The sequence below is a fragment of the Netta rufina genome (assembly GCF_964035555.1).
Source record: "Netta rufina genome assembly, chromosome: 9".
NCBI lineage: Eukaryota > Metazoa > Chordata > Aves > Anseriformes > Anatidae > Netta > Netta rufina.
The window spans coordinates 6,836,066-6,908,154 of record NC_140132.1 but is presented as its reverse complement, the minus strand read 5'-3'; the positions used below and the strand labels follow the sequence as shown (position 1 = coordinate 6,908,154).

The 72,089-nt window shown below is 40.0% G+C and overlaps 1 protein-coding gene across 2 annotated transcripts; it reads left to right on the top strand.

The window, feature by feature from the left end:
• Positions 1-22,270: 22,270 nt before the first annotated feature.
• PXYLP1 (2-phosphoxylose phosphatase 1) lies at positions 22,271-58,443 on the top strand (the record flags this gene model as incomplete). 2 transcript variants are annotated; one of them, XM_084292369.1, is made up of 5 exons in its annotated part: positions 22,271-22,349; positions 43,382-43,543; positions 44,370-44,496; positions 54,789-54,928; positions 57,512-58,443. In XM_084292369.1, the coding sequence occupies 5 exons, from the start codon at positions 22,271-22,273 to the stop codon at positions 58,441-58,443; spliced, it is 1,440 nt and encodes a 479-aa protein (XP_084148495.1). The 2 variants fall into 2 exon arrangements, with proteins under 2 accessions (XP_084148495.1, XP_084148494.1); XM_084292368.1 differs by lacking the exon at positions 22,271-22,349 and adding an exon at positions 37,935-38,028.
• Positions 58,444-72,089: the final 13,646 nt, after the last annotated feature.

Below are 72,089 nucleotides of genomic sequence, written 5' to 3'. Positions count from 1 at the left end.
CTTTCTAGTGGCACTGAGTGAAACGAGATGTCATTCTCATGCTGTGTCTTTTGCTAACGTGTCAATGCTGAAACAACTTGGCTACAAAGAAGATTGCCGAACGTCTGCAAAGTGGAAACAGGTGTTTTGTTTTGGGAGGAGAAATCAGCAATGCATAATGTGTGTGTTTTCTTAATGTACTTACAGTCTATTTATATTGTGCACATTCTTCCATGAGTGTGGTCCCATGAGAACTTCCTCTTTTAAGAAGTTCAGCCCCACATACAAGTTGTGGTTTCTGCTGCTTGCAGAATTTTCTCCATAAAGAAATGTCAAGAAACTTTTTTCTTCAAAATATGACACCATGTTTTCACACTTAGCAAAAGCACAATTGGGATATGATGTGCAATATTGCCGTTTGGTGATATTGAGCACCAAAACTATCTCTGGTAGGTAGCTGACTGTATTGTTGTCAAGACTTGATTAAATGGTCAATGTTACTTTGACATGCCCTGACAACCTCTTGTGACCACATAGGGTCCTACTGAGATAAGATGCAAACCTGCTGGGACAAAATGCTTATATTTTAATCCCATGATTGGTACGTGCACAGCTGCATGGCAGTGGGGAATAGAAAAGGAAGGAAGAGTAATGTAATGGGCCAAAATAACTGTTGAAGTTGTATTTGTTCAGAGGTCCTGATCTGTTTTTGAAAATCCTGCAACTAAGTCATCTGGACTAAATCCACTTAGTCATTTGCTAGTATATATTATGTATATGTTGATACTCCAGGAGGTTAGAGCCATGTGCAAACAGCAGACTTCCATTCACTCTGAAAAATAATAAAAAATGCTTTCGTTATGATGCTATCCAGAGGACAGGAGAATATTGTCAAGTACAGCCAGATAAGGAATCTTCTGCAGTGTCACCACCTAGAAAAGATGTAGAATTTGTAATTATTATTTGAGGTTTAGTCAACCAGTTAAAGACTAGAAGAAAGAATAATGCAATGCATGGTAATATTCCTAGTATGTACTGTAATTTCTGATTGCTTGATTACTGCTGAAACTGATGAGGCTGAGTGTGATGTTTTTATCAGGAAGTTAAGCCTGAGAGTAAGAGATGAAAACATTACATTTAACATGAGCACAATATACTGCCAAACGGCATGTTTGATTCCTGAATCGAGTGACCCCCTGCAGAGATAATTTACATGCTGTAAAGCCATATATGTAGAAATACTGAGGAATAAGATAATAGGCAGTCTCTTAAGAAAACCAAAGCTGCTGTAATGCAATAGAGCAGTTACAGAAATGTGGGTGAGTCACTTTGGCACCGTATCCAGACCAATGGTTACGACATGATTAAAAGATTCCTAAAGATCTGATGAGACAGACTGAGGTAATTTAATGGGTAAGAATGCTGGCATCCCTGGGAGGTTATAGAAATAAAACGTCAAAATATACGTGAGTCATCAAGGCATTCAGAACTGTAAAACCAGGGATAAGTTTGTTCAGGCACGGGGTGGATATGTCATGTGGCGCTTGAAATGATGCAGAAACACGCACAAAGAAACTGAAAAAGATGACATCAGATTTCAGATATGTGGTAGCAAAAAGCAGGCATAAACAACTGTTTTCAAACGGGTTTCTTCCCAGAACTGCCAACAGTTTCTTAAAATACTTAAGAGCAATAGGAATGAGACACAAGGCATCTCAGTCTGTAATTAGCAAACTGAGAATTGTACTTCCTTAAAGAACTGGGTATTGTCAGAAGCGACCTTTTGCTAGATGGAGAGTAAGAACTTTGTAAAGTATTCAGGAATGTAGCTGAGAAATGCAGCCACAGCCATAGTCAAACAATGGAACTGAAGGAAAGATTCAGACTGCTGAAACTCTTGTGTTTGTTCATTTTATTTATTTATTTATTTTTTGAAGTCTAGAGCCTCGAACTACTACAGTGCAGAAGTTGAATTGAAATACCCTATTCAAATATTACTTCAGATAAAATATTCTCTCACAGTTCAAATGTACTGTAGCTTAGAAGTGGCAGAAACCCTCTTTTATGAGCAAAACTGATGTAAACTTGTCTGTGGAGCGGAGGCATGCCTCTCTCTCTTCCCACTCACCTGCACTTCGGTGCTGTCAGGATGTGAGACCAAAACTGAAGTTTTAATACACTCTGCCTCTGGTAGATGTTACTGGCTGAATTCAGTCCTAGCAGATCTCTGAGTGAAGGTACCTTATGAAACATTATGGTAGGGGGCACAAACACAGGACACAAACTGAATTCCTGTTACAATCACATGAATGTGAAAAGCAATAGCATGCCAGCAGTGTCTAGATGGGAAGAATGGGGATAGCTGTAGCACGGAGGATTCTGGTTCCAAGAAGGAATGAAAGCTTTCTTGTTTGTTTGTTTTTTTTTTTTTTTTTTAAAAAAGATTCTATCCCAACAAATTTAATACATGAATGGTAATTTAATGATAGGTCAGAAATGCCCAGGGATGAATGAAGGCAGAGGTGATTAATGGTTTAAAAAAAAAAAAAAAAAAAAAAAGGCAAAACAACAAAACCAAACACAAGCTATAAAGCTCATAATCCTGTAAGACTTAAAGTATTTGGCTTTGAAACTTGTTGCTAGAACAACCAATGTTGGCATGTGAGGGACATTTTTTCTCCATTTCTTTCTTTCTTAGTTTACCTGGTTTCTGTATTAGAAATAAATACTGGATATTTATAAGCTTCATGTCAGGTTTCTTGCTAATCATTATCAAGGGGCACCACTAAACTGTGCCTGCATCGCAGACCTAAAGTGAGTGACACACAGAATGAAAGTTTAGGACAAGTACAATTGCTTGAGTGATTTCTAAGAACAAGCCAACTTCCTGTTTGTGATTTTAATTAGATCAGTGCCATGAATCAGTCATTTCTCATTAAACTTTGTTATTTAATTTGCAGTGTTCTTTGCATCATGCTAGGAAACCTAAAACACAAATCTTGGATGTGAGGTACATCAGAAAAAGTTTCCAATCTGGTATGCTTTAAACACGCAGTTACAGTAAAATGATTCTGAGATGAGTATCACTTACGCTTTCCTTTTAAAATAGCATGAAATTCAGTGTTGCACTTTTAAAATGTCATTTATTTATATACTGCTAAAATTCGAGTGTACTGTGATCACCCTGTCTTAACGTGCTAAAATGTTATCTGCAGAGGTATCTTTCCTAAGGACAGCTAAGATGATGAAGCTATAGGGACAGATTTCAAGCTGAGATGCAGCTATTAGTTTTCTCTTCATCTCTTCTTTTGGATATCCACTGAAAATCAGCACTGTAATACAAAAAGTTTACTGGCGTAGCAATCCTCATGCTTATCTCCTCTTCCGAAGCCCTTGCTAGAAGACTGAAGAGGTATTTTTCAACAGAGTTCTTTGTGAATTCCATCTTGGGAAGAGGCTGGAAACACCTGTAATCGGTGTAAAAAAGCCTGATAATCCTATTTGGGGTGGGTGGGGAAGGGGTGCTTTTTTTAACCTCTCAGCAGACTTCCTTTTAATTTTTGTATGCATTGCTAAATTCTTTATATGCAGTAGATTGTTCGCAATTGTATTTGTATCTGTGGAAAAGGGGTCTGTTTTCCCATGCCTGTTTCTAATCCTTGTCTCTGGTGGTAACATGGACAAAAACAGAAGCTCATGAAATAGAGAATAAGGGGACATGGGCCATAGGCAAACAAAATAGTTGGAATATACTTAATCCTGCAGTATTTTAGGAAAATTAGGATCAGGAGCTTTAAAATTTAAGTAAACCATAAAATTAGTACTGTCCCCTTAGATGATGGGACTGCATTTCACTGTGACCTATCCTCTGTAATTCAGGCTGTCAATTTACCTCTTGGGGTTGAGGTCAGAGAGTGCCACTGCCATGTTTTGACCACACACAGTCGTGGATGTTAGTGAGCTCACAGTTTGTGTCCATACATGCTCACAGCTGCAGTTTGGTTAATGCACCTTTTTTTGTTTGTTTGTTTGTTAGTTAATTCATAGTTAATTCACTCTACTGTAAGGGTGCCTTAAGATATTTGCAAAAGAGCAAATTCTGATGATGCGAAATACTATTTGCACTATTCGAAGATATGGATTTATAATAGTATGTATAGAGAAAGTAGATCCAGTAGACCAGAATACCAGGTGAAGTGATACAGCAGGACTGTGCATAACTCCAAGCCTACTCCAAAGATAGCAGTCGCAGTTGCTCTGTCCTGTGAGTATTCAATTCCTCCTCTACTTTAATCCTCATAAAATCCACGTGTACGACATTTCTGCAGAGAAACTTTCAAGATATTAGCAACTTTGAGTACATATAGTCTTTTATATAATAAATAATATTAAATTAAAACATAATATCTGGCAAAGTTAATTTATTTTGTATATATAGACAACTGTATTTTATTCTTCAAAGCAAAAATGTTCTGTGAAGAAAATGAAATCCTTTTGTCGCAAGGAAAACAGATTGACAGTTTCTAGATTTCAAATCCTTTGTGAATTGCACTTTGTTCTGGGTGGTGGTGGAAATACATGTACAACTGTAGGGGCAAGCATTTGCTGTCATCATAAATCATTGTTTCCATATGGAGATGATTTTTCTGTAAAGCATGTACTCTGCTTTCTGGGTAAAGAAGGCCAAATTTCTTTGTGGTAATATTGGGCATTTTGCAATCCTGCAATGCCCTACAGTGATCTAGTGAATGGTAGTTGGAAATCTTACTGCTCTGCAGCTAGGGTCCCATGATTTCTCTTCTTCTCCTCCGTGAAACAGTTTTGTTCAGATTGTTGGCACTTATTTTATTCAAAAAAAAAAAAAAAAAAAAAAAGCCATGATGATGGATTAGCTCTAAACTGGTGTGATGCTGCTGGCTGGAAAGAACGGCAGCTTCTGTGGATGTGCTGAGCAGCTGCTGGTTAGCAGGCCACTGCCGTGCTGCTGCACGGCTCTTCGTATGGTTTATAAAGGGTGGCAGGAGGGAAAGGCTCGGGTCTTGTGGCCGTCCAGCTGCAGGTCAGTTTCTGCAATGCTGTGCAATCTGTTGGTCAAAACTCCCTGAATTCCTATGTCCTTTCCTAGAAAGCAGGAGGGTGGAGAACCTCTGCGCACAGCCAGCTGCAGTCACACCAGTGGCAGATGTACCAGTCCAGCTGGAAAAAACACGCCCGGTCTCCTTGGTAGGCACGTTGGCCGTAGGTGCACGGTGTCAAAGAGCAAATCTGGCACGGTGCCTGTGTGGACAGGGCCGTGACCACAGGTCGCTGTGACCCAGGAGTGGAGGGCAGGCAGGTGAGCGGTGGGAAGCTGGCGGTGGTACCGGGGGCGCTGGGCAGCGTGTGGCCCTCCTGCTCGTCGTGGCATACAACAAAAACCCACAGCAACGTGGTTCTGCGTGTATGTGTCGGGGGAGCATGAAGGGGCTTGGGGCACTCCCTGCATCTCTACCATGCGTTTCAGAATCTGTGGTAGGGACGGATGAAAAATCGGTGTATTGGAAAGGCGCTCAGCCTGCAGGACTACATGAGCACCCCTCCTGGCGGACAATCCGCGTCGGGGAGGGGGAAAGCCTGATGAGCCGGGAGCTGCCTTTGCTGGCAGTGAGCACCGGGTGAGTTCCGAGGAGCCTTCCCTCGCTCTCCCTCGTCCATCTCCTCACTGCCGGCCACACGGCTCCCCGCCGGCAGCAGCCATTTCGCCGCCTGCCTCGGGCCCGGCCGGGGGCGCCCCTCAGCGCCGGGCCTGGCGGAGCGGGGAGGGCCGGGCCGGGGGAGGGCCGGGGGCAGCCCCGCGGAGGGCGGTGCTCGGCGGAGCCGGGGCGCGGGGCGGGCTGCACAGCCCCAGCCCCAGCCCCAGCCGTGGCGTGGCGGCGGGCAGCGGCCCCGGCCCCGGGACGAGGACGAGGAGGAGGAGGAGGAGGAGGTGGCAGCGCGGGCAGGTCAGGGGGAGGCTGCGGGACGGGGGGCCCGGGCGGCTCCGCTGTGCCGGGGAGTGGAGGGGGGCGAGCAACTTGTGCGGGTTTCTCTCTCTCTCTCTCTCTCTCCTTTTTTTTTTTTTTTCTTTCTTTCTTTCCCACGCTGGTTGTGTTCAGCGTGCTCGGCAGCGAGCCTTGCCCTCGGACGTGCCTTAGCCCCAGCACGGCTGCTCCCGGGGGCAGCCCCCAGCCCCGGGGCACGGGCGGGCTCCGCGTGTTGTGCTCCCACACCGGGGGCTCCTCGGCCCTCCCGCTGAAAAAAAAACGTGTCTGTGAAAGTGTTTAGTCGAAAATGATAGAAAGTAAGTGGCTCAGCAGCGTGTGCTGTAATCCCGTGACCTGAATTGCTGGCCCGGTTGCTCCAGGTGAGGGCTGGGGCAGGGCAGGAGGCTGTGAGCGCTGCCCCGCTCAGACTCGGTTGTGTCTGGCGCTGGGGCCTGCGGTGAGCATCTCATCGCCCTCAGCCCCTACATCTGCTGTGCTGCACGTTCCGCAAATACCCGTCTGTGCTCATGAAGAAACTCCAGAGTAAGAGGATCTGTCCCTGACTAACTGCAAAAGCTGTCACATACAATAAGTTATTGTGCCAGTATTACGATAATAATGGGATATTAAACCAACGCGTTTTGGCAATAAGTCGCTGTAATGCTTATGCCCTGTTTTGACGTCTGTAGACGGAGGATTTGCTCAGGCAGACTTTGTAGTGGGAGGGTGTGAGTGGGATGAAAGCAAAGCTGCTTAATTTTAATCTTCTCAGAAAGGTAACTAAAAGTAGTGCGCGCAGTTAAAGCACATATGTTCCTCTCACTAGTGGCTTTTAATTGTAGTCTTTTAAATATTTTATGTAAACTTAGCAGTGCTGAAACATGAATTTTTATAAGATTCACTATGCACTAAAACAGCTCCCCCTGTTCAGCAGGAGCCTGCTCTCGTGAGGGGCTGACAGCGGTGGCCGTAGGGACCTTTGTGCAGTGGTCTCCAGCCTGCTTAGACTTTTTGCACTTAGTTATGTTTCAGTTTTGTAGTTATGACCTCGCCTTTCAGTAACCACATTCTTATTTCTATCATGCTTTTATTAGCTTAAAAAGTGGGCATCTTGGAATGAGCAAACACACAACCAGTGCTTCAAGGTGTGCAAGATTACTGACTCCCATGAAGTTTGCTTTCTCCAGTGGCTTTGCACTAGGGGCTGTGTTCTTACTACTTCTCCCTCGTGACCTCCTTAGACAAAGGAAACCATGAGCATCCTGTGAGATTTCTAATGTAGGTCTTTGTTCCTTTTCATAACCTCGTATGAGAGCTTTGAAATTAGGTTGACTTCTTTGGGATGCTTTTCTTGCTGAAGTTGCAGATTTTTTTGTTGTTCTTAAAAGGCTTTTTTTTAATTTATAAAAGGCTTGTATCTTAAGTGTATCTGCATTTTATTGCTCAGTAGATGAATGACAGATTCATGTAGTACTAAGAGTGGCTTATATCTGGATTTATGTTCAGGTCTCATTGCATATTCTCTTCCTCTTCCCAAGGTTTTTATTCTAATACAAAAAACACTTGCAGTTAGCATGCAAGAAACCTCCACTGTGAGATGCATGTTGCTGACAAACATGCATCACACAAGTATAGGAATGAAATGCTAAGCCACCTACTAACATGTGCTTCATGATTTAGGTATGATTTGACTTAGGGTTTATGTCAGATGCTACAGAGGAGGTGGTGGTGCTTTGGTTGTTCAAAAGGGTCAGGAGGAGCCTGGAAGCTCAGCTGTGTTGGCAGGGTCTTGACCAGCACAGAGAAGTGCTGCAAGACGGCAGCCTTGAAGGTGAGGAAGGATTTGTTTAAAGAGGATGTCATTGGTTCAGTGGGGTTTGGTTCAAAACTGTTTAGGCAGGAGGTTAGATTGGAACAGTGTTTGAGTGTAGCTGTAGTCTTGACTCGCTGTGAGAAGAGTCAGTAAGCGAGCAGTGCATTGATTCGTGCTTAGAAGGTTGTATTTAGAAATAAGCTAGCTTGAGTTTGAAAATAAAAGCTTAAATTGTGTTGAAAAATGAGAAGGAATGACAAATGCCTGGGAGGAGGCTAGAAAAGTAAATTCCATACAGGATTTCTACTTGCATGATTTTTAGGTTTGTGGTAATTTAACTGGAATTGTACTAAAATAATGTTGTACAAAGATTGTGCTGTAAAACACACTTTGTCTTTTGAAATGATTTTCAGAACGCCTTCTATGATAAATGCAGACTCTAGTATGGTGTAAATTGCACAGAAGTATAAATATAAATGGAAACAGTTGATTGTAAAGCTCCGTATTGGATGATGATGGCTGAAGGTTTATGTCGAACTTTCCAGAAAGATATCAGAAATGTGATACAGACTGTGACATGCTTCATGTTCTGTTAAATTCAGGCTGTGCTTTGATGAAATCTGAATGGAGTCCCCTTAAGCAAGCGTTTGGTTTTGTAAATCATTCAGGGCAGGAAGTTTTTAATTTTTTAACAATAAAATTTCCTACTGAAAGATATATATGGGTTTTATATCTGTACGGGAACATGTGAGCTTTGACCACATAGCTTGCTTTGTGGCATTGGGTGTATTTTAGCATTCAAATTAAATGCACTTGTTTGTCTGGAAGGTACTGGGGGGGTCTCTGGTTACAGCTGGGTGAGATTTTCTCATTGAAGAAACTGAGTGGGAAAGGGTGCTGTTAGAATCACCATTTCTGTATGATTTTTTTTTTTTTTAAATCAGATAACGTCATTTTTAGTGTTCCCAGTCAATGCCTGAGTCATAAAATGTAATGGTTGGTCGTGAAGAGCCAAAAAAAAAAAAAAAAGCATTGTTGTATTGTGCAGTGCTATAATGAAATAGGAGCCTTCGTCAGGAGGGCTACAAAGGTGGGTGATAAATGTGTGATTATCACTGAATGGTGCTGATGGTAGGGAACAGTTTCAGGGCAAGATTGACAGGCTGCTTCGTATTGATTAAAAAGAGAGAAACTGGGCACTGAAAAGCTACAGAATTGGCGTATTTCTTGCACATAACAGATTTTTGGAAGCCGAAATAATTAGGCTTATTTTTTTTCGCTGCTTGATAAAGACTTGCTCAGAAATGCTGTTCAGACATAGTATTCAGTAAGTGTTTTCCAGCTGTTTCATCCGTAGTTCTTATGACACCATCAAACTTTTCATGTGACAAGAAAGAAGTCAGTTTCCCCCAGAAAGCTGTCAAATGATAAATGTCTTCCGTTGAGGGGAAAAAACAAAACACCATAACTTTGACTCCACGTCCCCTATAAGAAATTCCACACTTATGCAGTGGAATAAACTGTACTGTTTTCGTTGGTTGATACTCTGAAGTGATTTTAAAAAAAGATATCCTGTGAATATCATGTGTATTATGTTGTCAAAGGTTACTTTAAAAGGACAAGCAATATTGACACTCTACCTTTCCATATTTTTTTATGCTTTGTTCATCTTCCTCACATTTCTGGCTGTTGTGCTGGCTAGCTAATTGCTCTGGAGGTAGCACAGGCAGGCATTTCTGCCTGTGAAGACTTTGGGTTACCTTCGTGAGAAGCTTCTGATGGGCCAATACATTCTGAAATAAACTTCCTGGAGCTAAGCAACAAAAACGTTTGCAATCAGACTTCCAAATGAAATGCTGGGACGTAACGTTTAACGCCAGCACTGTTTACCTAAGTCTATTTTTATGTTTCCTTTTGAAGGAATAACCAGCCTGCCCACACCGTTGTGCTCAGGTTGTCTCTAACTGTAAGATGACGTGATCTCAGGGTTAATTTGTGCTGCTGCCATGAGGACCGGGGAAAGAACGGGTGTCCTGTCCCACCTTGCAAAGCAGCACGGCAGCGCTCCCAGGATGATGCCTGCGTTGTTCCTCATTCATCTGCTCAGCACCCAGGCGAGTTGGCAGTTACATGGAGTGTTGTGGGGAAGAAGAGGAGCAGGAAATATTGAGTGTCCGCTAATGCATGTCTGATAACCATTCTGGGGTTAGGTTGCAGGAAAATGACTAAATTGCTGAATAAAGTCCTAGTCCTTTTCTGTCAGTATGAGCTGAAACAGACCCAGGTTGAAACCAGGCCCAGTGTAAGATCATCTGGAATGAGAAGAATAAGGAGAGACTTGGGAGCTCGGGTCTTATCCTCAGATCTAACTTGAGCGGCAGGGCAGATATGCAGAGGAAGGTACTTTCCTTCATACAAATATCATCTCAAATATGGGGTAGGATGAATCAGACCTGGTGTGGCAACATAAACTGCTTCCTCCACTTAGGAGCTTCCCAATCTAAATCTCTTATCTGATCTATTTATTCAACCTGACCTCACTGGTTGATTGCAATTAGCATTGAGTGTATCCCCACAATGTTTTCTCTCAAAGTTAGGGCCAGGAAGAGGTTTCTGCAGCAGCTTACAAACCCTGCCAGGGGGAGGTGGGTTCATGTCCAGAGCGTTTGATGGTTCGTATTGGAAATGCACGCAGAGGGCAGCATTACAGTAGGCAAGAGAGTTGCTCAAACAATTAAAGCTGTGAACGATAAAATATTAACTAAAAAAATAAAATAAAATGGATAACAATTAAAGTATGTTAACTGCTTTGCCTCTGTGTGCTTTTTGGAGCTGTAGTGTTATCTGATCAGCCACTGGCTGTGATATGTGTCTGATTACGATCTATGCTCATACAATTATGAGCATATGGTATACCACTTTAAAATTAAAAATCATTAAATTCTGGTGCTATTTTTTAAGACTTATTTAATTGTGTATGTTCTGGAATGGTTTTGCTGCCAATTAGGATTCAGTTCTGGCTTAGAGCCATCAAAATCGTAAGGTTTCTTTCAAGTTCTATAATAATGTTGAAAAAGAGTTGCTCGGTTTCCTTTAAGGAAGCACAAGCACTTCCTTTGTTTTTGTTTTTACTTTCCCTGCAGTTCAGCAAAGCAGAAGTGCGTGACCTATTGCTGGATGGCAAAAGGAATAGGCATGTGGTGATACTGCTGAGGAGGTTGTCTAAGAGTTGGGCTTATGACAGGTTTTCTGAGGTATTAAAATTTTGTTAAGTGGTAGGACAGTGACTTAGTTTCCAAGCAAAAAGAGCTAGTCAAGGCCAGGTCAAAGCATGTATAGAGAAGTTTGCCTGAATGGAAGGATCTCTCCAACTAAGGTTTTAAACAGATCAAAGAAAAACAAAAAGTCAAGGACACCTCATCCTGGAAATATTTCATGCTCTCATATATTTGCTTTTGAAACAAGGAAACCGAATGAGACCTAATGGAAAACCAAAGTGAGGAAACTCAATGGTTCCTGAAAGGAATGTGCAAATGAGAGAAGAGATGTTAAGCTAGCAGGGGAATTGATGTAGTGTTTTAATTACTGATGATTTGGGTGAGCTATCAAGTCTGATTTGTAAAAGGAGGAATGGTTTATGTTCCAAAGTTATTTAAATACTGTTTAATGCTTTTTCATTTGACAGATTTGGTTTTAAACTGGATTATATAGATAGATTTTTAACACAACAGCGAGGCTTCTCTGATTTGAAAGAAAGTAGCCCATGCTATATATCATGTTCAAAATGTAGCTTAAAATCTGCATCCTAAATGCAAAATCTTATCCATCTTCATGTTATTTGGTGCATTCTGAGCAATGTGGGAGATAGGGGTGTTTTTTCCTTTTGAATGAAGTGATCTTTCTCTGCCATCATTTTGGCAATCAAAAATGTGTAGATTCCTGAGAACTAGGGGCCTTGTGTGTTGTTGTTTGTTTGTTGTTTGGTTGGTTTCTATTATTATTAATCATTTGGACAGGTTTGTAGCTGGCACAGCATAAAAATGGATAGTCCTGATAAGTTGAGGGAAAGAGGGTTTGGGAACAGAATGCAAGAGATTTTGGTTCTTTGAAGTGTTTAGAAAAGAAATGCAGATGGCAGCAGCATGTGTTTGTTTTAATGCCATTAATAGAGAACGTTTTTTTCCTTATGGTTTGATGCAAAGAATATGTTCTGAAAATCTTTTATCTATAGCAGAGAATCAGTCTGCTACAAATATGTTTCTTTATAAAGCCTGTCCTCAAAGCAGTGGTCAAAGGAAGACTAGTGTGGCTTGGAGAATGTGATTTTTTTTTATTTTTTATTTTTTTTTTTTTTTTACTGGTGTGCAGTTCCTCTGTGTAGCTGGAAAGAAAACAGTGTGTTTTCTGAATGTCTCTGATTTGCTGTGGAAGGGTATGTCATTAATGAGCTTTCTGTGATGCTTTTTCCTGTTATTTGGTAGGCTTTGTTCTTTATTTTACCTGATAGGAATGTAGCAAATCTGTATTTTGTGTTCATTATTATAACAAGCTAACGTATACGTCCTATTTAGTTCAGTTGCATTTTTTTCTGTTCAAGTGCATAGGTGTTAAAGCCTGAGGGAGTGTGATTTTTTTTTTTTTTTCTCATGTTAGTAGAAATTGATAATACAGCCACTACAACTTAAAAAACAAAAACGCAGCAGTGCAACTTGATTGTAACAAGGGCTGTAATGAGGGCATGTTTGGCTTTAGCCTGGTCTTTGTAAACTGTGAAGCAGAAATAAAAACAGTAGTAATCCTCTCCAGCATGTTTTCGTCCCTGTGTTTTGGTGTCTGCCTTGGTAGAGGACTAGTTTAGAAAGAAGGCCAGCAAGATAACATAGGTATGTTGTGTGGCATCATAGCATTTGCCCCTATTTAAAGCTTGGGTCATACTTAGTGCTCGCAAGCAGTGACATAAGGACTGCCTTAAATAAAAATGTTTTGCTGACCACAAGAGTTTAAGTAATCTCTTGGGATCTGTTTCCTAATTTTGCACGTACTTCTTTTTCTTTTTTTTTTTTTTTTTTTTTTTCAAATAACCAAGAAAAGAGAAATACTGTGCAAGAAGTGTTACATATGCCTTGGGTACAGGGACGTGCTGTATATATGAACCATGGTAGGTGGTCCCTGGAACATACACATACTGACAGGCTTGAGGTTGCCCAAAGCCAACTAGCAAGGGTGAAAAAGTAATCAGTCGGGATCAGTCGGGTGGGACTTGGAAATACCTGGCTGTCCAGGTGTTGTAAAGGGACCAGACTGGAGGGAGCAGACCTGGGTTGCAGTGGTGCGTGACACAACGAGGGCCTCTGGAAGACAGCCCCGACGGGAAGAACTGCACGGCACCAAGTAAAAGCCAAGGGGCTCCTCTGCACGCCTGATGAAATATGTGATCAGCATGACAGCTGGGGAGGGGCAGGCAGCGATCACTGGAGAAGTCAGTGCTTGGTCATCGTCCACGTGTGTGCATATCTGCTGAAGGAGCTCCCAGGGGTGCCGTGTCCCCCCTACCTGCCTGCTCCCCTTCGTGCGGAGCTCCACAGCGAAATCCTGCTGGCTCTCGGCGCCCTGGAGGGAGGTGGGAGGGCTGAGCATCAGGGACTAACACGAGTAACTAAAAGCACTCATGGAAAATGGGAAAATAAATGAGCTGGCAAGCATGAATTTTGATGGTGACCATTGCTTCATCCTGTGATGTATGCGGATGTCTAAATCTGGCACAAAGTAAGGAGACATAAAGGAGCCTACAGACAGAAACACTTACAGAATGTGTAATGCACTCTACGAGCAATCCTGTTTTTCTCATTTGTTTACTGCCAGAGCTAATTTAGACTCTAATAAGTTCCTCCAGGCATGTGCACATCATCTCTGTGTCACGGCTGATGGGAGCAAGCGATGTTCTTTACAGAGAGAGTAGCAAAGCTGGTAGGAGGAAAAGCCCCTGCTGTCAGTATGCTGCTAGGGCCAGGGCACGAAGGCAGCAAGCTGTCTCTGTGTTGGGTTGTTACAAGGGGAAGTGGTCTGGAAAGAGGGGAAAGGAGACTAACATATATATACATATGTATATTTTGTGGGAAGAACATGTTGAGATGACATCTCAGTTGCAGCTCTTCAGAACTTCTTTGATATGTTTACTGAGCATTTTAGGAATAGCAGAGAGATCGGAGAAGGAAAAGGTAGTATTGTTGCACTCTGCTTCCCTTCGTCTTTATGTTAGCTCATGTGTTTACTTGCTTTCTCTTAGTAATAGTGCTAGTGATTGCGCAGAAGTAATTGCAGTGCTGATATTCTTTAATGACCGCATGTCAGAAATGATTGTGTTAGGTCTTACAAAACACTTTCAGTGTTCAAGTGTTTTAAGGTGCAATTTTGAAGCATTGCTGAATAGAAGGGATGTATTTACAAGTCATGCAGATCACATTTCTTCAAAAATGCCTTGTTTGGATTGTCAAAGGCATTTACTTTTAGCAGTGATCCCTTGTAGGATGGGTAGTGGTCAGAGTACAGGGGAGGTAAATGAATACATCTAAACTGTTCTGTGGAAGTGTGAAAAAGATAAAAGAATCAAATACTTAATCATCTTTTCGTGCTCTTTAACAGTTCCCACACATTTTTCAGTTTAACTTTGTTCAAGAAAACGTGGGCATGATTTCATCAGAAAGCTGATAGAAGTCTAAGCCTCCAGAAACAAGGAGATCCCTGTCTGCAAAATAAGTCAACTTCCAGTGCTGGGAAACCCATAAAAGATAGTTGTTCTAAGAGAACATTACGTTAGCTGCAACATTCACGTGCTAAACAGAACTTGAATGTAGAAGTCTCTGCATGGCTGTGTTTATATTCAGTTTTAAAATTTTCATCAACTTGGAGGTTCAAGTTTAAATAAAACAAATGGATTCTAAAGGACTTGGACCATCAGAAATTAAATGCAAAGTTAAACTGTACGGAAAACTTGTTCTGCTTGCACCTGTAGGGAACTCACGCTGGTGATTTGAGTAGGACAGAACTGAAAGGCTGGAAACCACCCTTTCGAGGATGTACTCTGGTTGTAACCCAAAAACTGCATTCCCAGAATTTGTGGCAGAAAACTGTATGACAGTCCTGCTCCAGTCTGAAAGTTTTGAGACAGGTTTGGAGATGCTATATAAAATGTTCATTGTTACCTGCTTGTGTACCTTGGGGTTTAAAAGCTAAGATTTGAGAGTCCAGTGGACCTTTTGTTTTGAGAGCAGGATATAATCTACAAGGTATAATCAAATTGCAGTACGAGCAGTAGTCCCTTCATCACTTTGAATGCAAAGCAGCTCTTCTCGATTATAAAATCGAGTGGCATACAGGGTGTCTTTGAAGTCTGTGACTTTTTTTTTTTTTTTTTTTTTGACATAAACAGCTTTTGGGAATATGCTTTTCTGTCTAACAAACTACCCTTTATGCTGGCATTGTACCAATGATGAGTTAATTATGTTTATGTGGTTCCGTGGCTTCATAAAAATATTAAGATACTTCTTGATAAATGCTTCTGTGGGAACCAGAACTGCTGAAACCTGCCTGCCTACAGCTTGATGTCTCCTGTTGCTCCATCACTAGTTGGGATATTGTGACACCATGTCTGGTGAACTTTCTGAAACTTGCAACAAAAATTAGTTTTATGTCTCTTTCGCTTCTTAGCCAGTCCTGTTACAGCATCTTTTTTTCTCCCCTAATCCAGCCTTTTTTTTTTTTTTTTTTTTTTTTTTTTAATATAACCTTGAGTATTCTATTGAAAAACAAAACAAAACCTTGGTTCAACCTGAATGTTTGGTTCTCAAAGTTACTGGCTAAGTGGTGGTTATTTTGAAGGGGAAGAATGTGCAGTGTAGGAAATCAGCCAAAAAAAAATATATATGTTTTTTCTTTAAAGAAAGAAATCTGTTCTATTTTCTTCCCACTTTTTCATCCTGCATCCCACTCCCCAGCCCCCTGTTTCTTTCTTCCAGCCCCAACTGGAAGGAATGGAGAATCCAGCCATATATATATATGGTGAATATATATGAATACGGCCATATATATGGTGAATAACCACATATATATATATGGTGAATGGTATATATGTGGTGAATAACTTTGTTCTCAGCCCCAGCTCTGCCAACGGGTTTACCCTGAAACAGAAAACCCTGAGGGAGAAGGTTTTGAGGAGTGGCTTTGGGGTGACTTTAGACAGACAAAAGATCACGTTCATGTAGGAGCATATGGAGCAGTCTCTTCATCTTAAAATGTTGCTTCATTAGCCTACAGGTTCTTTTTGATGTGAGACAGCCTGGGGTTTCCTGGGATATTTCTTTATGGTGATGATGGATTGTCTCTTAGTTACTTATTGTTCCATCCTTCCTTCTCTCCTTCCCCACTTTTTTAATGCTTAAAACACAGTAGCCAAATTATTTTTTTCTAAACAAATTTGTGCACGAAGATGACTGTATCTCTCATTAACCAGTTAAAGCGATTTCTTCCCCTCAGAAAAGCATCATTCTTCTGCCTTTCCCTCACCCCTCAAGCTTTCCCTCTAACTCGTTAATAGCAGTTGAACTACTGGGAGAGATGCCCTCAAAGCAGTATTTTCAGCCTCATCAAACATAGTTATTGTGGCAGTCCCAGCTTCCTTCAGTCTTTCAACCTTTGGAGCTGAGCAGTGGAAGTAGTTTATCACACATAGGATTTTGGAGATTTGAAATCTCGATTCCTTGGGCTGACCTACCACCTGCTTCTTGTTTTCAGATGCTTGCTCCTGCTCTGTTAGTTCTAAATCTCTTCCAGCTGAGCTTTTAGATGCTTGAAGTGATGGAGTTTTTCAGTGGACCACCTATATCTCGGCTCTACAGCAAAGGGAAGGCTTTGAAACTGACGCAGATTTACTTACACAGTGAAAATAATGAGTTCTATATAGGGGGACAAAACTTATTAGAGTAAGAGCTCTGTTTGATCCTTTCGCTTTAATGAAGTGAGAGCTTGTGTTGGCTGCTCTGACAGACTGGGCAGTGCCGCTGTGCCTTTTTCAATAGCTTTCAAGAGTCTCACGACCAGATGTGTCAGCAGGAGAATTTTAGAACTGAATAGTTAAGGAAGAGATTTGGAATAGGAGAAAAGAGAACTTTAGATGTAGATATTTTAATTTTCTAAATACCAGAAAATGTTAAACTTGAGTAACTGAAACAGTAGCTAAAATGTTAAGCAGTTCAAAAATAAAATTTTGAAAACATTTCATAGGTAACAATTACTCTGCACATATTAAAATGTGTATTGAACACAGCCACTCCTTTCTGTTTTGGAGTAGTACATGTTGTGTTTTTTTTTTTTTTTTATCCCGTCTTTCCTTCTCTTTTATTTTCTATTAGGGCTCAGCAGGCTGCTGACCTGTTTGTACTCTCTGGCAAGTTCTGTGTTTTCTGTGGTTGCTTCCTTCCAGTTTAAGTCATGAGGTGGGCTAACATGAGTAACGTTACCAAGCAGGTTTTAGTTAATTTTATTAATGATAAATGATGCAACCAATTTCTCATAAATGCTTTTAAAAATTTGAATACCTGCTTTGTTGTTGTTGTTTTTCCTGGTAGGAAATGAAGGATTATGATTAACAATATTGTAGGTGCTAGCTTTGTTCCTTCATGATGCTGTGCAAAATGCAATGTCAGTGGTGCAGGAATAGTAAGTCCAGTTTAAATTGCTGAAGTTACAGTCAACTGCAGGGATTTTGTGAGGGTTTCCTCAACGTGACCATTACAAGCACGAAAAGCTAAGCAGGCTGTGCTGACCTCAGCATTGGTTCTGCTGAGTGTCCTGTTCCTTCTCTCCTCTATTGCTTTTCCTAGATATTTGTAGCAGTGGTGGATTTGGTCATAACCACAAGATACCAGCCACTATTTTTCATTTCTCCAGGACAAAATGAAAAACCAAAAGCAACAGAAAATAGTCCTCTGAATCACCAAAGAAAAGGTTTGGCTTGTGCCACTTGCTTACTCAGATATTTTTTGCAGCTTCTTATTTAAGAGCATGAAGTTCTTCAGCTGTCTGAATGAACCAGAAATCCAATGTTCAGGCAATTAGTAGATGACAAATATACTGCCTGGTAGTCAGCTGCCAAATGACTGGGGAATAATTGATGGAACATCACTCATTAATGTGAAAATAAAGGCAGCAGTCTTCATTATAATTGTGTCTGGAGCTGTCACCTTCATTTTGGATTCCTTCAAAACAGGGCTTGTGTTGGAAAATAAACTGCAGATGTAGAAGACAGATAAAAGATGCATTAAAAAACAATTACAATATAAAAAACTCTCAAGTTGATTGTAGTCTTCTGCAGTATAGAGGCATCATACTATTAAGTGGGTCCCTGTGTTCTTCCATGAGTTTTTCTGAAGCTATCTATGAATGTTACTCCAAATCAACTTTATGTCTGTAGGCTTTCTGCTTTCCCTGGTAGGCTGTGTAAGTGTGCAACAAAATACACTTGTATCTGTCTTCAGTGTATAGTTAGGTTCAGACTTAGTGACTCCAGAAAAGGAAGACAGCATTATTTCTCTTTGCTGTTTCATTGCGACCACTTTTGTTTGCTTGTATTTCAGTGGTGTGTCATTTTGATGTGCCATATCACATAAATAAAGTGATTCTATTGGGGTAGGCTTTGAAGAGTGCTATTGATTATTTATGGAGACACGCTATTTTAATCAAATCAATTTTTTAAGCTGTCATGGTGATTCAGTGTAATAATGTGCTTGCACTTCATGCCATGTAGTAGGTTTGCGTTCTAGATGGATACAGATAATTTAGAGGACATAATAGTATCAGTACATTGGTATGGGAGTTCAGGAGCAGTGGTTTAATGTCACATCAGACTTCACATGAGCTTTGAAAGCATTGATCTTATAAGTGTTTTCAGAGCTTGACCGAAAATAATCAAAAGAGAGAGCTTGGCTAATTAACCCTGAAAAAAAAAAATGTCTCTCTGCTTTGCAGCCAAGGCGGTGCCGGGGTGGGAGGTTGCATGTGGAGCACCACGGGGCAGCGCCCTGCTGGTACCAAGCTAAGTGGGATGGCAGCTGCTGGACTGGGGAGCTGCGGGTTAGTCGAGGCCTGGCCTTTAATTGAAACGCTGTTTTTGTCCCTGTTTGAGTGTGCAGCAGCTAGAGCCTTACATTAGAACAGGTTTGGCGTAGTCTTGTGAAAGTAGGTAAGGGTTGAGGGTGCTCTAAACGCTGTGAGTCATCCTGGCGTGCTGTGGTAAGCTGAGACTTTTGGAATAAGTTGAAAAGCAAAGAAAGTCCTGCAGGTAGGTAGGTTTACTGCAAAAGGGGCCTCAGAAGTAGCAATTATCTGCCTTTAGTTATAGGGTGTTTTCTGAACAACTACTCTTCAGAATATCTAGGCTGCTTATGTATGTCATGCTTACAATTAGCGTTGTCTAAATAAGCTCTGGCTTCTGTAGGGCTTCTTTATCCAGACCTGCATTCTCTCTTGAGCAGAAGATCCTCGCCAGAGGTGAATATCAATCAGTGCTTTCCTGGCATGTTGCAGAAGCCACTGCCCGGGTTGTCCTCCAGGTGCAGAGCTCTGCCAGTTGCAGCAGCGTGGTGCAGCCACCCCTGAAAGCAGCAGCTGCTTGCTTAGCTCTGCCAAAAGAGCCACGACCCATAGCTGGGAGCAGGAACGTGGAGCTGTCAGATGCTGATAAAACTGACCTTTGAGTACCAAGAGCTCACAAGGGGACATGGCGAGACCAGGGCACGACCTGCACTCTGGCCTGTGTGCAGAGTAAATAGATCAATGTTTTCCAAATGTCATGTTCGCAGCAGACGCTCTGCAACACACAAGCCTCTGGTTATGTGCTAGTATGTTCTGTGAAGACCCAAAATGTGGTCTGCTGTGTGGCTTCTTTTGTGATCAGTCTGCGTAGGAAAAGAGGTTTTTTGGGGAGGTAAGATTGGTTCTTTTTTTTCTCCCCTTCAGGCTTTATTTATTTATTTTTTTAATCTTATCTTCCCTCTTATGATATGCTTCCAAATGCTCCCATCGCTGGGTGCAATGCCTGCTGTGCTGTCTTCACTCTTAGCATTTGCTGTCCTGTTTTACCTGGGAGCTCCTCGGGTGCCAGCACTGAGGAGCAGAGGCTTCAGGTCTCAGCCTTCTGTACGCTCACCTTATTCCTGGCAGTTTGATGTTACCAAGTGACAGCTGATGGCAAGTTGTATTGACAGGCTCTTATTTAACAGTCACTCAACAGCAACTGTTCCTTCTCCTAATGAATTGTAACACAGCATCTTCTAACTTAGCAGGCCAAATATATTTAAAAGGAAAATCTTTCTACCTTGTTAATAATGTCTTAACTATTGCATTATTACACAATTATAATAATAATTATATTATTGCAATATAATGAAAAATACTGCATTTTAATGCAGTTCTTAATTGCATTAAAACTAAATGTTTTGAAACTTCTGATCTTGTGACTAGATTGAAAACTAATTAAACACTTAAACTGTTTTGGCAATTAGAGGTGTTACCCCTTTTCCTCCTGATTTGTGATCTTCCCCTTTTATGGAAGTTCTGTTTGTGCAGCGGCTGTGTTCCTGTGCGTGGACTGTGCACAAGAGCCCTTGTTCATGAGAGCTTTTTAATGTTTTACCTTCTCCTCCTGTCTAAGTCTAATTTTGCCTTTTCCCGTGGTTCCCCTTCTGTTCTCCCATCTGTTTGTTTTAACTGCTTCATTCTCTCCTAGTGTTTTGTATTCACCAAGCCCCTTATACCTTCCACCCTTCACAGCTTTGTTTAGTTTCAGTGGCTTAGTGCAGTTTAGATTCAGCATACCTTTCACTGAGATGTTCCCCGATGAGCTATGATTTAGTGAAACTGACACTGCAAAAGTCATTCCTTCTGTCTCTTTTTTGACTTTTTTTTTTTTCTTTTATTACGGCTTGTACATGCCAACTATGGCGCTCTTGGCATTTTGGAAAAATACTGTAATAGATCTGGTTTCTTACTTCTCATCTCAGAACCTCCAGTTCTTTCAGTTTTTCCAGTTTGCAAAAGCTGTGAAGATAGTTCTCCAAGTAAAATGAGACAGGGACCTCAATCCAGTAAAATGTACATGTCTGTAACATTTCACCACTAGTGCCACTTCTTTCATTTCTGAAAGATCACTGCTTACACTCTGGGTCCTATTGCTTAATACTAAGGTAATAATAATTGCTTAATACTAAGGTATTGCTTTGGCTCAATGCATAGATCAATAATTCTTCTTAGGACTAACCACAATAGATAAAACAAGAAATTCAGTCACTCAGGAGACATTTTCAAATACTAATGAGAAAAATCTTTGGAGTAAAGTAAAAAGTTATTTTCTGTCAACTGATTTGGATGTGCTGTCATAAACAACTCAATTCAAAGGACCACAGAATCTCAGATTTCATGAACATGCTGTCAGTATTAGGAAAAGGCATCTTTCACACATAAGAGCATCTCACATCCCTTTTTTTTTTCCTTCCCTTAAGACAAAGAGGAAGAGGAGAACCCCAGCACCCCCCTCTTCCTTATATGGGACCATTTTCCAATAGAAAATATGTGCATGTCAAAATAGAGCACCTCAGCAAATTCTGTGCGCTTTACATATTTGGATATTTTCAGGAGAGGGTGTTTTATTTTGTTTGTTTGTTTTAACATTTGCAACAAGTTAGTTGAGTTTTGAAGTGTGCCTAAATATCTATTGATATGAAATATATTATTCTGATCTTCATCAAAACAGCTATTTAAAAATATTCCAGAATTACTGAAGGTGTTATTCCTAAATTGATATACTTTTCTATTCTCTGTGTAGTGCTACTCGCAGTTTTTTCTTAGTTTTTATTCTATTAAATAAGAATTGTGAACTTTGTAAAAGGGCTGCCAGTTAGAGAACCTATTTTTTAACCTTTATTTAAAAGGGAGAAGGGATGTAACTTTTTAATGTTATGGTTTTTTTTTGTATCTTTTGTTTTCCCTTGCAATAATTTAACAAAACTTCTCTTGACAGCCCTTAGGTAGAAATGTTCTTGTTGTGAATTGCTCTCTTTAGGGGTAAGAGGCTTCTGTTAATTGTTGCCAATGTTCTGATATGAGCATTAACCCTGTGTTAGCAAGAGAAAAGAATCTGATGGGAAAAGACAGAGTTTTATTTACTTGGAAGTTTTGCATTGTGGAAATGTAATTTCATAACTGGGTCAAGACAACTTCTTGATGCTGTTGTTCGCAGTTTGAATTGGCTTGTGTTTGCCTTTAAGAAGTAACTTGATGCCGTCAAAAGGATATTTGAATTTGCTTTGATTTAGCTGATACTCCTACATCTGAAGTATATTTGCCAATGTTTTGTTGTTTGTTGTTTGCAGAAATTGTTGACACGTGAAGATGAAACCATGAAGAGAAAGCAGAACGAATAATAATGCTTTTCCGAAACCGTTTTCTGTTCTTGCTGGCTTTGGCAGCCTTACTTGCCTTTTTGAGCCTCAGTCTACAGTTCTGTAAGTGTGTCCTCCTTGTCTTGTCTGCATCTCTCTGTGGATGTGTTTTAAAAAGTAGCCATGCTTACATGTCACTCAAGCATTTTTTTGTGTATTTAAATACTTGTTTTCAAAAATAGGAAGGCAAATGTAAGAATTAAAACAGTTTTGTGTGCCATGTAGGGATCCATACAACCTAGAATCTTTTCAAATAAGGCTATTTCAGAAATTCTTAGTTCTGTAGTGCAATTAAGTAATTGAAAGTGTCTTAGTCCTTCCATGAAATAAAACCAAACACATTTGGGTAAAACTTGCTGCAATTTATATTTTATATTGCATCAGCCTAGACAGGATTGAGAAAACTGCTGTGAAAGAGGTTGGAACTTCTCCTTATTTGTGCCCTTGCATTGGGAAACTTTTAACGGTTGAATTGGCTTATCCATAGGTTTATTTAAGAAAAGATAAATCATGGTCTCTGCTTCACATGAATTAATCATAGATCAATCCAGAGGGTGGTCATTTGCTGATAAGAGGGCTGGGGCACCTCTCCTATGGAGAGGCTGAGGGAGTTGGGCTTGTTTGGCCTGGAGGAGAGAAGGCTCCGGGGAGATCTTACAGCGGCCTTCCCATACCTAAAGGGGGCTGAAGAGAAAAAAGAGAGCTGGGGAGGGAGTGCGGTGATAATACAAGGGGGAATCACCTTAAACTAAAAGAGGGTAGCTTTAGATTAGATGCTGGGAGGAAATTCTTTCCTCAGAGGGTGGTGAGGCCCTGGCCCTGGCCCAGGCTGCCCCATCCCTGGCAGTGCCAAGGCCAGGCTGGATGGGGCTGGGGGCAGCCTCGGCTGGGGGGAGGGCCCTGCCCAGGGCAGGGGTTTGGAACGAGATTATCTTTAATGTCCTTTCTAATCCAGACCATTTAATGGCTTAATTATCTGATTTTAATGTAAGAATATTTTAAAGCTCTGTGAGCCTTCTACCGATCTATATATAGATGTATATATTTTTTTCAGTTTGCATAGAGTGAGTAATTTCCTGGCTTGTGGCTAAAAAAAAGAGATTACTTATGATTTAGTTTCTTCTGTGTATATTGAACAGTTTCTTTTTCTTTCTTCCTATTTAAATACTAAAAAAGGAACAAAACAACAACAACAAAGAAAACTTTGATTTTGTTACTATCTTTTTTTTTTTGTCTTTAAACTCGTTTGCATGTAATACAGAAACCTGTGGCTCCAAATGGCTTTTTCAGCCTCCTGTGAGTACATGCCTTTGGGTCTGAGTGTAGCTTGTTTTGCTGCAATCAGTTTAGGCTCTTTATAGCTAAAGCCTGATATTGTATGCTTGATAAGAATTATGTGTAGAGCTAAGGTCTTGGAGGAACTTCAACTGAAATATGAAACTGACTTTTTCACCAAAATGAGCTTTTTTTAGAGAAGTAGGTATACAGGAGAGTAAATTACTTTTTATCGAAAGAGCAAGTTAATTTTCCAATTAATTAGGAGATAACATTTGTGCAAGAGGGATTCCAGGAGCTAAAGAAGTTGGAGGAGTGTTTTAAAAAGCACTTAAGCTACAGCAAGCAGGCATTGCAAAGCTTAGGGCCAATACCAAAATGCATATAGAAATTTTTACAGAATGAGAGCTGCAGTGCAGGCCAGCAGGGACCAGGTAGTTTAAGTAGCCTAATATTTTAACTCCTGCCAACTTCAGCTTGTAGAGATGTTAATTTAAGCTTGTCACAAAGGCCATCTCCAAAGCCAAGGCAAAATTCTCTTCTATCACAACCACCAACAAAATTGTTCAGATTCTGTGAGTTCGTCATGATCTGCTTTCAAATAAATTATAGCTGTAAATTTTATACTCCTCTAATTTATTATTCCTAAATAATATATAAATATAAATAAATATGAATAAATTATTCCTAAATAGTATTAAACTGAAGAGATACTTGATTCTGAATTAGAGCTTTTGATGAAACAGAAATGCAAATATTTAAGGAAATACTTGTAATACATTGTCAGTGCAAGCATGGTTTCAGTTCTGCCTCACAGCAGAAGTCAGTATGACTGATACCAGTATGTAAAACTGATGCTTTGATAAAAGTGACCCAAGTACTAGAACATAACCCACATGCTGACTCAACAAAGCAGTAATCACTACCTGAGAAATTTCAGAACGTTGTTAAGAAAACTTACTGCTGCTTTAAATTCAAACTACTTGTTGTGTCACTACATACTTAGTAGATCTGTATTTACTATTTTTCTTCTTCTTAGCTATTGTGAGGTCCTTCCTGTTGAACATCTTCCCTTGCACTGAATCTTTTACCCTAAGATAACGCAAATTGCAGAAGTTTGTTGATTCTCACTGTTACGCAGTGTGGTAGTAATGTAGTCTTGTTTCATGTAGAAAGTTATTTTCTGAAAGCAATGTGCTTATTTTCTTTTTCATCAGACTGTAGAATTGAGTTTCCAAATTCTGATCCCCTCCAAGCTTCCTGATGCAAATTTTCGTGATGTTGCTTCGTAATTTGAGTCAGATCATGGAATGAAAATGAATCAGCATAGAATGGCTATGATATGTGTGTATAATGTGTAGATATGTATATGTAATATACATTTCATTTTCATTATGTGTATATAATTTTCATATGCATATAATATGAAAATGAGAGTTCATACATTTAGACTTTGGAAAATGCCCCACCCATGGATGATGGGTGCTGTCTCTTGAAGCATTTGGTATGGGAACGAATGTTCTAGGCTGTTGTGAGCTTGTGATTCTCTGTTAGCAAGCAGCACACAGGTTTGACGAAGAGGGCTGGTTGTCTTAAAACATGCTACTGCTTTCCTAAGAAGAGAGTGTTGAAAGTGTTTCTTCTTCCACATCCTAACTTTGTTTAGAAAAGTGAAACAGTAACATAAATGCATGATTGCATAAGTGGGACATATCTTCCTTAATTTTTTTTTTTAACCTTCTGCTGTAGGGCAGAGCCTAGCTCCTGTATAAACATGATACCTTTTCCTTCTTGTCCATACCTAGAACTGAAGCAATTTGAAGCCAGCCCTGTGATTTGTGTCTGATTCTGCACTGAAGCAAGCAGGGAATGCCCAGGTTCAGAGGGTTTTCCGTAGGTTCCCACTCAGTGTCACACACAGAGCACGTGGGGATGTCTGACAAGATTACTATCTGCTTGAGCTGAAAGGGTTCAGGCATTGCTTGCGGCACTTGGCAGCCCAGTACTTCAGGTCAGGCGAAAATTGATGCTGGTTTACTTTAATAGACTGTGTTGCAGAAGGTCTGGAGCTGCTTCATAAGCAGCGATTTCTGCAGCCACGATGAAGTGGAGATGATGGGTGTCATACGTGTCAAGAGTCTTAATGCAAGTCCATCCGTCCTTGTAAGAGCAAGTCCCAAGGCAGTTGTTTCAGGGCTAATGGTTGTCACATCTGAAGTTTATACAGAAGGAAGACAAACAGCAGGGAAAACAACTGATACTGGACATCAGAGCCTTCAATACTGGTAGGCTGGGGCAGACCCAGGTCACTTTGCTTCCTGTTTTCATGTTTGTTTCTAGACCATTTCTTTTGTACAGTGGTTTCTGAGTTCTGGTCTAAACTAATCTTCTTTCCTGTGGTTTTCCCATGGCTGGTGCTCTATGCAGTTAGAGCATGCTGTCTACTGGTGCTTAACTTACAGGGTAGACCATTGAGAAAGCTTCCTCCAAATCTGTTTTGAGAGTAGCCAACGGTTCTGAGTGCTGTTGGTGTTTTGCCCCTGTAATAGTTGCAGTGGATTGACACGAACCAGTTGTCAGTGCCCCCTATTACCAGAGCAGAAGCTGTCCTCTGCTTTGTGTCTGGGATACGGTGGTACCAGTGGTGTGGAAGGCAGCTCTGTGGAGCAGGCAGCTCACGTTTGTCAAACGTGTGCTGGGTTGGCTTGTTGGATCGAATGCCATTCCATCGGGTGCTGGAATATTGCTCTCCTAATGTCCTGGTGGCACAGCTAAAAACTTACTGGTTTTGCATTGTCAGAAAAACTGCAGAATGGAGAAATGACCTGTCCTAGATAGTGGACTGTCCTTTTTGTCTCTCTAAATTGTGGTTGTAATTATGTTGACCAACACTGGGTATTTTATTTCCATACAGAGTGAATGCAAGTTGTGATACTTTGTGCTTCTTTTTCCACTAGAGGAGAAGGTTGCAGTGATTTAGGTCTTCATTCCTACTTTGTGCTTGGTAAAACGACAAGAGCAGTGCAAAGAGACTGCAAATGCAGTGGCTGGAGGGGTTCCTACAGTACCGAAACAGGATGGCAGCTCAGCTAGATTCGGGTTTGAGGTCAGGGTTGTGTCAGTCAGGCTGTGGTCATGCAGCCTCACAGGGGGGGGAAAGGCATCCATTAGGACCCTGTCAACATCAATTATGTTGGTTAGAGCTCAGATCAGCACAGGAACAGGACATTATCTTTCTTTTTTCACCCCTTAAGATTAGTGTAGTACATAAGGACCCAATTACAGGGCATGCACAAACCTTACAGTAAATTAAAACATCTGAGACTGACTGCAGCAGCCTGAAGGTGGATCTCTACAGAATTTTTCAATGAGTTATGTATATTTGAAATTACTTTGAATAAACCAAACTAAAAGGAAATTTATAAGTGAGCTGTTACGATACAGTATGTGATCTCTATAAAGTTGACTTGACAATTACTATGGATTTTTATTTTTTAGTCAAATGCTTGTAAATATATTTTTTAATAAAGCAAATGTATTTAAAGAAAAAATTCAATACAAAAGGATTAAAACTACACTGGGAAAGCATCTCTTTCTACTAGCTCTTCACCCTTGTGGTGGCCGTAAATTATAAACTTTCCTTTGAGCCTGCTGCAGGCGCTTGCGAAGTTGTTAAGGCTCAGGCAGAGCCTGCATATGTGGATCCTCTACTTGACGCTTGTTTCCCTCAGTACCATGATACTTTGGCCAGTCTCAGGCCTGTCTTTCTATAGAAAAAAAATTCAGTGTTTGCCACTGCTTTCTAAAATGTCAGCTGCTAACCTGGTTAGCTCTTACATACAGCGTGGGGAGCCTCGTTTATTTAAGGGCTCAATCTGCCTTGATGGTCTCGAGTGTTGGTGTTTTCTGCCCATCTGGATGTGACTTTTATTTTTTTCCAATAAATTTTATTTCATTGTACTTCCTGTTGCCTGGTTTTGCACTGGAGATTTTGATTGTATATATGAGTTATATGAAACAGAAGACAGGATTCTCCACCACAAAAGGTAGTGAGGTTTTTTTATTGGCCTGGGTGCTACGGGCATCTCGTATTTTCTGAGGACCGGTGAAGAGCACCATATGCAATCCCATCAGGCGGTTGCCTGTAGGAGATCGCTGTGCTGCTGCACAGCCCATTTTGGAAGCCTGTTCACTTTAATAATCCCAACCCTTCTGGTGTGACTGCTGCTGTGTGCATGCCTGCTTTGTGGCCAGATACATCTGTGCAAGAGTCAGGTGGAAGCAGCTGGAGCTTAGCTCAGCATCCCTGCTCGCTCCAGCTCCTGCTGCAGGGAAGCTGTGATGTGGTGGGTGCTCAGCAGGTCTGAGAAAGGGGGACCCAGCAGGGACTTGAGGATGGGAATAGATTTGGAAACCGAGGGGCGTAGTGCCCCTATCGAGCCTTTCCACTGGCAGAGCAGGGTGTGCTTCCTCAGCTCAGGAAGCTGGAGTTGTGTTGCACTTTGAACATGTTATGTACTTAGAATAGGTCCAGTGTAAGAAGAGTGTCACATTCTTCTTATTTATTACAATGAACCATATCTAACAAATTGCAACATAGGAAGTCTTGAAGCAGACAACTTGTTTTTTGTCATGTGCTGCCAGCATACTGAATTAAAAGGAGACCAGTATCTCCCTTCCTGAATTTTGCCTTCAAGCTCAGAAGCATGACAGACTTTCCACTAATAAGACTGGTGTCTTTTTTAAAGTACTAATTTATATTTAAGATTTAAGGGAAAAACAACGTACAAATGATACGTCCAAGGCTGTGTACGTTTTAGTAGTGGAAGAAGAAATCTACTCATAAGCATGTTTGGTTTTGTTTTTTTTTTTTGTTAAAGATAGGTTTTTATGTTGTAACTGGAGATTTAAATGAAGTGTAGCTGCTTTTTTGGTGATACTTAAAAAGCTCTGTAATGTGTTGTTTGGGAATCAGGGTGCATGTTTGCATTTTGCAGTAGATCTCACTTGGAGGGGGATGAGACACAATGAATACATCAGAACGATACTGTGGGACAGTCTTGATTTTTCTCCCACAAAAACAGAAAAATCATTTTAAAACACCTGCTTTAAGTATAGGTGAGGTTAAGTTGCTTCAGATGGGATTTGACCAGTAGAAGTTACTTGGCAGGCTATGGAACTTCATAAATCTTAATTAAATGTGTGTTTTGGCTCCATCCATGACAGTTAGTTGAGCCGTATGTACACAGATTAATAGGAGCCATTAAAGTGTTTGGTTGAAGGCTCCTGTATATAAAGCCCAAACTTCACAAGAACTAACTGCAAGTCAATAGTTAGGCTTCTGCAAAACCTTACTATGGTAATGGGTTAAATCCTACAGGGAAGGAAATAAGACTGGAAAATAATAAAACCATCTAGCATCTTTTTACTCAAAATCCAACTTGAATCATGGTTCCAATATCTGCAAGAAAGTTTAGAAGCGTTGAAATTTCTTAAATATTTTAATAATTAGTAAACATTGCATTTTTTTAAATTTTACTATGAAATTAAGGAAGTTTAAGGACAGTCCCAAAAGTATGTTCCTGTGCTCAATTATTTGAATTTCACATGAATGGTAAAACAGCGAAGGAAAATGAACTTTAATAATAGGAGGGGAATAGGTTTATTCTTAAGTGAACTGGGCTCCTTTTTTTTTTTTTTTTTTTTTTTTTAAATCGGTGTTGTGCCAGTGTAAATGCTGCAAGCTCTGTTGCCACTGAAGTCTTAGACCAAATGCTGAAGCAGCCCTCTGCACAGCTCCTGCCCGTGCACACTTCTATGTGGAGGTGTAGTAGGCTTTGGGGAAAGCAGGGAGAGGATGACTGCACAGTGTTTTCTTCTGGTGACTTGCAGTTTTCTTTGCCATACCTCTTTAGGTATGTAATTGATTTACAGGTCTGTGAGCTTGTATGCATTGTGTTAGTCTGTTCTGAGTTCGGTGGGGGTTTGGGGAATCACTGCATGGGGCTGTAGTGGCATCACTGCAGTTGCAGACAATCTGAGATGGAGTACACAGAATAAGTAGCTCAGATTTTCTGTGGTGCTGTCAGAAGTGCTGGCTGTTTTTTATTTTTATATGTATGGAGTGCATTTCTTGTTCTTATGCTTTTTTTTTTTTTTTTTTAGCTTTCATCCAGTTTGTACAGGCCAGCAGTTTGTAACTGACTTCTATATTTTTTCCAACGAGGGTACTTGTATTTTAATTCTTATCAGTTTGATGAAGACTAATTTGAACTAAGATGTGGGACAGCAAAGAAATCAGAACTTTTTTCCTTTACAGGCTGCTCACTCATAACCAGGCCTTAGGGCTGTCTGTCTGCTGTCGTTCCCAGTGGCAGGCTGCTTTAGCCCACCGGGTAACTTTTGAGCTGTTTGTAGCTGAACTTCACTGGGCAATGCCCTGAGCAGCCAGATTTGATTTAGCCCTACTTTGAGTGAACCAGGTGACCTGCAGAGGTCCATTAAAACCTAAAATATTAGTAGCAGTAGATCAGATAGATTTTTTGATTATTTTTTTTTTGCATGAATACCTTGTTTCTTTGTTGTTTATAATTTCAGGAACGTTACCCTGATCAACTGAAGGAAACACTCACTTGGCAGCCAGTGCAGTTCTCTGCTCTTCATTCTTTTATGGTCTTTGATCCTGAGTTGTGGGGCCTTACTGATAAATAGTGTGGGATAGTTTTGTTTCTGTTTGTAGCTGTTAAATTCTTTACACTTGGTTTGGTGTTTCAGGTTTACTTCAAGTAGGTGAAGTCTGCCTTATATAAGCCCTTACTTCTCATAAGAGTACGGCCCCCTCCATGCAGAGTTTGGATTCTAGCTCTGCCTCGGTGTTTTCAAGATTTCGGATTTCAGTGTGGTGGCAGCTGCATGGATGCAACCCCCATGCCGCTGCCTGCTCCAGGCTGCCTGGGAGATGCGCTTTGTGCAGCTTTGGTCTTTTCTTGCCTGTGGGCAAGCTGGGGACCACAGAGACTGCTGGCACCTGGTTGTGCCATTCTTTTTCCATCCCTGGTGAGCCTTTCTGTTCTGCTGGCTAGGCAACGGAAAGTGGTTCTCATCCCTGAAGGCTTTTTCTTTTCCAGGTACAGTTTGTCAGCTGTTTGTTCCCTTGCTGTATGCTGTCTTCCTTTGTACATTTGTTTTTATCGCGTTTTACAAAGATGATGTGATCAAAGCAAAACCTGAGTGTCTTAAGCTATGACATTACACTTAAGGTAATGACAGCCTTGTCACGCTGCTTTGTTTTAGTACAAGCCCTCTGTTAATTTCTGCTGACCACTCCAATGTGAGATCAGTTTCCTGAGAGTTCACAATCAAATCATTTGCAGTGGCATTAGCCCTCTTACTTGCTTTTATCAGAGCTTTTATTAAAATGCTATCTATTAATTGTGGGCAGATTCCTCATACAGTAACTGCTCGCTGCCCTTTGTTTGAGATACACTTAACGGTCTTCAGTTGTTAATGTTCTTCAGATGGTTGTTCATGTTTGTCTTTAGTCCTCCTAATTTTCCTCTTGCAATTTGTCTGCTGGTGGTTTTGGCCTTTCATCTCTGTTTTTGCCGGGCTTTCATTTTTGAATGACAGAGTGGCTTTTTTGATCCAAGGTGTCTCATCATTTGACCATGAAGACTTTTGAGAAGCATGTAATTTCTGTTCCCAAAGTTACTTCCCTTGTAAGGTTTTGAAGCTCACTGGGAGAAGAGCAGTGCTTACACATACTAAATAGCATTGTGGTTTGCTTGCTAATGAGGTGGGGGGTTTACAAGGCTGAGGCTTTTGTGGACTTGCTGCAGGGAAATACGAAATCTTGGAAAATAGAAGTGATCTCCGTTTATGATTTTTGGGAGATGGTTGGATTAAAAGAGCTGGAAGCCCTAGGTCCATGGTGTAATTTGGGTTTACCAACTGTGCACATTAATACTGGATGAAGACAAGAAATATGATTCACCAGCTTCCTCCAACCTGGTTTACAGCTACAGACATCGATAATTCTGTTCCAGAGGGAGCTGTTCCGAGTTCCTAAGACTGATGACTGCGTCTTTCATTAAAAGGTTCCCCAGCACAAAAATCTATCAGGCACTACTGCGTTAAATCTGCTGTGGTGGGGTTTCCTGCTAGCCGGGCTGTGGCAGCTCTCTGGACAAACAAGTGAGCTGGCTTGGCGTGGATCTGCAGTGGCATATGGTGTTGAGATCACTTCCTTGAGCAGGTCGCCTCGTGGACAGAAAACAGTTGGGATTAGATGTGAAACAGAAAGGTGCTAATTTAATGCGGTAGTTAAAATATTGATTTGAATTTGTAAGGCTCTGTGTCTTTGAAGGACACCAATGAAGGGAAGCACCAGATGTCTGTGGATTGTGTTTGACTGATGACATTAACATATTAAACAGTTTGCATCCTGAGCCTTTGCAAAGGCTGTGGCTGAACCGCAGGCTTTCTGTTTTATCTTGACTTTCGGGTGGTAGTCCTTTGGGAGAAAGGGAGATTACTGTAACTGCCGCAGGTGTGAAGAAATGGAGATGCCGCTGAGAACCGCAGCAAGCAGCTCTGTTGGGAGGTGACAAAATGCTTGGCCTGGGGAGCTGATGGACAGAACTTGCTGCAGCCACAACAGCTGCTGATGTGCTGTCTGAAACTGAGGGAGCGATGCTTGTAAGGGCGTAGTGGGCAGGCAAAGCCGTGCTTTTGAGCCCTTTTATTTCTGTTGGTTTGTTTTGCCTACATATTTTTGCTTTTCTCTTTCAGTATCTAGATGTTCTAGTGTATGCTTTAATAAAAGAATAAAAGTTGACTCAAGAAGTCATTCTGAGTTTATGGAAGGCATTTAAGGAGGGTGCTAAGGAAAAGAGGCAGCCACCTGCTCTTGAAGCTCTAAATTACTCTGTGCTCCTATTGCTTGGTCTTCAAAGGGAGGGGAAAAGCACTTTATCTAGGATGATAAGCAATACTGCACACTTCCAGTTCTTATCCATTTGAAGAATGTGAGCTTAGTAGCCAGAGTTAGCAAATTCCTTAGAGAATAAGCCAGAGGGTATGCATGTTTCAACAGCAGAGAGACCCTGCCAAAATTGTAGACCATTAGCAATGTACTGCAGGTAGAGCAGGAGCAGCTGCTGAACTGACATGAACTCTTCTGTACGGGCCACATTTCGTGTAATTTTCAGCTGCTGTAGATGAAAAGAATGCTGAAGACAGAGGATTTGCAGTCCATGTTCTTGAGAAAATACATATTTTCTTCTGTTGTGCTGAATACTTTGTGTAGTTGGCCTCTGTGCACAGTTCTCATGCAGAATCTGCCAAGCATTTTTTTTTCCTTCAGTCATTATGTAATCAGTGCTGCACAGCTTCCTGCTCCAGTTTTTGTCAGATCCATTAAATATACAGGAGAAAAAGAAACGAGTGTCTTTAACTTGAAATAAAGGTCACCACCCACAGGCGAATTACGGCAGTAGCGTTCAGCGTTTTGTGTCCTGGAGCTACCTTTTCATGTTGACCTTTATTTTGAGACAATAGTATGGAAATGGGAACAGCTGATAACAATCTGAATACAGCTGATAGAAGCTGTTTTGAAAATCTGTTCCAGGATAATTCAACTCGATTAGTTAATTTACCAGTTGCTGGGTTCTGTAGACAGAAGCAGGACAGAGCTTTAACATCTTATTGGTGTGCTCATGAATCTTTTCAGATAAGTAATAATGGCTGCATCTGCTGTATTTATAAAGCCATGCTTTCAGCATAAAACCTCTCTAGCCTTTGTTTACTTAACCGGTAGTCTTCAGGACACGGATTTCATCAAGTGATCTCAGCCTGGTGAGACACGGCAGCTATGCAGATGTGTTGGTAGGAATGACTTCATTTTAGCATCGTGTTTATGCAATGCTTCTCATGTGTGTCCTGAGCAAGCCCCTCAGGCTTGCTGGGGATGAACAGAACAGTTTAATCATAAGCAGCGGTCGGGCTTTTTTTATCTTGTCACTAAATAACCTGGAGTGTGAGCAGTATCTGACTTGAGTGAAACATTTAAAGGGCAGGAAATCTGTCTAGATGTCTAGCAGGAACCTCCTCCCACTCTCCTTCAATTGGACTGGGAAGCCAAGCAGTGAGGTAATTAGTGAGAAGTTTGCAAGGAGAAGCTTCATTATGCATATATATATATACACACACATACAAGAAAAGAGGGCAAGTAATTGATGGAAATATAAATCTCTTCCATGTTATAAAACCTCAGTGTTTCAGCATAGTAGGAAAATAAAATATACAGGGTAGGTTTTCACTTTGGTAGGAGCAGTGGAAAATGACTGTCGTCTCTGGAATTTGAAAAGGCTGGAGCTTGCAGTCAGCAGGGCTGCGTTACTGCTGTCAAGCTGAAAATCCTGGATGCTGTTTAAGCAATGCCATATGCCCTCCTGAATTGTCAATTGAGAAACAAATTGGGGTGGGGGGAACTGAAACTGTAAAGCTCTTTTCAGAACCCCATCTGGACTGAATAAAAACGCAAGCGCCCATTGTGAAATTTAATGTCTGATTGAATTTGGCCTCAAAAACATAACACTAGTAGGTCTGCCATGTTTTGTTTTGGTGCAAGATTGATTTTCTTAGCGTATTTATTTTCTTTGTGCAAGTCAGATAGGGACCCTGTGTGAAAAATCAGCAAAACATGCAGCTAATGTGGGTAGAAATAAGAAATGTCTCATCAACAATACTGGAGCGAGTTGTTTCAGGCTGGTAAAGCTGCCACGTATGCTGGTTGTGTGTAGCTGTTTTGTTTTGATCGTGAATATGTGGACAAGGCACTCCAGCCTTTTCCACCGAGTCTAAAGAGGAATAAGGCCCAGAGTCAGTGTCTGCCTGATGATGGGCAGAAGGCTGATTTTTGGCAATTCTCCTGAGACGAGGAAAAGCTTTAAGGAAGTTCCTAACCTGTGATCCAGAAAATAGGCTGATAAATAGGTTTTGACCCATTCCTGGAAAGAAACAGGTAATTCGGACTATTTCTGAGCAAGCCTGTGAAAAGCAGCTAAGAAAACAGCCGATTTACAGTAGTTATAAATTGTCCATGTGGAGATTTGCACCTCCAGTGGAAAACTTGAGGGATCTGAAAACCAAGGAGGCTGAAAACTCTTCTGGAATTAGACTGAAAAATAAGCTCTCAGTTCCATTGCATGCAGCAAAATTACGTAAACAGTGATTAGCAAAGATACAAGTTGTAGCCACAATCATATTAGTGCTGTTATAGGGGAAAGAGACGAGGCTCTGTTGTGAAAGCTGGTACTGGGGCATGTGTGTAGATTGCCATTGCGTTCAGCTGAAATTTAGCTTACCTTACGTTTGAGCTTATGCATGGTGGGAGATTTTGGTGAAGTTTTTAGTGTTTTTTGTTTGTTTGTTTGTTTTGTTTTTTCTCCTGTAGCCCAGCAGCCCTGCTAAGTGTCCATTTCCTCTGAGTAAGCGTCTGATATGCAGGATGCTTCTGAAAAGTGATCTTTCCTCTGCTTTAAAAACAAAAGCAGCTTTTTTATTTACTTGGGTAATTAAAAGTGGTTTAGGTCTCTAAGGAGAAAATTACCTAGACAAGTTACTGAAAAAAATAATAATAATCAAAGCTGAAGGAACCATGAAATACAAAGGAAAAAAACACCTTTAGGTAGCATTTTGTTAGATTTAATGTTTCCAATGGATATGTTCCTCTCAGCCTTCAACAGGTGGTATTCTGCAAGTTAAATGGGATGTCTGAGAAAGTGGAGGAGGGAAACCAAGAAGTGTTGGTGGTGTCTGGCCATGGCTGAGCTCTGCAGGTGAGGAAAGAGCAGGGAGCGAGCGGCTGCCTCTGGCTCTGTGGTGTCTGGGCCTGCAAGAGCAAAGGAAAAGGGACATCCACCTTGTCTTTATTAAATCATAAGTAATAATTTGGGAAGAAAAAGGGAAACTTCTGTGTAGTCACTTGGAAACAGAAGATGCAGTTTGAGGAACATGAGGAAATTCCAACGCAGCAATGGAAAACAGGATTTTAAAAAGCAGTGCATTTCCAATATTCATTCAGGTAATGCAGATATTTACAAGAACCAGTGCATCAAAATTTTGGGGGGCAAGGGGGACAGAGTTTGTGAGGTTAATAATTATATATAAGAAATGAGAATATTTTTCTCTTTCACGAGTCTGCTGTAGCATCCCTCATTGCCTTCAAAACCAAAAATTGATGCTTCCCTGTAGAAGGGGTATGTGTGTTTACCTGATTTGGATCAATAGAACTATTTTAGTAGGTCAAAATATGGTGTAGTGAAGGCTATTGCAGAAATCTGTGTTTCTGCAGAACGAAATGCATGTGTTCAAGGTTGCCATAGCAAAGATTTTTTCAGCACTTTTGATTAGGCACTGACTTGAAAAGAATGTTTATTCAATGATACCTCAGTAGCTACTACTTGGTTGCTGCACTTCTAAATACTTTTCCTGAATATTTTTGACATAGTCTTTCTTTGAACATGAAATGTAGGTTGCTGGCAATAAGGTTGTGCTGTAAATCAACAGACTGCATGAAAATCGCCTAAATTACCGTGATCTCCCTTACAGAAGGAGGAAGAGCAGCAGCAATCCAGAAACTGAATGTATGTCAAGTAGGTGTATGTGTCTGAGCACATCTCAGTCCAAAATTAACTCTCCACTAGTGCTGAATGTTTGCAAATTCTTGGAAACTTGGAAGAAAAGATCTGTTGTCTGTGTTGGCTGTTTGCTCCCATTTGACTGTTCTGTGGATACCGCGAGGTTAGAAATTCCTGCCTGCATCTGTGGTAAGGTTGAGGGGTTTGTACATCTACTTCCAGACCTTTTTGTTTTCATGGCCTTTTTCAGTGTATTAGAAGGGAAGCGCTTATCTCTGCTGCCCAGATACTCTTGCAAGCTGAAAGCTGTGCCTGTGTGACATTGAAAAATATCCTATTGCTAGGTGGAATTATTGGGGATAAATTACACTCCAGGTAACCTCCTTTAGCTTGTCAGGAATTTGTCACAGAAGAGCTTTTTGTTGTTGCTGCTCTAGGATGAATTTAGATTTCTCCCCACTTCCCCTGCTGTTCTTCTTCCTGCTCCCCACCTCCCCCATAGCTCCCTTCCCTCTTTTTGCTTTGGAGGGGTGCGCAGAGACATTAGCAGCACTGTGGGAAGGAAGCCTTGAAGCTCGGAGCCCATGCGATGATAGAAAGGGCAGCGCTTTCATAGGGGGCTTTCTGCAGAGAAAACATCTGTGCTTCGGGGGCCCTTGGCTCTGAGCAGGCAGAAGGCAGCAGAAATGGAGAAAATGAGAGGCTAACTGCTGGAGGAAGCGGAGATGTGGGAAGTAAAAAGGTTCAGATGGGGATGGTTAATGGGCAGATACTGAGGACTGGCTCTTCTTCAGAGGAGGACCGATAATACATGCTATTTTCTGCTTCTAGGCTGTGTGTTCACAGGCTTAACAAGCCTTTTTAGAGATATTTATGCTTCTTTTTCTTAATAGTACTTGATAGTATGACCGCTGTGTGGCTAAGAAGCCTTTTTAGTTTGTGTGATTGGCCATTCCAATGCAGCACGGCGGTGTTTGTGCCCTGTGGATCAAGGCGCTGACTGTTAACGCAGATCTTACAACAGAGAGGTACAAAACCTGTATTGACTGTGCCAAGGGATGAAATGAGACGGGTGGGTGGTGTGTCACGCAGGTGTGTTTGAACTTCATTGATGTTCAGACGTGCTTGTAGCCAAAACCTCTGCAAGTGGCCCTGGGGATGTGCTCCTCAGGCATGAGGGCAGGTGGCAGGACCCAGCCCCAGGGGGCAGCTCAGGCAGGAGTCCGCTGCGTGCCTTGGGTCGTGCACCGCGAGCTCTTCAGCCCATCAGCATCTAAGCCATTTTGCCAGATCATTTTTGTCTCTGTACACATCTTCACCTTCTTTTCTCCCCATCTCACTTGTTTGGGAGCATTCCTACCTTTTCTGGTTGTTCTTTACTGCAGCTGAAAGAAACGTCTCCATCCATCACCAGAATCCCAGGAGCTGGAGCGTGTTCGTTCTCCTCTCTGCTGGGCCTTGCTGGTGCCCTGGTAGGAGCGGAACGGGGAGGGGAGGGGAAGGTAGAAGAGGAATAAATAACGTTTTGTATTCTCTGTCATGCACATTTGCTTTTCCTTACCCGTTAGCATAAGGTTACCTACAGTGGGTAGTTTTTGCATTTCTGCCGCGTGGCTTCATTTTCATGTGACTGTTTTAAATAGTATGTTTGCATGGACCTGAAAGAGCCTTCTGTCTTAAAACAGATGAAAACTCCAGGTCCCTGTTTAGTCAGGGAAAACTTGAGGCTAAGATGGCTGCTTGTGGTGCTGTTTCTCAGACGGCTTGGAGTTATAAAGGAAAACAGAAGTGGAGAATGATTTTATTCCCTATCTTTCTGATATTAGGTAAATGTTAAAGTGATTTTTTTTTCTTTTTCGTGGATGAATTTGTTCTGGATAAACAGTGGTGATACCTTTTGTGCCTTTTAAACTGAAACTAGGACTGCAGGAGGGAGAGAAGCTGGTACTGGAGTGATTTAGCGTTTGATTTGGTGTTTCTTCTACGTGAATTGTGCTTTGGTTTGTGTGTTTTTCTGCTGTACTAAATTCTATCAAATTCATGTCAGCTTTGTATCCCTAGTTCACATCAGACTGGCTCCCTGCGTGGTCCGCTGAATACAATAGTTGATTTGATAAACTTGACATTCTTCCACAGGGGACTAGCTGCTACGCAGGGGCTGTTCTGCTCATTGTACTGAAATTACCTTTGAATGATTCTCTTAGTTGTTTAGCAACAACTTTTCCAATATTTGCATTTTTTGATGTATATTCTGGCATTCAGAAATTGGGTGTCTGGAAATAGACAAATTAGCTGCTTACTTTTAAAAATAGGTCATACTTAATGTACATTGAAAATAAAACCATATGTTGTAATTTTTTGACGCTGCTGTTTTTGTTCATGAATACATTTCTTAGTCAAACAGTTAACTTTGTTTAAAATTTTATTTTCATTTTCAGGCTCTGTAGGGTAACTGATTTTAAAAATAAATTACTGGACATTTTCTGTTTAATTAAACTGTGCATTCTTAATAAATTAGGAGAGAGGAAAATGAAGACCGACTTATTTAAAGACTGGTTGCTCCATTGGCTTCATATCAAAGTTTAGATTTTATTTCCTCTTAATTTTAACTTTAAGAAAGAAAACTGTAATTGAACTTGGAGATGTACAGATTCCTGAAGGAGAGGTTCTGCAGCAGTATGGAGCTATTCGGCTGGGTGAGCAGTGCCCGTCTGTCTCTCACAGGGCTCCATTTGCAGTTTGTTCTGTCAAGCCTTACTTGTGTCTGGTACCAGTCAATGTGTTTAATTTATTTCATGTTTTAAACAATTTTAACTTGGTACGCCAATCAGAGTTACATTGAGGTCTTTTTTATTGTTTCTGCAAGCCTTTTGGCTTTTTCTCCTAGATACAGCTTTTTCAGATGTAATGTTCTGAAGTAGTTTTTTTGTAGGTTCTTTAGTTTTTTAACTTTAACTTTAGTTTTTTCTAAAAAGGTTATTGGGTAGTAAAATACATTTTCTTGTTGTCGAACAACCTCTATAAAAATATGTACGTGTTCTTTATAGCTTCAGTGTTGGCAAAGCTTCCAGATAGCTGATTTGATATGTTTCAGATGTATTTCATTAACTGCCCTGGGTGTGGGAAATGCACATAGATCAAAATCATGTGTTTAATCTCTGTTTTACATTGTTGCATTCCTGTTATAGTAAAACATGAGTTTTGAAAGGCAGAGCAGTGTAAAGATCTTGTTCAAAAGCTCCCTTAATCAAAGATTTAAGTATGATTATAGATACATCAGCAGACTTCTGTTTTGAGCAAGTGCACGTTGAGCTAACAGAACAAGTCATATAAACTAGTGCTAAGTAATAAAAAGTCGTGTAAAGCTACGTAATTGAATACTGATCTTATAATGATTTACAGCTGAAAGAACAGAGCTTGGAAAAAAAAATGAATTTCAGCTTCATAGGAGTGGCATTTTTTTTCCTGCCCTGAGCTGCGTCAGTGCAGTGTTACCTGGAGGTGTGTAATGTGTTGGTTAGGCAGGGACCAGGGCCCCCACCCCACTGGGGAGACGGAGGTGGGACTGACAGGGCAGAGGAGCTGTCAGTAAGGAGATACTGGGATACAGGGGAGATCATCTGGTCTTCGAGGAGCTTTACATAGCTGCTCCATGTGGTGTAAGGGCTACCAGAACAAGAGCACAAACCGAACTTCCAGTGCAGTAGGGAGCTGGAGGCAGGTGTGCAAAGAAGAATTTGGCAGCTAGGAGATAAACGAAGACAGCAAGGGAGCACAAAGCCCAAGGACCTGAAATGAAAAGGGAGGGAGAAAGGAGAAGACATCATAAATATGAAAGATGCGAACAGTGTCCAGGGAATAGTGAAAGGTGAGAAAACAAGATGCATCTGAGACGTTAGCTGCCAGGATAGCAGCAATACCTCTGTCATTATCTGGAACAAGCAGAAGTACAAACTGGGGCTCTGTTACTTCGGGCCCTCCTTCCAAAGCACTGAAACTACAGGATTGTTAGAGCTTGTGAGGAGCTAATTTAACAAGGTGAAATGAGGAACAATCTTGCCAGGTGGGCTCTTTGGGGTCACCATGTCGAAACTGAGCCAACAGAAAGCAGCTTTCCGACCAGAATTCATCTCCTTGATCTTTTTTCGTCCCTTCTGAAATAATAGTCATTTTTATATGGATACATTTGGTGGAGATTTCCAGTGGACTGCTTAGACTGGTGCCCAGATTTTGAGATATTTTTTGTGTTTAACATTGTTAAATTTAACAGCTAAATAGAAGACCCAGGTATTTGCAGGTAGTTTGGATGATTTCTTCCATTATATGTTATTCCATGTCTCTTGAAAGTAAATACAACATGCAATGGAAGTGGTTGTTTAGGTGTCTGGAGCTTTTTGGTCATTGATAATTTTCTTTGAGAAACCTGTAAATAATTTGAATCATTTAAGTCAAGCATGTTCAGAAAGGAAGACCACATGGTTGTGCCACAGGTAGGTTCAGAGTTAGAAACTCCTTTGTCCTGGACCCTGTGTCAGGTACTTGGAAGTGGACCGAGTGGTGGTACTTGGGGTTGCAAATCTTGTGTCCCTTCTTCCTCCCTGGTATAATCCAAGCTTATTCTCTAAGAAATAAGGGCAATCTTTACCACATATTATGAAGTAATAAATGCAGTTAGTAGCAGCATTTAGAAATTTAGGGGTAGGTACCTTTTTTTTTTTTTTTTTTTTTTCCTAATTACACAACTATTGTTACTCCTAATCTCTAAGACTGTTTCCAGTCCACAAGCTAGTGTTAATGTTGCATCACAAATGTCTGGTTTGACTTCAGAGTGTCCTTTTAGGATGTTTTGTCAGTGGTTTTGTGAACTAAAAATGTGTCGTGATATTCATGTAGGTGCTATTTTGAATGTGCAATTTTAACGTTTTGTTTATTTTCTGTTAGATTCAGTGCTTGTTCTTAAATTTGTCTGGCAGAGTTAAAGTATTTCTTTGACTAGGTTGATTAGAAATAAGACTTGCTATCTGTGAATAAAATATTCTGTGGCATCAATCCTAGGCAGTTGATCCTAATGAGAAAATATGTACGTCTGTGCTGTAGTTAATAGTTTCAATGCAAAAATGTGGTCTGCTCTGGTACTTGTATTTGTCTTTGATCAAAAATTAAGTTCATTATTTTGCTTTTAAATCTCCAAACTGAATTTTAGCCCTTGAGTTCCAAGCTGTTGCTTTTGGGTATGTTGTTTTCTGTCTTCTAAAACAATCTTGGGTCAAAGCTGAGCTATATTAAGCCCATGGGCGCTAAAGCCAGCTCTGTGTTTTTGTGACATTAAGTGAGGAGTAGCAATGTTGTGGGTTGCTATTGAGAAAATTGTTAATACAAAGCTGGAAGTTCTTGCTTATAACCTTTTCTGGCTAGGAAAGTTGACCAATACAACATAACTGCTGTAATTCCCCATTTATACTCTTTAGGCAATGTATTGTAATGCTGTCTATTTGCAGAGGCCAGCAGCTGTTGTAGCGCATTCTTAGGGTTGGGATTTATAAATTTGCTGCAAGCACCCTTCAAGCCATAGTCATCGACCTCTAATGGCTATTGCCAAGGTTCTGTGTTGCTACTAGAGTTTCTTTCAGCGGTGGTTTGCAATGACTTGCAATAATTTACACCCGTCTTAAGTTCTCTGTGGGAGAACTTAAAAAAAAAAATAAAAAAAAAAAAAATGAATCTGATAAATAAATGAATGTTGGAATGACAGCTGAGCCCTACAGCTCAATGTCCAAAGTCAAAACTGCAGCTTAATATTCTTGCCAAGCACAGTCCTGTAGGCAATTATATGCAAAATGTGGAGCAGCTGAAGGAAAAGTTTGAAGTCACTGTGCTTGTGGGTATTAGCCATGTCAACAACACTAGCAAGGGTATGGAAAAATGCTTGAATTCTGGTTTTGGCAGGCAAAGAGTAATCACATTAAACTAGCATATTGTAGTGTAAGAATGAAGAGTCTGTGTTATATTAACAGCTACGTGCTCTTAAATGTGTATGTATTTCACTTCAGTTTACTGCTGTCTTTGGCTTGCTTTGTGCACACAACTCCACCGTAGAACAAATTCACCTCTAGAATAAGGACTGGGAGTCAAGATGCAACTGAGAAACTGAGCCAGAAGAATTAGTGAAATTCTGCTTTGAAATCTGTTCTCTCATCTTTTCTTTCTTTCCTTTATTTAATTTTCCTCTCTCCAAAGAAGATGAATAGTGGTAAAAAACAATAAAAAAAATTCCCTCCTCATTCTCACCTATAAATCTATCCTTGTTCAAATAGCAGAAAATGGTGGTAGTAAGAGGGGGGGGGGGGAAAGGTGTGTTGGGGGGGAGGGCAGGGGCATGCTCATTATCACAAGTATAATTTTGAAAGGCTTGTAAATTAACTAATGCTTTCACATCAGAACAAGCTAAAGAAGCTTTGTCAATAGAACTCCAAATTTATGTTCAGATGCTATAGAAGCATGCTTCTACATGTCTGTATGGTAGCAGTGATATTGCTGTTAATTTCCCTGCTTTGTCTGAGCATTAACTGCGTTTCTTTCTAATGAAATTTGTTATGGTAGTTTCAGTTGCATTTTAATAAATACATTTCTTTAGATAAGTCAGGCTACTTAAGACTGGGAAGGGTAGCCAAATGAGGGGGAGGAATTGGTAGAGAAAATGGTAGGCAATCTAGTCCCTTTGATCTCATAGTCATAGAATTTCCATTACTTTGTTTTCCAGGTGGTTTGCAATATCATCATCATAACTGTGCTGTGTCTTTTGCTTGATGTCCTTCAAATCAGTTTTTAAGTGAAAATTATGGGCCTGTTATGGTACTTTTCTTTCTGTCATTCTCCTAGTGCTTAGTGAGAGACTGACTGAAAAAGCATCTTCATGAGTGCAAAAGGTGGAGTTTTTCTGCAGCCAGATAGATTTCTGTGGTCTTAACCAAGATCGAAGTTGCTAAAGAGTTCTCTGGGGTTGCCTTCTTGATTATGTAAAAACATGAAAAATTCAAAACAAAAAATCTATATTTTAGAGTGGAATCCTTTCATGGAAACCATAGGCATTGTGAATAATTACTTTGTTTTGTTTGTTTGTTTAAAGGCATAGTTCTATATGTCCTTAAGGGTAAATTGTGCATGTTTTGTGTCTTTCAGTACACTTAATCCCGGTCAACCCCATCAAGGAAGATGGGTTGAATCCTAAGAGCCGAAAAAGAATAATGCCTGACTTGTTAACTGAACCTCCTGCAATAGATCCTGTTTACGAAGCTCGTGTTTACTGCAATATTCCTACCATTGCTGAACGCAGCATGGAAGGTAAGCTTTCTGCGTGCAAATGATAATTGAGTGGAAATGATGACTTTGTGCATCATCAGTTCTTCAGTGCTTGAAGCAAGGTACAGCCAATGCCAGCTGGTCAAAGAGTTATGCTAGCACATTCAAAATGCACTGTGCTTTTTTTAATATCCCCTTTGATAATTTGATTTTTGGAAGTGTTTTCTGTTTCCAGTCAATGGTCAACTGGAATTCTAAAATTGGAAAATTGGAAGGGGTGGGAGTGATAGAGGTATTTAATGTTTGAACTAATAATGTTTATTACATGTGAGCTGCACTGCAAATTTTATTATTATTGTCTGAAAAACAATTAACTTAAAATTCAAAAAAAAAAAAAAAAAAAAAAGACAAAACCAACCAAAAATCCCAAACAAAAAGAATGTATTCATGTTGGAACTCCAAACCATTAGACATAGTCACCTTGAAGGCACATTTGTGTTCTTTATGGTGGTTGCAGCACGAGTTCCCTCATGTGCATAGCCCACTAACATAAAATCACAAACTAATATATCAAAAAGCTCCAAATTAAGTGTGCTGCAAAATGCATCATTACAATTAAGGGTCTGGAAAGAAGCATCATAGAAGTGGAGTAGCCTAACTATGTTGGCTGAGACCAGTGCTTGAATAATTTCTTGTATGGCTTTGGGACTTTGGGTGTAGTATGGAGAATGTGCTGAGTACCTAAGTCTTGTATAATTTTTCCTGTGACAAGAACTCATCATCCCTTCTGGGGTTTTTCGTTCATTTTAACACTAATTATACCTATGTTTTTTCTTATATATATATATATATTTTTTTTGTGCTTCAGGTCATGCACCTCATTATTTTAAACTAGTGTCAGTTCAAGTGTTGATTCGACATGGAGATAGGTATCCACTATATGCCATTCCCAAGACAAAAAGACCAGATATTGACTGTACATTGCAGCCTAGCAGGTAAAATTTCTGGCTTATACCATTACTTAATGCATGGTTTGCTTGATAATTATTTTGTTCATCTCCAAGAAACAATTTCTGCAGCTTAAAGCATGGTGTGGCTTCTGATGTTTGTGTATTGTGGTGGATGAAAGTTGGCACGGGGAGGGAAGTTGTGTGACTGGTGTACGGTACTTCCTCTGAAACAGGAACTGTTAATTATTACCAGGTCTGATCAGAATAAATTCCATAAATTTCTATTAAAAAGCCAAAGCTACTTAATTATTTAGGCTACCATTCTTCTTAGATAAGCTTCTAGACACTTCCAAAATGTTATTGCATTGTTTGAAAATATCTCTTCCATTTCAGCTATACGTCTCCTTTTGTGTGAACACAAAAATGTCTGGGTCACTACCACAGGAAAATTGATATTTGTGTTTTCTGATAAGTAAAAGAAAAAGTAATATAAACATAGGTTTTCGGAGTTTCCTCTTAAATTAATGATTTGTCTCAAACTTCCCCTAGGGAAGTGTGAAACAAAAATTTAATGATAAAAATGCAAGTTAAACAAAGTAAACTGCTTGCTATTTGAAAACTGCAGGTGTACTGTAGCTAACATTCTCACACTGTCACACATCTGATACTTGTTTGTCATTAAAATGTCACTTACCTTTCTGTTTCAGTGTATCATGCTTCTGTCCAACATCATATCTTTGTAGTTTGCTGATGCTTGTCTTGATACCTGAATCAGTTTGAGCTTCTTCTAGAAGAACCTCTCTCTCTTGTTTAGAGCTTTTCATTGGTAAAGATGTAGAGCAGAGCAGTAGAAAGCAACAGGACCAAGATTGGCAGCTTGAGTCATCCTAGGTTGCTTGATTACCTGTGTTTTTCTCTTTTTAAGTAGGATATGTGGTATTTTCATTACTTTTGTCCCAATAGAGGACTATCCAGTGAACCTACTGAATGTTTACAGTTGAAGGAAAAACATCAAGAAAAACTATCAGACATTAATAAAATCTCTTGGCAACTTTATACTGCTGCTCACTCAACAGCATCAGGTGTGCAGCTTTCCATGACTGGGAGTTGCATCCAATTTGTGTACCTGCATGCACTACTAAGGGAGAGAGCATAGTGGGCCTCCTGATCTACTGCTATACAAAGCAGTGCTGATATTACCATAAATACCTTTTTTCCCAGAAAAGCATGGAATCTCTTTCTTTAAAGAGAGATGATGTTCTTGCTTTTCTTTTGTAGAATTATTCAGAAGTAGCTTTGCTCTGTCAAGCTGAAAATGTAATGGCATGCTGAAAGTGCTTTTCTGAGTATTAGATATATCAAGTACGTACTTCTTGTCTTGATAAATTAATGGGCCATTTTCCTTAGAATTTCAGTAGCCTCCTATCATCGAGAGCGCTTGTGATTTTATCTTTAAAAAGGTAAAGATAAAAGAAATTGCCTTTGTGAATAAAGATCCTGAAATTTGCAAGGTTGCAGTGCTGTCTTCAGTTGTTGTCAGTGTTCTAATGTTATCCTGGCACATGTAATTGAGAAATAGCTGTATTGCTGACCAAGCTACTGTTGTGGCTGGGGGGTGACCCTACAAAAGCTTGAAAGCTGAGCAGTTTTAACCCGTGTGTGTGCACATACAGAGATGCAAAGTTTCAGTAGCACCTGAGCTGTAATACTCTTCTCCATTTTGTTAGTGAAATTAAGCCTCTATTGAAGAGCTGTGCTTTTAAATAAAAAAATCTTACATGTTTTATGTTTGTTCTTAGTCTTATACAATATTCCATGAATATACACTTCTGTATATAATATATACAAATAAATACTTCTTAAGACTAAAATGGCATGGAAAAGTAGACAGAAGAAATCTGCTTTTTATAGCAAACATGGCACTGGAATTGAGAAGATAAAAATAGCTTCTAATTTTGTTATTTTTAGTGTATATACGTACTCATATTATCTACTGTTTAAAGCAAGTATCAAAGTCTTTAGAAAAGATAGTACTTTTCCAGTGCCTGTCATGAACACAAATATAAAGGACTTTTTTTTCCTGTTATTGAAAAAGTTTTGCATGTATAAAGACCCAAGTCACTTGTAATGTAGTTCAGTTTTTTTTAAAGACCTTTCACCTACTTTTATGTTGACTCTTCTTCTTTATTCATACTTCAACTTCCACCAAATATTTGTTCTGTCAAGAATTGGCATTCTCAAACATCCTCCAAGAGAAGTTTGAATTGATCTGAGAGGTGCCCAACCCCAGCAGTGCTCTGCACCCGCTGCAAGCTCGCTGCCTGCCTGAGATGCAGCACGCCACACCAAGTTTGCAGACAGACATCTGAGCCATAGAGTCGTGTGCCCAACTAATTTATTTAACAAGATGGAAAATGAACAATTTGTTAATAGCTGTGGTAACATTTTTAATGATCCTCCTCTGAGGGGTGAGATTATTTTCAGAATAAAGCACAAAGTTAAGTGGTATGATCCAGGTTCCTTTTGGAGTTCTTAAAGGCTCTGATCCTCTGATCTTACTCGGTATCTGTCATGTTAGAATGTGTGTGAGAAATCTTTATTGCAGAGGTGTGACAACATTGGATGAGTTGCGGTGTTTCTCAGTATTACAGTGCCACATGAGACCTCGGTTTTGTTTTTGTTGGAAAAGCTTTTATAGGTATTTCTGCAGTTTCAGGCAACAACAGCGTGAAAGCCATGCAATCAGGACAACTATCCACAAAAGGGCAAGGCAGTAGTGTAGCTTCTGCCACTGCCAACAAGAGTGGCCAAGTAATGCAGTTAAGAGGGCACAGCCTCAGGATGTGCGGAGGCCAGCAGTATAGATGACCCTGGCTGTTACTAATTTATGAAGCATGAGAAGATCAATGTACAAATCATATATCCACTACCATGTGCCACCAGTAAAAATGAGTAGAGAACAAAAAGACTTTGTCTCCTTGAGAACAAAGTTTATGAATCTCCTGGCTGACTTTGAAAGGACAGCAGAAAGATTAAAGGAGTTGGCTCTGTACCATTGTTTCCTGATGGGTTAAAGCTGACCTTTCTGAATAAAGATACAGTTGTTAAGGCTTCTATCATTATTTTGATGGAATATTTATTATTTTAACATCAGGAAACTATTTGCTGTGTTTGGCTGTTAGGCTTATATTCCTTTATGATGTAAATTTGGTGCTTGATTGTAAATGTATTTATATTGAGAGTGCTACAAGCTATAGAATTGCTACCTTTGAACTGGAGGTTTCTTTATGCTCTATAATTACGTTGAGATGTCTGATTAAAAGTCTGGCTTGTTTAAGCTTTCTGTATGTTAGTTTCAGATAACAGACTGAATATGAGCAGCATACTTCTTTATTCAACTTGGCATTCAGCTGATGGAATTCATTAATTAAGCAGATTATGCTACAGCCCCATGGACTTTTGATGGATATGCAGAATAGCCTTGAGGTCACACTTGGGTTTTGCGAATTATGGATTGTGACATACAAGTGTGGAATGAATATAAGCAAATGGATTAAATGCTTTGGAGATTCCTTCCACCTAAAACTTCAATTAATATTATTTCCATTGTTCTCGATGTAAATTTCCAAGGGGAACTGAATAATACATGTATTCCCCCCACCCTCCAAGAAAAGTATTAGAATGATGTTAGTGAAAATCTGTTTACTGTGGTGTTTGATTTTGAGGGAATAAATTAACCTCCCACTTCCCTTCCCTTTGTACCTTACGTGTTGAGTGTTAGAAATAACAGGTACACTATGTGTCTTCTCTCAGGTTTTTATCTGAGATAGAGGAGAAATGTTTTCTTGAAAATGCTAAAACGATTTCAGAAGACTGCTATAACTTAATAGTATGCTGGGTTAATTGTCATGTTCTTCGAGTTTTAGTAACAAATATTTGAATTTCAGGTTCAATATGAGCATGTCTTGAAACTTGCAAGAAATGAAAGAGGAAAGCATGAGAGAGGCGAGTAGCATATTGTGAGCTAAAGCAGGTGCGGATTTTACGTGGATTGAGGTTAAAGCATGAACCAGACCACAGTCAGGGGAATAAAGATCTCAGGGCCTCTTCTGACTTCTCTAAAGACTCGGAAGAGGAGTGAAGTAGACCAGATCACTGGAAAGTTTGGTATAAAGATGTACAAGCTGCACGACTTCTACAAATAAACAACCCTCCCCCCCCCCCCCCCCCCCCCCCCAAATACTAATGCTGTCTTTAGGATCTCTTCTGCAGACTACTGTAATCCGTTGTTAGTTTTAGTGGCTCTTTTCATTCACTTACATTCTAAAAGAGAAACAGTATAGTCCTCTGACTAAGAATTATTTCGGCTACTTGACCTTCACAGAAGGCACAGAAAACTTCACAGAAAGCTTTTGTTTGGAGTTACAAAAATATTTTTTTTGCCTTTTAAGTGGAAGAGCAAATGGATTTGCTTTTGGTGCAGTTAGCAGATGCAATCCGGCGTGACACAACTACGGGGAGGTGATGTTCATTTGTCGGAAGCTTGGTGTGTCCCTGGCATCCCTTTACTTGCCCAGTGACAGACATGCTGAGGTTTCTGCAGCTCTTTGTCAGAAGATTGGGCCTCTTAGCTCTTGCAAATTCTATGTTTGCTTTAAAAAAAAGTGACATTTGCATAGATAAATGAGATTTTCTTATGGGGAAAAAAAATCTATCTCTAGTGTAATCATGTCCACGACCACAAGTTCTTTGCTGAGGCATGTAGATCTCCTGCACAGTTGCAGAGCGCAATGCTGTCAGAGGACAGCACTGTGCAGTAACAGAGGTAAGAGGAATAAAAAGATTACCTCTCCTCAATTTTGATAAGCATCCGTAATCTGCTAACTGGTCATTTTTTGTTGGATTAACTATTCCATTTTAGCTTTTAAATAAATGACTGTTTAGCAATTGGTCTCAATAATTAGTCTTCTATTGCAATCTCTTTTTTAATCATAACCTTGACAAATGTATTTTGTCTATCTGTAGCACCTGATATGGTGGTGAGGTTATATTATTTGTGCCACTCTTCTATTTTTGTGCAATTATTAAAAAATAAACTGTAGTTGCATGTAGTCTTTTCTAGATAATATCTTTCCACATCTGTTTCTTAAAGACCGTACTTCATCTTAATTAGATTAACCTTGCAATTTTCATAGATCTGTAGCCTCAAATTTGTAGGTGGTTCAAAGGAGTATTAAGCTTAATGAGTCAGAGGACAGATTGAATGCTGTGGTTTGTTGAACATCATGTTTGAAACAAGGCTTAAACTGTACTTCATTATACACAATAGAAATAAGGCTGTGGTTTAGTGCTCCAATAGCTTTGGTAGGAAAGAATGTGAAAGGATTACAATGGATGAAAAACTTTCACAAATAGACAATATAAATCATTGGTAATATATTTTTGAGTGGTCCAGGGACAAATAGCCCTGAGAAGCACAGACTGTTTTCTTCTTGCTCAGTGAACTAACTCCAGTCTGGCATAGGTGATGGAAAATCAGACGTTTGTCTTCATGCTGATTTTTTAAAAATATTTTTAAGTTGTATTTATTTACTTATTAAACAAAGATACCTTTGCTTGGAGAAATGGTTCTACCAAAAAAGGCTTCCATGCACTCAAACAGTCCGAGCACCGCTTTATCTTTTCACTTACACAGGCTCCAGTGTAGCAATGAGGAGATGATGTCATATTTTAATATTAAAGCTTCTTAAGTCCTTTATGAAATAAGATACTTAAATGTTGAATAAGGGTTTAAATATTGGTCCACATTAATGCTAGTGTGTGAAAACTGCACTGTTGAATCTGGGATCTACTCTCCAGTGTTTACTTGAAGGAAAAAAAAAAAAACGAGGTGAATTTAATATTCAAGCAAAAAATAACATCCTCAGTTTTGTTACAGATAAACATTTTATTATGCAATAATGAAGTAAAAGGCAATTTAACATTTGTGAAAAATAGGAAATAAAAATTCAAAACCAGGAAAATGTATGGCTATTACTAGTGATGTTAAATAATAAGCCATTCCCTGTTCTGACAAAATTTGAAATACTTACTGTATTCATACATCCCCAAGTGCAGAAATCTACTGTCATAGTGTCCAGCAAATTACAGTAGGTGTCTTTTTAATCCACTTTTATTTTCTTATAACTTACATGGGAATACAATTTTAAGGATATTTCAGTCTTTTCAACTATACAACTGAGTAATTTTCTTTGCTTGCAGCTCAGACGGTCCCAGCAGTCTGAGCTGTGTTGCCTAGATACTCTGTCTCCTGCGGCATCGGTAAATTGGCCAGTGCAACAGCAGGATTCGTATTCTGGATAAAGGGGAAATTTTGGGGTGGGGATGGGGAGTCATTTGTTAGTTAGTAAGTGGTGTAGCAACAACAACAAAAAATTATTTTTCTTAACAGCAAGAATTGTTTGTTCAGCTTTATGCGGTTAATCAGGAGAATTGCTGGTGTATTCAGAATTGTGTTGCAGATGTGACAATGACATCAGGAACAGAAGTGTACTACAGCCTGAGATGTCTGTCCCATTCAGGCAGAATGGCTCGTACTTCTGTTGTCTGATTTTTTTTTTTTCCCTTAAATATATTTAACAAGTAGTAAGCTTTCATTTTGTGTACAGAAATGTGCCTAACGGTCAATTTTTTAATTTGTTTCTGCTAGCATGTGTTTAACTTGTGCTCACTTTAAATAAATAAATAAAAGCTATGAAGTTAAGCAACTTGCATCTACATACATATATGAAAAGCTATATTAATACATTGGAATGTAAATTTTATCAAGTTCTGGATACTAGTTGGACTTGCCTGACACTTTTTAGAGTGATCTTTTTGCAGTGCACTGATAAATGATTTTCTTCCCTCTTTTTGTTCTTCCTTCCCACAAGTGAGTGCTGATTTTCATCGGTCTAGGTCTGGTTCCAGTGAAATGCAGTTTTTTGTAACTTAAGCAGCAAATGAAGCAGAATGATGGATAGTGCAGCTTTTGTTGTGTTTTGTGTTGTTTTTTTGTTTTGTTTTCTCATGCACGTATTTGCAGAACTTGCTAATTAGGTAAAGCAATAAGGAAAATTGGTTGACATTTTGCTCATGTTTAGAGCTATACGAAGTGCAAAGTTTAACAAATCTAAACTTTTCTGTTGTTCAGCCACAGATGTGCTGTATCTGTATAAGCTTAAAAAGCCTTTTGTTAATGGATTTATTTAATAATCTCAACTTAATTCTTTAATTTTTCACTGCTGGGCTGTGAAAATAGCAAAATGCCCAAGAAGTTGTTTTTAAAATTCACATCTGGAAACTGGATTAAGCTTTGTAATGTGTGCTTTGTACAATAGGAAGCCTCAACTGATGCAGAAGGCAACAAATCCTTTTACATGGCTCTGCTTCTCAAGTATTAATCTTCTTTTGGGTTATTAAAATCATACTATACAGAAGCAGCTGTGAATTTAAAATATAATTTGACTGGTTTTCCTTTTAATTTGAAGTTAAAAAAAAAAAAAAAAATTAAAGAAATCCCAAACTTTTGAATGTTTTCCTCTCATTTTGTTCGTTTAACCCTTGTCTTACTGGCAGTTGTACCAAAATTTAGAATAACATTTTCTTTTCAAGAAGGTTGTAAGTTTGATAGTTGTCCTTTTTTGTTGTTGTTGTTTTCTTCTCTCTCATGAAGGTAAATTAAATACTGGCAAGTTCAAGTTTTATAAAATGGTAAGATGACATAGTTTCAAAGGCCTACCTTTCTGCTGAATGAAGGACTGTTTTGTATGAGATGTCCTGTATATACTTGCTGTGGGCATAGCTATGTAGTAGGTCCTTTCTCATTTAAGAGATTCTTTGTTGGCTCTTCTATGTAAGCATGGAATCAAAATTTGTCAGGACCAAGATATTCAGACACTTACTTACACTTTAGTAGTTGTGTTGCTCCCTCTTGTGGTTTCTGTAGTTCAGGAAGTTTCTTTAGATCTGAGTCTTTTGTATCAAAACAACATATTTCTATCAAATTGTGAATGTGAGAAATAAATATACAGCCCCGACAGCTGTAAAAGTTCTTTGACAAAATTTATTTTTTTTCCAAATTACTTGGAAATTAAAAAAAATAATACTTTTTCCAATTTTCTTGTGAGCAACATCAAAAAACAAACAAACAGATCAATGTTCAGGATAAAAGTCCAATTAAAATTGCAACCATCTGGGACAAAAATGGATTGCTGTACTGTTTCTGATTTAGTTCTACACGAGAGTAAGGAGGTGGCTGTGTACCTCTGCCTGTGTGTGGATAACACAGAACATTTCTTCACAGAGGAGAGGTGAAAAAGGAATAATAGTGTTTAACTGGGGTGGGGAAAGATAGTCTTGAAGTACAATGCTATGTGTATTGTTGTCTGGGGACTTAAGTCATGCATTTTCAATTATTTGTAAAATCTAAGTGTTGACTTTTAACAAATGAAACACTGCTTAGGTGAAGTTCTGTTGTGACAGTGGGGTCAGATTTTTTATTATGATTATTTTCAGTTTAAATCCCTCTTGATTGCATTGTTTGGAGCATTTTTTGCATATGCCATTTTAAGCACCAACAAACTGGAGTCGATCTTGTATTTGAAGGCTGCAAAACAGTTCAGGAGGTCTTAAACATGCTTTCAATGGCTTGGATTCTATTTCAGTGAGTTAACCTGGACTTTTTGCTTGTATCCTCTTTTCCAATTGTATCGTTTCCTTGCATTGTGGGGGCATTTACAGTCAGTTGTTGTTATTACTTTTGCATTAAAATCAATAAACTCAAATACAGGGGTGAAAATCCAGCATTCTCAGGGCAAGGCTATGGAGCTCTGCAATAGCCTTTTCTTCCCAGTCTCTATCAAGCTGTGTTGGGCAAGCCAGCTTTCCGCAATGATTATCTGTGCGTGTGCAAAAAGGGGCAAAGTGGTCACATTGCTGCATTGGTCCTGCCAAGGACCGTGCCAATGACATGCCATGCTGTCTGGGGCACTGGCCAGGTACAGAGGTTTCTTGGTACTCTGTGTTCCCAGGTTCTTTAGGTCATTGCTGAAGTGTCAAATTAGCAAAGGCTCAAACTACTGTTTTGTGGTGTTGTTGTTTTGTTCTTTTAGGGTGTGAAGGAAGCATTTTAAAGAGGCAAATATATGTATATATATATGTATGTATGTATATTTTTCTCATAACATTCTTTTTAGCAAATCCTGTGTTTGAGGAACAATGCAGGAATGAAGTTGTGTTATGTGCTACGGCTGTGCAGAGGGGTGGTTCTGCCTAAGCTGTGCTTTTTTGCTCAGAGGCAGCATTGGCAGTAGGGGAGATGGAATGGATGTTTATGGAGTGCTTGCACAGGCACTTGCAGCGTACTGGATTTGAAAAATTTTGTTGCCATTAATGAGATGGTATTCACGTCTGTAGTCAGAAGTCTGAGTTACATTTGCAGAATGCGGTTTGATCATATGGGCAACTTTAATTACTGCTTTTGAAGTAGTATGTATTCAACAAGGTTGAATAAAATGGACAATTTGGTGTTGCTGTTTCATCAGATTCATCTCTTTATCTCTAATTTTCTATCATGTTTTATCAACCGTGGAGGCTGTGTGAATTAGCTATGTTAAGTAGTCCATAAATATTTTTTTCTTAACCTAGGACCTAGTTTGATTTAATCTTATCCACTTAAGGTGTCCAGCAGTGCTGGACTCTTTCTTCTTGGATAGTAGTACAACCCCCAAAATAGGGGGCTCTATTTTCAGTTGGTGCCACTGGACACTACTTTGCAGGTTTCGTGTGATTGAGGAGGCTACAAGCTTTTCGATTTGAAGCCTGAAGTCTGAGATTGTAGTCAGCATTGTATGTCACAAAACTTGAGAATTCCCACAAGATCGCCTACTTACAGTACTGGTCAGTTGAACCCCTTTAGATTGTTAGTGCTTTTGGCTGTGTCGTTAAAGAAACTGGATGTTTGTTCTTTTTTGCCCCCAAGGATTTAAATTTTTAAAAATCACAAAAGTGTTACTTCTTTCAAAAAAAAATAAAAAAAAAAAATAAAGAAATCATTTTCTGAAAGGTATCATAATTTTAACATGCCAAGACATGTGTCTCCCCATAACTCTTTGGTATTAAGTGGTTAGATTTCTTCTGCATGCTTGCAAAAGTCTTGAGTAAGAGCAGATGTTGTCTCAGTGGGAAATAACATCTCACCATGAAATTTCTGAGCTGACATTCTTAGAATATTTCACTCTCTGAGCTGTTTTTCCATATGCTTTTGGAAGTTTTCACATTTTGGTTTACCTCTTTAGGAAACCCTCTCATCCTCAGCTGGAAGCTTTCATCAAACACATGTCCAAAGGGTCTGCAGCCCAAATGGATGGTACCCTCAGCAGCCTGCCTCGTTACCCTAGCCATTCCTTCTGCGAGATGGGAGAGCTTACGCAGACGGGTAAGTTTCCACATCACCTTTACATTTCACTCTGCTCTGTAAATACAGTCCACTTGAAACCATCTCTCTTATTTTTCTTCATATTGAAATAAATGCTTTTCTGTGGGAAGCCCCTCATGTTGGTCATAGCCTAGGTTTTGCTGGGGTATGAATAAAGTATTAAACTCTACCAGAAAAGTAGTGGCAGTTCTAGAAACTGAACATTATCGTGTAGCCTGCCTGCGTTCTGTTACAGATTGATCACCCTTGACATCTTTTCTAACTTTATTTTTAACAAGTTACAGCAACTTTCATTGATGTTGCCCTCCACCACAAAATTGCTTTGTCACCCGTGTGAAAAATGACATTGCTCCATCCCTCCTGAGGAAGACCTGGTAATTTCCTGCTGATGAGTTAGCGAGTCAGAAGGGCACTGGAACACTTGGTTGCCAGTTTTCATTTGTGATGTGACTGTGTCCACTGCAAGAGATTCAGATGTAGCAGACAAATTTGATGGTTGTATTAGGGAAGGAGAGTAACTATTTCTAACATCTGGTGCTTTTTGCTTTTTTTGCTTTTGCTTTTTTTTTTTCTCCTTAGCTTTATACAAAGTTTCACGAGCATTAAGGAGGCTGAGCTGATATTTGTTGGGCTGCTGGTTTCTGGCCTCTTTATGTATATTTTTACCACAGGAAAATGGAGTTTTTCACTTATATCTGTCATTCCTGATGAACTTAGTTATTGGGAGAAAGGGTAGAAATGCCAGCACTTGAAGCTTTGAGACTTCCTCAGTACTGCTGAGAGAGAGGCTGCTGACCTCTGCTAGTGAATGTGTGCTTCATGCAGTCTGTCCACACCAAGAGAGCAGGGAGATGGGAGGTAACTGGAAGTGCTGCAGTCAGGGAGAGGAGCACATAGAAGGAAGCATGTGAAGAGCTTGGGTTTTTGTGGTGCTGGGCTGTTGGGATTAATGACAGGGACAAGGGGGCTGGGACTGGAGAGGCAGACTGGGAACAGGGCTGTGGTAAAAGGGGCATTTGGGAAGGATCTGGGACTGCTGTCAGCAGATGATGGAAAATATGAGGGGAACAAAAGGTAAGCATGAGAGAGGTATAGAAATAACTCCTTAAGAAACAGATTTGCAGAGGTTACGCAGCTCAGAATTGTTCATATTTTCTACCCAGAATAACCAGCTGAACTGATGATAGAAGTCAAAGTCAGTGTATTTGGTTGCTGCTCTTCTTCTTCTTAATGTATTCACTAGTGCTTCAGAAATAACAAGTGCTTGCCCATAAGCATGAAGAAATATAACTCTTGCACAACTGGACAGAAATGTGATTGTGAAAAGGGTTAATCATATGTTGATTTTTCTCTTCTGTTATGTATGTGAAACTTTGCATTAATGGTACTTTTATCCTGCATCTTTTCAATTTTAACATTGGTCTGTTCCGTTTGATCCCACACCTTGCTGTTAGTCTTTCCCACACCTTAACTGTTAGTCTTTTTTTCCTAAGTACCAGTGGCTGAAGGAGCATATTGCAATGGATCTGAGTAGTCAACAGGTCTAGAGACCAGACAGAATGAAATCAGTGTCGAAGATTTTGGGGGTTACTACCATTTCCCTCTTGCTAGTTGTCTTTCAGAGATTCCCCTATATTTTTGAGTCCAAAAAATGCCTGTCAAATCCTCATGTTCTCTTGCCCCTCTAGAGGAAATACCTGTTAGGCATCAGTGTTAAGTCTTGCAAAGTGACCTCAGGAGGCGTCTTGTGAGATTGCTAAATAACTCCCACTGACATAGCAGGTTGCATGTAAAACGGGGTTCATCACTCTGCACAGCTGGACTGAGGTAGCATTTGGGACTCCTATTGCCTGGAGAAATTTATACAAATGGTCTGGTGTGTAATGGGTTCAGATATATTTGTTGGCTGCTGTGAGAGAATAATCCAAGCAAGGTGTATTCTGGAGTAAGGGTTTTGGTGTAGGAGAAGGATATATGCCCTCCTCCATTCCAGCTGGGGAAAGCCACAGCATTAATAAAGAACTCCCAAGCAATTTGCGTACTTCCTGAAGGAAGATGAGGAAGCCTGATGCCATTGCCACACCTCACTGTACAGTTTTATGAGTTTGTATGCTGGCTTACATTCTGTGTATTCATTTCCTGCCTGCTGGTACTTCCATTGCCTCCTATAAATGCGCAGGGAGCCCAGCATTCACGGCCTGTCTGGAAAGCTGACTCAGGTGCAGTCTGGATCTACTGTCATAACTGTCCTATTTTTATAGTCATGGTACATCCATTTAGTCCTGTGTTTCTAGTCCAAAGAACAAATATTAAACTGCTAAAGATTTAAGCTAATTTTATGGAACTAGCTTTTTCTATCTGCATGTCAGATTAGCTCCTAGAGTCCAAGAGATACTGAAAGAATAGCATGTATCTAATTTCCTGTGGTTTTCATAGTAGTCGAGCACGGGTGAAGTCCAGTTCATAACTTTTTAACTAACCATGCATTTAACAGTAGGACAATAACTGTATTTTTATTTCCTCTAAAACTCAGAAGAATCTAATCATGTGTTTTAACTAATAAAAATGAAAATTCTCTTTCAGGCGTTGTACAGCACTTGCGAAATGGACAGCTATTGCGAGAAATTTATATAAACAAACATAAACTGCTTCTGAGCGACTGGACAGCAAAACAGCTCTACTTGGAGACAACGGGAAAGAGTCGAACCCTGCAGAGTGCGCTGGCGCTGCTCTACAGTTTTTTGCCAGATTTTGACTGGAAGAAAATTTACATGAGGCATCAGTGGAGCACCATTTTTTGTTCTGGAAGCTGCGACTGTCCTATGCGAAACCACTACCTAGAAGAGGAACAGCGCAGGCAGTACAGTTTACGGGTGAAGAACAATGATTTGGAGAAGATATATGTGGATATGGCCAAGATAGTTGGCATTCCCACAAGGCAGCTGAGAGCTTCTAACCCAATAGATTCTCTCTTGTGCTATTTTTGCCACAATGTCAGTTTTCCCTGTACCAAAACTGGCTGCATTGGTATGGAACACTTCAAAGTAATCAAAAGACATCAGTTGGAGGATGAGAGAGAACGACAGGAAAAGAAACTTTATTTCCTGTATGCACTATTGGCCACTCATCCTCTTCTCAACCAGACTGTTAATCGGCTGCAGCGTATTGCAGAAGGCAAGAAAGAAGAAGTATTTGTTCTTTACTCTGCACATGATGTCACGTTGTCACCTGTTCTTAGTGCCTTGGGCATTACAGAGGCCAGATTTCCACGATTCGCTGCCAGATTAGTTTTTGAGCTGTGGCAGGATGGGAAGAGACCCAAAGAACACTTTATCCGCATCCTGTACAATGGTGCTGATGTCACATTCCAGACCTCATTTTGCAAGGATTATTATAAACGTTCCAGCAAGCCAATGTGCCCACTAGAAAAATTTGTTAGCTTTGTCAAGAGGGATATGTTTTTAGTTTTTAACAGCACTAGTTATTATGATGCGTGTCGTAGAAGACCACTGTAGGCAAGGAAAGTGAAAATATTTAACTTCTGTTTAAGTGAAAGTCTGTATTTTGGTTGAGGCACAGTTTGGTCTTGTTGTTTCTTGTACCTGTAAGTACAAAAGGATGTTGCTTGAAACCTTCTTCAAATAGTTTTATTTTCATTCAAACTGTAGGTGGTCTCCAGTAGAAGAACAAATATTGAGGGAGTGCTATGTCTGTGTATGCTCACATATGCTGTGTTAACTGTCATGAACCGATAAACCACATGAGTTACTGTAGCCTTGGACTTTCTCTGATAGACTGACAGAGCACAGACTGATTTTCTCTATATTCCAGAGCAATACTTGGATACCGTGAGTTTAAAAACAAGAAAAATCTTTTTTTTTTTTTTTTTTTTTACCATCAACTTTCAATCATTTTAAGCAGCTGTATCAGGATATTTATAAAATTCCAGGCATCTGTGTTAAACCCCTTGTAAGATATTCTTAAAGCTCCCTACTCAAATAGAAGCATTTTAATATTTAGGGACAGGTCTTTAAAGCAAACTGTTTACCTTTACCTGTGCATACGTACCTGAGCATGTACAAATAAGTGTGTGCCTTTTTGACCTCACAGACCTACAAATACGAGACTTTTGTTACCTGTATCAGAGAAGGGTGTACTGGAAAATGTGTGCAAAACTCTATTGATTGCACTTTCAGCACTTTGAATAGTTCAAACACAATCTAGAAATATGTAAAGGTCTTGTGACAATGAAGTAGATAGCAAACACTAACATTACTGCTAAATCTGAGTGGGAAATTAGCATTATAAATCAGTCTTACAGGGAAGTGTTGGGCTCTTTCCCATTGTGAACGTGCTCAAGCTGCTGCGCTATAAACAAAACAGTTTTAGGAATTTGATATAGTGGCTGCTTGAGACAGCTTGGCTAAACACTAAGAATTTTGTAGCTGACTTAGTATTTTTATGGACTAGGAAGCTCTTATTTTGTATGATCAGACTTGTACATATTGCACTGTGTGTATTTATAACACAGTAGAACTTTCTTACTACTTCAGTTTGTAAAGAGCTGTGAAAAGCTGACTTTTAGACGTTTTTTTCCCTTGATCAGGATGTGCGGACTTAAGTATAAACTGTCTTTTATGGGTAACGAGCAACGAGTATGTATGAAAACTTGTATTCAAACCAATTTCATCTCTTTAGGAGTAGTAAGTTGAGAACCAATTTTTAATAGACGCTATAGAAATTTTATAGTTCTGGAGGTTTTTTACACATCTAGAAATAATTTAGTCTGTGACTTGTGATTCAGTGGTGCTAGTTTATCAAAGAAAGCGTAATTAAGCATAGGTTCTCTAACTGTTGGTATTCCACTCTCTGTTTTCAATGCTGTATTTGAACACGTTTCTTTAAATAAAAATTTGGGAACTCTTTGTATACTCGTGTGATATATTTATTCTGACTTCCTTAGCTGTTAGCGATAACAAGCTTAAGTGTATTTTGTTAAGCTGCTTGAAGTGCCAATAACTTCTGCATTGGCTCACTGTAGTGCTTCATATGTTCCGGTTCCCAATCTGAGGAGAAGCAGGTGAATACTTCATCAATATCAAATTAGAAATGACAATAGCAAATTCGGGTCTGCTTTATCTCATTAAAATGTATAACTTCTGAAAAAGTTTTCTTTTTGTCTATAAGAGACTGACTGTAATCATTGTGATTGTGTGCTGGAGGGCAAACAGGAAGAGAAAATACTAAAGTTGAGCTCACTTCTGTATAAATTGTTAACTAGACCATTTGTCTAAAATAAACATCAAATGCTCCAAAGAATTTTTGAGCTGTCTGCAAAAGGCAGCTCTAGCTCTTCAGAGTGTTACCTGTTGGAACTCTGATGCTCTTTGGTGGCCATTTATAGGAATGATGCTGAAGTGCAGAAAATGTTACCACAGGCATGCTATTGGTGTTTCACATCTGTTCTTTAGCAGTTTTGAATCCTTAACAGCTTCTGCAGATGCCAGTTTTGGTACCTTCAAAAGCCCGAGGTAGGAGCAGCATCACTTTTCATCATCTGAAGACAGACCACAGAAGTGCTTTGTTTTCATTTCCCTGTGCAGAAAAATTCCCTTTGTCTGTTATAGGGGTTTTGAGATGCAGCCGTAAGCTGGAGTGTGCATGAGTTTGGATGGATTTCTTACTTTAGAGCTCAAAGAAGCCCTGAGATGGTGGATATTGGTGGATACTGCAGCTGTTCTCCATACTGAGCTTTTCTGCAGGACAGCAAAATTGCACTTGCTCTTGCCAGAGTTCTCTTTATCCTTGGAGGATAATGAGAACTGATATTTAATTTTTCATTTCTGTCTTTCTCAGCTTTGCTTCTTTGTTACGTGTAAAATTCTGCTGTGTTTAAGGAGGTGGAATTGTTCAGTGCAGTGCTGATGTGCAGTCCCGTATTTTGCCTTCTGTTTCAGTTCTGGTAGTTACAAAAGCTTCAGTTAAATATTCCCTGAACGTTGGGAATGCCAAATTACTTACTTTGAGCTCTCATGTTTTGTATTTTTTATTTAGGAGAGTCTGAGAAGGCATCTAAATGCAAAATATTTGGGTGCAAAGTAGTAACACAGAGAGAAAGTTATCTGAAAATGCTGTCGGAGAGATTTGATGAAAGAAAGAAATAGGGTGCCCTCTTGTGGAGTTTCTGTTACACAAAAGTGGTTTCATGTGAATTAACCAAGGGGAACGAACAAACAAACAAAACAACAACAACAACAACAAAAAAGCAAATGTATTTGCTCTGAAATTGCAACACAGTGGAAGAGTAGAGTTAACAACAGGTAAGCTGCAGATGGCTTTCATCCTGCAGACTGAAAAAGAGGCCTCAATTTTCCACTCTTAAGTGGAGAGTTATTTATACAAGATGCTCAAAACCTTGTGGGGTGAAGTGGGGATAATAATAACTGTGACAGCTATTTTAAGTAGGTCATGTTGCTGAACCTAAGTGTATTCTCCAGGCCAGTACAGCTTCGCTGCCCCGTGTATTCCATTCAGCCCTACTCTTTTCAGCAGAGTGAGTTTTGAAGTTAATAAAGCTGATAGTGTATGGGATTATAAAGCAGAATGTTTCCCTGACAGTTTGCTGTTTTGGTCTCTGGTGGTTTGGTTGCCTTGTGGTTTGATTTCTTTCCCTTTTCCACATGAAAGGAGCCATGCCACGTGTGTGTGCTGTGTCATTTTTCAAGTAGGTGGGATATGACAGGCTTTGAATTGCACAGTCAATATCAGTTCCACTACTGCCTTGGAAGCACAACTGTTCTTGACAGTATTTGGACGCTTCCTGCAGAGAACTTAGGTTTAAAACAATTGAAAGGAAGAAATAGAAGAGCCAGTTAGATTCTCTCTGATCTTTTATGACCGAACAGTAATGTGGATTTATGGCATCTTATTTACTCATTTTTTTTATCTTATTTATGGCATAAATATGTAATGAGATGCAGCAATTCAGAACATATATCTCAGGTAAATGAATTCTACTTTTTGTTTGTTTGTTTGTTTGTTTCCAAGGTGGTAAACTGAGGCACAAGACTTAGTACACTGAGGGACAGAACTTTTTGACTGCTTCTTCCATGCAGTCTAGTTGTTCTAACAGAAGCTAGCATGTAGTCAATGCCCCATTTCCCCCTCTCCCTTTCTCACATCACAACTAACATTATAATCTTTAAAGCATGAGAACAAATCAAAACAATGTGGCCCCTATCTCTCTGTGGTAAGCTTGAAGGTATCATACAACTGAAATGCTGTCTGTTGTGCATGTAAGCAATGGATTGCTGTGTTTCTTACCGGGATTTTCTGTCTTTCTGTGGTTGATTCCACTGTCACCAGCATTGTAATATAAGTATTGTTCGTACTTTTGATAAGATGTTTTTCGTTAGCATTCCCTTCCATGGAGCAGGATGAATGTGAATGTTTTACCTATCAGTGGTGTCTTTTCCTTGACACATTGCAATTAGTTTGTATTTGTGTATTTCTTGTTAGAGACCACCCATAGATTTATTGATGGCAGTGTGTTTCAGCTCTTGACTCTCCCTTTAGCCTCACTTTCCCCTTGGATAATTGGGGAATAGCCATCCTTTCCTCCTCCCCAACCCCTCCAATTTCTGAGAAATTTGTGACTGGTGTCACAATACAGTAGAAAGATTGGCATCCATAGGGATCCATCATGCATCAGGCCCAGCACATTGTGTCTATGCAGTTAGGCTTGTCCTGTGCTGGCCCACAGCCTGACTTCTGAAGCCAGAAGAGTCAGCTACTGCTGCAGAGAAGAGAAGGGGGAAAATCCTCCTCTTATCCTTCTGCTAGGCAGTAACCAGTGCAGGTTGCACTGCTGAGCCATTTCCAGGCAGGTGTTGACTTCCGAAGAAACACCCCCTCTGAGGTTCTTAAAAACACTGACTGAAAGCCAAATATATTAGAACTGACATTTAAACAATTGGCTAGCCTCAGTTACTTGGCTCTTGTTAGAGGTTGTACAGTATATCGAGGTGCACTTCTTACCATTGACCTTAGATCATTTCTGTAAACACTTCTAGCATAAGAATCCCATGTCTCCCTTGCCAGGGCTTTTGTTCACCCAGGGCTTCATTCACAGGACAGAAACTGAGAGGATTGCTTGGGATGTTCCTTCAAACTGAACACAAATACCATTAAGCCTGTTGTTTCCAAAAGTCCTGGACAGCCATTTTCAAAAGTGATTTAGCCCTACATTTAAGCTATTCATTTGGGATGCCCTTTGGGGGGGGGGGGAGGTGTGTGGGGAGAAATCGTTGTCAAAAGCTCTTCATATACTTTTATATTTAAAAAAAATCAGGAAATAATAATAAATAAAGAGTAAAAGTTGATGTCATTTGAAATCTAAGACAGTCCAGATTTCATTCTAATATATATTATTTTTTTTTCTGGGGGGGGGGGGGTTAAATCTTTGTGTCAGTCATTGAAAAAAGGTTATTGGGGAACGTGGGAGCAGAGGGGGGTTTAAGGGCTGAAGCTGTTGCTGCTGAAGGCCCTTCCACAACAGGACAAACATGATAAAAGTAGAAATAGCAGAAATAGAAAATACAGTCTCTCTTGTTATACTCACATGAATCTGCACCAGAGCAGGTACAACAGGAGGCTGTTCTAAGCATACCAAAATCTCATCTCAGTATAAGGCCAGCTTAAATATTGATTTTACTGATCCTCAGTGTTCACATCAACATTGCCAAAGAAGCAAAGCCTTTCAATGAATAGAGAGAGGAAAGGGAATGGAGGAGACAACAGGTGGATTTCAAGTTACAGATTCCAGATGTTCATCTGGATCTTGAGCCAAGATCCAATCCCCTTTTCACTGCAGTCAAGATATTTATTAGGTTATGTGATAAAGGGCTCATCTCTGTGAACACAGAGGAGTATAAAACAAGTGAGGAACCCCAACTCCTGAAACAGCACACTGTTCACTGATTACTCCCAAGTCGGGCACAGGAGAGGGGTTAGCCCCATTGTCCAGACGTGAAACCATGAAGTCAACAGAAAAGACTCTGCAGAGCACCTCGCTACTGGAGGGGTGTCACTGTCTATTTGGGGTACAGGCAAGCAGAAGAAAAGCATCTTTGGATTGTACAAAACCTGTTGTGGGATGCATAGGGCAGGAACAAAAGCTGTTGAAAAGGAGGAAGCAAGGTTATTTGAGGAGGAATGAGCAAGAGAAAATAGAGGAGAGGATAAAGGGACAAAAAGGGTTAGTTGCCTGAAAAGACTTTGGTGGTCAGTATGCTTGTTTGGTTGTGCCCTGTGCCTGATCGCTGCAGTATGTCCTGTCGTTGTATTAAGCTCCAATTCTAACCATTTTTTTTTTTTCTGGATGAGAGGACTCTATTCTGTGTGCACATGAGGCCTACGCAGTCCAGGCAACTGGTATGAGGACCATAAGTCGCAGGGGCCTGCGTGCCTGAGGTGTCTTCTCCTGATGAGAGCAGAGGTCTGCGAGTGGGCACAGGCACACGGGGCGTGAGGTGACCGGGACATTCAAGGGCCCAGGGCCGGCAACTGGACAAACAGAGGGCATGCTGTCTCGCTCCTCTGGGACTACTGAATCTGGCAAGTCCAAACTTTCAAATTTTGGAATCCAGAGTGTTCTAAAAAGTGATTCTGCAGATTTAGAAAAGGGGAAGGATGGCAGTAATAGTGATAAAATTGTTTCTTCCCTGAGCAAGTCTGTCTGCCTCAAAGTGGTGAGCAAAGCGAGGCAGCCAGGCCTAGTTTCTGATGAACTGGTATCAGTCCGCTGGTTTCTAACTTCACTCTCCATTTTGAACTGGTTGCATATTTAATATTCTCCTTTGACAATGCTAGTTACAACAGGCTTTTGACCAACTCAATGTCTCCTTAATTTTAAAAAAGAAAACAAAACCCCTTAGTAAGTAACAGGCCTCAGTGTACCTCTTCTGCTACATTCCTACAAGCATAATTCAGGCATCAGAAGGATAATTAATGTCCACTGACATCACTGGCTGTCAAGTGGGCCCCAATAATGTCTTGAGTGTGTTCTTATTCCTATCCCAAGCGCCAGAGAGGTATCTTTTTGCTGAAACCTCTTTTGTAGGCATTTAAATGATGGCTATTACACAGTAATAGAGCTGGTGTGAGATGACACTTGTCAGCAATTACTGTGCTCTCAGCTGTGTTCCCAACACTTTAGATGCTAACCCACAGTTAAGTAGGTTTATGGAAAGTTTTACCTGTTAATTAACAACTTCTCCTTCCGTCTGCCATGTGGTAATTGGGTTTTTGGTAAGGAAGAACATTAAAATGCATCAGCTTGCAGAAGAGCGATAAAAATATTTTGCATTTAATAGGGGAATGGAACCAGCCAGACGTTCATGCTGAAGTGGTTGTTGTAAGGAGGAAGGCAGCTAGCTTAAATACACGCAGACAGACAGGGCTCGTTAATTGCAAGGGCTTATTGTGCCTCTGTGGTACTTCTGGCAGCGCGCGGGAGTTCTGACTGGCAGGGAACGGGAGTTAATGGTTGTTGCAATACCTCTGTGTCCTGCTATTTCTGTGAAACCACAGGATAGGTTTGAAGCTTCCCTCTCTATGAAGGACTGACTGCTTGTCACCCTTAATTTTTGTAAAACTTTCAGCTATTGGGCCTGTGGTTTCCCTCAGGGGCAGCACGGGGCCTGTGCTGTGAGGGGCCTCTGGTGCCTGAATACCGCTGGCGTGAGCCCCACCCCACGGCGCCATTTCCAATGGCCATAGGGTGACAGTCACCTGAACGGAGGAGCTGCAGGGCATGTGGGGAGCTGCCAGCGTTTGAGAGAGTGAAGTAGGAGCTGGCCTTGGGCTGGACCGCAAGACCCCAATGGGCTGCCGGGTGATGGCAGGCTGATGGGGTCCAGGTCTGCCCACCCCTCTGCCAGGGCTTCCAGCATCACTGTAACCCTGCAGAGATTGACACAGTCTTGTCAAAAAGCAAAATTGGGGGAAAAAAAAAAAAAAAAAAAAAAAAAAAAGCTACAATCAACCAAGTTTTAATTTTTGTGTGTCAAAAACATAGTAAAAGAATGTCTTAATGGAGCACATTACAAAGTTGGCAGCATTTAAGTTGTGAAAGTAACAAAATTGAGGATTCACAAAAAGTTGGTGTGTTTGTTTACTCACTGAGCATAAACAAAATCTTAGCAGCTAAGCAGCTATAATTTGTGGTAAAAAGTATGATTTATTTTTATTTATTTTTTTTTTCTCCTGGAGAGCATCTCTTATCCCAGAGAAGAGATATCTCCCCAGAAGATATTTCTTGTGACGTGACTGCCACCCCAGTCAACCTTTTTGCTTCCTCCAAAAAATCTGGATGCAAGTCGAGTTCATGTCCAGTGTTGATGTTGCACCCCCACTGATTTTTGATCAGCTGAGAATTTTTCTTATGTATCTGTAGAGAGCATAAACCAGCACTGGCACACTGTGATGGAATGTCATCAGCTTCTGTAAAAATTTACGTTTCCTTATAAATGTGGAAATATAAATATTTCCACATAAATATGAAATATAAATATTTCATCTGACTTTGGTGATCATGAAGGTACTTTGGTAGCTGTGTGGAGGACTTTGGGAACAGAAATATTACCATTAGCATGTGAATGAAATGAGAGATGCAAAATGTCAAATATGGGAACTGGAAACAGCAGGTGCAGGGAACGCTTTATGTGAAAGCTCAAAACTGAAATGTGTCATGAAATCCATTTGAATACTTCTGGATGTTACACTTGAAATTTAAAAAAGAAGTTGGTTTGTGGTTAATTTGTGGATGTTTCAATCCACAAATGCAGCGGTGGGCTTTGTTAATAAATGGTTTGTTGTGAATACTTTCAGCTCTAAGTGCAATATGAGTCATTTACTTACTACTCTGGAATGGGAGATGTACTGTTGCTTTAGTTTCTTTTTAAAATTACATTCTGTTTCATCAGTACAGAATCCAGGTCAGGTTTTCCCACTCTTCTGTGCTTTTAGATGATGAATATAGGTAGGATGAAACACAGCCATAACTTTATCCTAATTCTCTTAAGCTTTCAATTTACCATGGAAACAGTCAGAATTTCTCTTCACTCCTCAAGCTCTCGAGCACATTTCAATGTGTTATTTTATCAATATGAAGCGGTGTTAAAAGAAGTAATCAAAATAACTGGTGTAATCTTTGAAGATTTCTTTCCTATCTACATTTATTAGAAGTGACTCTATGGATAATTTAAAGAGTAAGTGTTATGGAGGTTATACCAATTAAAACAAAATGTAAATATTTAGCAATAAAAACAACAAACAGTCCTCAGTAACTGCTCAAGGTTAAGTGGGCAGCTAATGAATAAATACCTGTCCTTTGATTTCTATGTGATTATTCCACTTTCCATGTCAAGAGAATATTTTCAAACTGATGAAACAAGGCAGGTGAAACAGAATCTGACCCCCCAAATATTGTTTAATTAAATAAAAAGTCTAGGCCATTGGTCTTTTGGTGAATTTCATTAATATGGGGGACTCCAGAAACTGTCTTATAGCCTTCCCCTCAAGATTTTCTGCTCAAAGCGTGTTCCTTTTTGAGGTGTGGTATTACAGGGTAGCTCCTTCTGCTGTTTTGCCAAATTCTGTGCTTAGGATGACTGGCTGACTGGATGAATAGATGATCTTCAAGGTCCCTTCCAACCCAAACCATTCAATGAATCTGTGAAAGGGAACCAGAGCCAAGTAATATTATAGTCCTATGGACTGCAGGAGAGACTCATGATGGAGGAAAGGATGGTATGCTAAAGAAAAGGTATCGGCTATGAAACGTGTGGAGTAATCCTTTCACTTTTCTCAGCATTGCTAAGATATTATCTCAAGCGGCACATTCAGTTTTGGAGTTGCAGCCTCAAAAACAATGGGAAGGCTCAAAAATATGATTGAACAACCTGGAGTGAGATAGACTTCAGAGACAGGGGAGAAGGATTTAACCAAATGCAAAAAATGGTAACCCTGAAAATGAAGGAAATAATCTTTTCCTTATGGTTAGGACAAGACATAATTGTAACAAAATAAGATTGAAATTGGGAAGAAAAAAATTGCAGGAGAAAACCTAGCAAAGTGGGGGAATGGATTGGTGGGATGGGGATGGTGAAGTCACAGACCTTCAGTGTCTTCAGGAACAGGGATACAAATAAAATATGTCCCTGGCAGCATCAGTTGATTTTGTTTTGCAACTAGGAGATAAATCACCAATTCATCTCCTGTATCTCTCTTTCATCCTTTCCTTTTTCTTTGATTCTCTGAAAATATGTTCTGAAGATTCACTGCATAAAATACTGCTGATGTATTTGTGGTAGTTTCCTGGCAAACTACTTGGGAATTCGGAAGTTGTGCACTTCTTCAAAGTCTTCAGGTCATGTACAGCTATATGATGGCTTTCCATCTATCAAAACAAGCCACAGAATTTGGCAGGGCAGGGGTTTCTCTCAGTTCCCACAGGAGTGTGCAAATGTAGATTTCTTTCCAGGGTTCCTGCCAAAAACCTCCTCAGGGGAAAAAAAAAAAAAAACAACAACTTATGCTGTTTCAACCTGCTACCTTTCATTACTTTTTTTTTTTTTTCTCTCTGTTTTCTCCCTTTCTAAAGAAGTAGAAATATTTTTCTGTTAAATCACTGACAGCTCAGGTAATTTCAAAATATTGGCCTATGCATAGGGTCTTCTTTTCCAGACACAGAATTTAGTATGACTTACTGCATTTCTGATCCACCATTTTCAGAAATTGTTATTTTCAATTTCTTATTTAAACTGGTTGCAAATTTGATTTTCCCAGAATCCAAATGCTACCTCTGTGAGTTCATGCATGTTTGTATATGTGTCTGTATATAAATATGATTATTTTTTTTTTGTAGGGAATTCTCATAAACATGTATACAGTAGGGGGGGGGGGGGGGGGGAAAGCTTTATATCAAGTTCCTAAGTCTGTCAAAGCAGATTCATGCTTGAATCAAAGTGCACTTTGCTCTGCATGTACTGCTCTCTTTGCTGAAGCCCTCCTAAATGTGAATTTTCGAAGTTTCTTTATGCATTTTTCCAGCAAAGTTTCCTGTAGGGAAAGTAGTTTCTGTAATGAAAACACTTCCCTGCAAGAGGAGGTTACAGTCTGTCCTGTTAAATATTGATCTAAAATTTCAAGCTGCTGCAGCTTTCATCTTTTCAGCTCCCCTTGGATCTCCCGGGAGGTGTGTAGTTTATCTGCACAAAGCTAGACAGAGATACTGCTCGTTACCTTCTTGAGATGCTAGGAAAGGAAAATGAATTTGCCAGCAGAGGGGAGTTAGGTGCCTTTTATCAAACACTTTCAGCAGCTGTCTTTCCTACTGAAGAGTTTTCCTCAGCCTGGTTAAATGCCAGTGGGCTGCTGTTACCCTTGCAGACCAGCTCCACAAATCACCTGTTTATTGGCTAGGTGGAAGAAAAGAACATAAATTTTTTGTACTTTAATCTGGTGCTTGACTGAATCTGGTCTGTTGGTAGTATTTTAATGCAGAAGTGAAATTTTTGGAATCATACTCTGCAATAGTCTGGGGAGAGATCTCCTCTTGGTATCTTCTAAATCTGGCTTGATTTCAGCAACATTTGACAGGAAGGTCAAAGTCTCTAAGTTTCTATGAATTCTTGGAAAATATGTGACCAGGTGGAGGAAAGAGATTGTTTCATCTGTAGGGAAAGTTAGAGCATGTTCTGAAGGCACTGGAATTGAATTGATCAGAGATGAGAGTAAAAATATAAATTAAAAAAAAAATACAGATACCAAGCTTCTTAAATTCCAGAGCTACTTGGTTTTTTCCTGTTCTCCATCAATGGACATTTATCCATAAAGGCAGTGCAATTTCCAGATTTGTGCCCATACTGTCAGATTGCTGATCTGCTCCGCAGGGTGTGGGCAGACAGGTAAGTTCCAAAAGAACAAACTTTTTGGCATGAGACTCCGCTTCCTTGGTGTCAAGAGAAGAGGCAGTTTCAAATGAATCTTTGTGGAAACACCAGCAGGGTATTTGCATTAAGAAATGATACATGCTATCCACCTGGTGGCCACTAACAAGGTAGGTAAATGAGCAGGGCCCCTTCACAACTGTGAACAGACCTTTGAAAAGGCTCACCTGCACCTCGGTTAAGAGCCCCGAGCTTATTCCAACGTGCAGTGTCTGTCGGGAAGCTCAAACTGGGAATAAAATTCCTCTGTGACCTTACTGCCCACTGAAATTGCCAGATGAGTGAAGAAATGTCAATTGAAACAGAGAGTGGCTAAAGGGAAAGCCTGTATTAATTCAAGTTCTACAGACTGTTACAACAAGTAGGGAAAAGAATTTTAACCCTGGTGTTCTGATGAAATTCCAGACTCTGTAATTACATTAGCTCTGAAGTCCACCTGCAGTTTTAATATAAAAAGCTGTTCTGCTTCGAGCTGTAGCCTGCCATGCAGTTACGCTGCTCAGTGTCAAACAGGTGCTGGAGTTCATCAGACAGGTAAAAGGTAAAATCGTGTATATAGCTTATGCAATGTTTTGGTGCATTTTTCAAAGCCCCTTCAAGATTCTTCAGCATAAAATAGTCAGCAGAAATGAGGCACTATTTGAGGAGTGACTTTTCATCAATGTGGTTAATGAGTTAATTTTTGGGGGATGCTAAATCCTTATGGTTACTTGTGTGTTTTGGTAAAGCTTAGAATATAAATACACTGTACATCTGAAAAGGATATCAGACCAGTGTCCAGGAACTTAGGTCAACACTTCTTAGAAAAGATCATCATCAGTAATTCAATCACATAGTAAGTGAACTAAAATCTCAATTCTAATCATGTAGGAGTGATTTTTTATTTCTGGTTGCTAGACTGATCAGACGAGCTCTGAAAGACTGTGTTCCCACTGTACTGTTACCTTGAATAAAAGGGTTTTAATCATCTATATTGAGAAAAGGGAGCAAAAAACAGGTAATCTGCAGCTGGGTGATGTCAAGTGTGTGCCATCCCTCTGTGGTGTACACAGCGGGTATTTTTGTAAATGCAGACATTACCCAGTATCTCTCTGTAGGTCGTGATGTAAGAGGGCTGCTCTGCGTGGTGAGCTGCTGACACTCTTCAGGTTTTTATGAGGAATTTTTTTTCACAGAGCCAGTTTATGATTTATGGCACAGAAGATTTAAGAGATTTGGATTGCTTTCTTTTTAAATAAGTCTTCACTGTTCTGTGGATGATGATTTACGAGTTGAACACTACCCTTAATGCAGCAGTGTACAGGGCTTCCGACATCTGTAGCCTGATTTTTGGCTGTAGTACTGGATGTGTAATGTTACAGATTGCAGTAACTTCTTGCATCTAACTCAGAAATTGTGCTATTGCCCTCGTCTGATAGTGGTTTGTTGTGTTGGTTCTTCTCCATTAATGCAAATCACAGATGGTCAGGATAATTTGAGTTCCCTGCTTATGATCACCTTTAAAAGTATTTGTATTTTTAGTCATGAGGCTACCAAGTGAGATTAGATTCTGCTGCCATAATGCCAGTGTGTTTACTCGGTGAGAGATGGCCCTTTCACCAAAATTAGACAGTCAAAGTGCCTTAGTCAGTCACAGGAAGAAGTCTTGGCTGCTGTTCCTCACCAGAACCTCAGCTGCTTCCCTAATGCCAGTCTGCACCTACAAACTGCGCAGTACAGGACCATCCATCTCTGAGGTGGTTGTGTTCAACTTGCATCTCACCTCACTGAGCCTCACGCCACCAGGATCAGCTCATTAAGCTCTGTTCTGACTGTTTGTAGCCCCAACCATTCATTCTTAGCTTAGGCCATGGAAACGCTGAGAACTTCTTTCATAAACCCCAAGCTACAACTGAATGTAGCACTGTTTGAAGCGACTGGAAGGCAACTGCTGAATTTAATCAGAACTTTAATGTAGGTTATACATTCATGTAACTTTCACTCTTTCCTTAGATTCAGTGTCTGTTCCTTCTATAAGAAACCACTGTGTGCATTGTGGTGAGGGACAGTAACTGATTTGAGTAGCACTACAGACACCCCAAGATGCTACTCAGCGGGAAATGACAGGTTCAGCCTGCATGCAGCTATTGAATGCTCAAATAACCTGAGAG